At 40.4% G+C, this 59,012-nt stretch overlaps 1 protein-coding gene across 4 annotated transcripts; it reads right to left on the bottom strand.

The window, feature by feature from the left end:
• Window positions 1-4,585: 4,585 nt before the first annotated feature.
• LOC140125433 (septin-2A) lies at window positions 4,586-58,486 on the bottom strand. 4 transcript variants are annotated; one of them, XM_072144501.1, is made up of 13 exons: window positions 58,464-58,486; window positions 48,619-48,670; window positions 48,342-48,441; window positions 41,240-41,326; window positions 40,192-40,315; window positions 35,699-35,833; window positions 33,927-34,044; window positions 27,194-27,295; window positions 25,811-25,956; window positions 17,138-17,221; window positions 16,991-17,048; window positions 12,508-12,590; window positions 4,586-5,831 (listed from the first exon to the last, which is right to left on the bottom strand). In XM_072144501.1, the coding sequence occupies exons 2-12, from the start codon at window positions 48,643-48,645 to the stop codon at window positions 12,522-12,524; spliced, it is 1,050 nt and encodes a 349-aa protein (XP_072000602.1). In that variant the 5' UTR covers window positions 48,646-48,670; window positions 58,464-58,486; the 3' UTR covers window positions 4,586-5,831; window positions 12,508-12,521. The 4 variants fall into 4 exon arrangements, with proteins under 4 accessions (XP_072000602.1, XP_072000603.1, XP_072000601.1 ...); XM_072144502.1 differs by lacking the exon at window positions 58,464-58,486 and adding an exon at window positions 58,232-58,418 and having other exon boundaries at window positions 4,586-5,826; XM_072144500.1 differs by lacking the exon at window positions 58,464-58,486 and adding an exon at window positions 58,247-58,417.
• Window positions 58,487-59,012: the final 526 nt, after the last annotated feature.

The following is a 59,012-nucleotide window of genomic DNA, read 5'->3' on the forward strand; positions in this document are numbered from 1 at the left end:
AACTTCAGGGGCTGAGATTTTTACAGGTTTGTATGGATTTATTTTCAGCTAACAATGACATATGAAAGCTGAGCAAAGATGATTAACAATATCCCTAGATGTCACACAGCTAAATAAATACTCAGAAAGTCAAATACCCCTGCACTGCTGGACAACATGTTCACATTAAATGCACTATACCCCAGTTATATGACCTGCCTATAGGATCCAATGCCCTTTTATATATAGTATAAACTCTACTGGCAAAACAGAGAAAAGGTTATTCAGAAACCTATTCCTTAGTGTCAGCAGATGCTTTCATTTAATGTTGGTTCATGGTTAACGTCTTTATAGACAGCCTAGAGCAGCCAATTGTATATAGCCAGTCCCTTTACTTTCCATATTCTGTATTTGTATAACATTTTAAGGAGGTTCATCTCACCCTATATAAACAGCCATAGCCTGGAACTGTCTACTTGTTGACTTCATCTCATGAGCTGCTAAACCACAAGCATCTTAATATCATCACTTGAAATGAGTAATCTATTCCATACCCTAAGAATGTGCTGCTCTACTTCCACAATAGGAAAGGCCGGTGCTGCTAAGCTTGCCCTGTCTTCCATACTGTACGCTGCTGTGTAATACCACTATGCGCTCATGGATGACAGCTTTTCCAGACTCTTGTGGTTAGTGGTCTAATGGTATCTATCATTTAAATGGGCTCCTCCAGTACTTACTGCATTACTACAGAACAATAAGTAGGAGTAGAATGTCACTAAAGTTAGTCCTACATGAACTAGTGACGTTATATTACACCCACATTGAGTCCTACTCAATGCAAATTCATGAAACATACACATTCTAGATTCTACATTCTTGCATTTTCAATGCAGATTTATGAAACATTTCATTCGTAGATTTTACATTATTATTTTTTTCACTCTTCCCGACATCACTATCACTAGGTGGAAAATAATAAGTTGCAATTTTGCTCCTCAAATGCCACTTTTTGCATTCAGTAATATCCATACTTCTAATGTAGACATTTAGATCTCCACAGCCGTCACAGCAATGGAGAATCATTTCTGCATAAAAGGGACTGCAGTACAACTTGGGAGTTTCAGTTTCCACAGCACTAAGTATTTCAAGCATATAAATGTATCAGGCTATAAATCTCTTATTTTATTGTTGTTCTGTAGTTCTGATTTAATTACAGAGTTTCGTGTGGGTGGTGTCTGGGAAGTGAGATTGTATGGAACGTCACATGACTGGTTTGTGACGAAATATTCCCAATAGAGGAAAAAACCTATAATTATAAACCCATTATGTTTAGCAAATGATAAAGCTTCTATAAATGAAATGAGCTGTCATTTTTATAGGTGCATAAGTAACATACAAACAGTGCACATATAGCATTCTATGCTTCCTTGATGTCTCTATCATCTGTCTGAACATAACCTGCAGAGCTGCCATCCAGGCACACTACCAGGAACCACAGGTGCCTCAGGCCTCTGCCTAGCACCCGGGACAAGTCAGGAGACTTAAGCCCCCAGAGCAGAGGTCCACCATCTGGATTCAGCTCCATCTTTACCCGTCCAGCCTGTAGGCTGTGGGCAACCTTCCTGTGGACCAGCTATCAGTATGACCTTACAACCACTGTGTGTATGCAAATATGTATATATATGTATTATAATGTGTGTGTGTTACAGTGTGCAGGTATTAGAGCACTGCCACCCTACCATATAGCTCATATTGGTGAAGCTAGTTAATAAACACTCACCGGCCACTTTATTAGGTACACATGTCCAACTGCTCGTTAACACTTAATTTCTAATCAGCCAATCACATGGCGGCAACTCCGTGCATTTAGGAATGTAGACATGGTCAAGACAATCTCCTGCAGTTCAAACCGAGCATCAGTATGGGGAAGAAAGGTGATTTGAGTGCCTTTGAACGTGGCATGGTTGTTGGTGCCAGAAGGGCTGGTCTGAGTATTTCAGAAACTGCTGATCTACTGGGATTTTCACGCACAACCATCTCTAGGGTATACAGAGAATGGTCCGAAAAAGAAAAAACATCCAGTGAGCGGAAGTTCTGTGGGCGGAAATGCCTTGTTGATGCCAGAGGTCAGAGGAGAATGGGCAGACTGGTTCGAGCTGATAGAAAGGCAACAGTGACTCAAATCGCCACCCGTTACAACCAAGGTAGGCAGAAGAGCATCTCTGAACGCACAGTACGTCGAACTTTGAGGCAGATGGGCTACAGCAGCAGAAGACCACACCGGGGGCCACTCCTTTCAGCTAAGAACAGGAAACTGAGACTACAATTTGCACAAGTTCATCGAAATTGGACAGTAGAAGATTGGAAAAATGTTGCCTGGTCTGATGAGTCTCGATTTCTGCTGCGACATTCGGATGGTAGGGTCAGAATTTGGCGTCAACAACATGAAAGCATGGATCCATCCTGCCTTGTATCAATGGTTCAGGCTGGTGGTGGTGGAGTCATGGTGTGGGGAATATTTTCTTGGCACTCTTTGGGCCCCTTGGTACCAATTGAGCATCGCTGCAACGCCACAGCCTACCTGAGTATTGTTTCTGACCATGTCCATCCCTTTATGACCATAATATACCCAACATCTGATGGCTACTTTCAGCAGGATAATGCGCCATGTCATAAAGCTGGAATCATCTCAGACTGGTTTCTTGAACATGACAATGAATTCACTGTACTCAAATGGCCTCCACAATCACCAGATCTCAATCCAATAGAGCATCTTTGGGATGTGGTGGAACGGGAGATTCGCATCATGGATGTGCAGCCGACAAATCTGCGGCAACTGTGTGATGCCATCATGTCAATATGGACCAAAATCTCTGAGGAATGCTTCCAGCACCTTGTTGAATCTATGCCACGAAGAATTGAGGCAGTTCTGAAGGCAAAAGGGGGTCCAACCCGTTACTAGCATGGTGTACCTAATAAAGTGGCCGGTGAGTGTATTCCTGCACTGTTCCCCATGTAACCTGAGCTGCTATTGCTAATAAGATGCATTAAAAAAGCAAAACACTGTCGATATGGTTGTCAAGGTAATATTCGCTCATACATGTTTGTTCATACATTGATTTTGTCGATGTGCAGACATCATTGTAGGCAATTTAGAGACCAAAGTGACAGAGTGTACATTGTATAGTGTCGGGAGCCACACCAGTGAAGTCACTAGGTAGTTTGCTGAAACATTATAGAAAATTCTACAATTTAAAACTTTTCATTTTTAATGATAACTCCTGGAGGAAGCTTCTATAACTTTGTACAGCAAATGTTGAATACATCTAAAGATTATGATACAGGCTGAAGGGCACAAAGGTAGTTCTACAGTTCCAGTCCATCAAATTCAAAGGGCAATGCACAAATGAATCTTTATTCATGTATGGTTTATAATTAACACATACGAACCCTACAATTACATGTGCAATCTACCATTACCTCTGCAAATGACTCACAAACCACAAAACTAACCAATGCAAAACTGAAATTCTGAAAGTTACATTACTTTCATGTTCTGTTGCTACCTATCACATACCCACATAGAATATTTCACTATGATCCATTTAAAGGAAATCTACCATCAAAATCCATCATGATAAACCAGGGACACTTACTCATTATCCATGGCCTCCTTCATTCCCAAATCAAATTTTAAAATTATGCTATTTAGGCTGAAGGGCTCCTGGAGGTGTTCTTCATGAGCTCCCACCCCGCCCCTCTGCTCACACACACACACACATCTACGTTACCAGGGCACACATGTATCACCTACCAGAAAAGCTTACTAGGGGTCCTCAGAGATCCCCTTTTTTTGTTAATTCTTACAGATTTACCTAGAAAAAACCCTCTCCAAAGTCATCTGCAAATGATCTTAGAAGGATCACTTTTTGCATTAGTCCTGCTGAGAGGTTGTCAATTCAGTTGCACATATCTTGTGTAGGACCATGCATTTGGTGCCATGATAAAGATAACAACCCCACCTTTTTATTGTTATGTGGATCTGGAAGCTCTAAAACTGGAGATACAGGCAGTTTAATATAGTACTCGCATTCCTATGTTTGTAGCAGCCAATATATGTGGTTCTGTAGCACACAGAATCACAAGCCTGATGAGATTGTTACATGGTTCTATGTATTATAGGGCCCATGTCTAAAGTGATGCTTATCTTACCGTCTCTAAAAGTGACTCATCTCAGACAAACTGTTACTCTAATTTGCATATGGCTTTGAAGGTGATTTTTTTTAAATTGCAGGTAAAAGAGCAAGATTACATATAAAAGAGGAAATTCTAGAAAGATAAAATTTCAGTCTTGTTTTTATATCATACACTCATAATCTACTGGATATAAACTGAGGGAACCTGAGTCATCTATGGATGGTTATTGTGGATATATGTACACATAGACAGTGAAAAATACATTTTTATCATCTCTCCTAAAAAGGAGAGCTTAGGGGGAACCATACACACATTTCCCAAGGCTAGTCAGTATGGGTCACATACTGAAACCGTCTGGTATCCACATTCCTTTACACTTCAAGAGTCTAAAAAATGAACCACAACGAGATGGACTCATCTGTACAGTTTATTAGATATTACTTCAGTCAGGTTTAAAATAAGAAGGAAAATAGGTCATGCGTTACGGTTTTGCACCTGCTAAAAAATACCCAAAGTAGGAGGAATGTGTTACTACATAACTTAATACATAACAAGTCAAATCTTGCCAGGTTTAACCCCTCAGCGCACTGAGAAGCTGCGGGATGAGAGTGCGACCTTTAAAGAGTTATTAAATAATGTGTAAAAATCAGGCCTATAAAGTAACCAAATGTGAGGTGCCTTGCTCTGTGAGGCCCAGATCATCAGGATGTTACCCTTTTCTAAACACAAAAGCTATTCTATTACAACAAAGCATAGACGTGTCTGCTAAGCCACAGAGCCTGAGCACTATTCCCTGTTCTTCCCAGGTCCAGTTTGGAGAAATACATTATACAGAAGATGGTTCAGCATATAAGTGTGGGAGAAGCTCTGTAGGTGCTCCGACTGCGGCTTGTATGATCTTTATCATAACTGTAATTTATGTGCCCTCTAAAGGGGGGGGGCTGCTTGGGATAGGTATGTGGGGAGACTTCTCACAACACAGAGTAAGTGCCTATGGCAAAAAGCTTCCCTCTGACATATTAATATTAACCACCATTGTACAGGCTGTAAACAGTGACGATCAGATATCACTAAGGCACTGTTGGTTTAATAGCAATCACTTGTCAATGGCATATATCCTGGTGGGGAGTCCCAGACAGAGGCGTCTATTGTGAAGGCACTTGGAAGAGAGCAGGTACCATTAATCCTACAGCCTCTGTTTCCATGTGCCAGGAAATAAAACCTGTATCGTACCCAACATACAAGATCGCTGGTAGAATTTTATTTCCATGATTTGTAAAATTTCCCTCCATGTTAAATAGCTGAGATTTAGGTGCACATTGCAGTATACATGGAGACAAGTAGACACTGAAGGCGTTAGCAACGATGATACAGACAAGTGCAAGTACCAACAGCAAAGACAGAAATGTGCAGCTTCCTGCCTCAGAGGGTTAACAATTAAGCCAGGAGCACAGGCCACTTGTTATATGCTGAATGCTAATATCAAATACGTGAGTATAAAAAACACTTAAACAAGTTAAATGCCTAGACGTAAGCAAAGATAGAAAAGGAGACAGAAGCCAACAAGGGCCAGGCTTGTTCCACTGCGATTCAAGCCCGACTGTAAAAACTTCATCTGGGATGGGATCCGCTTGATGCTGCTCCAGAACCCTGTACTAATACAGAAAAACAAGGAATTACAGCAAGAATCGGTACAAGCAGATAATTCACTGTGATGCATCATTGAAAAATAACAGATTACGTTTTGCCAAATCAACCAGCAGCAAGTCAATTTATTTTGCTGGTTTTCCAGCAGCAGAGTCATTTGGATGTTTAGGGGGACATGTATCATCCTATTGCTTTCTTTTTCTTTACTTTTGTGCAACTTTTTGTGAGACTTATCACAGTTTGAGACCTGTTAGGGGCAGATTCAAACTGCGTACCAATTATGTCCCTCAAGCATGTAATGCAGTAGCCGTATTTATATTGCATTTACACTATACTCAATTGCATTTACACTATGTAAACGGAATGTTAATGCAATGTGAGCAGAGTAAGGCCCCACACAAATGTAAATCGGTCCCCATAGATGCCTATGGCAGATATTGTCTCACTGCACAGCGACCGTGTATGGAAAAATATAGGACATGTTCTATAATTCGCCATACTACAGCATTGGACGCTCGCTTCTCTATGGAGAGGGGAGGGGTGAGCCCCATATGCTCGCCCGGGCTCTGAGCATTCCCGCAAGATGACCGTGCAAAACTTTAATCATGGTTTCAACACAAGCAGTTGCTCCCCAGGACTATGATGCTTGTAGTTCTGTCCCCACAGCAGTATTTGGTTCAAGAAATTCATCCACCATATGATATGCGTTTTCCAACTTGTTTTCCACTGGATAGGGCCTAACTTGCTGATCAGTGGGGTCTCAGTGCTGAGACCTCCACAGATAACGAAAACGAGGAGTCTGATGGGGTCCCACGTACCTCTGTAGGACCCCTCATCGCTCCGTCAGACTAATGGAGCAGACGGTTGCACATGACCGTTCTGCTTCATTAATCTCTGTGGAGCTGACTGAAATTGCCGAGCACTGCGCTCAGTGATCTACATCAGCTGCATAGAGATTAATGGAGCAGAACGTGATAACCCCACTAATCAGCAAGTTAGCCCGCATCCACGGAATAGGGCCTAACTTTTGTTCATGTGAAAACTCCTTTAAGAAGAACATTTAAGATTAAATAAAACAGGCACATCGAAAAAAGTCTTAAAAAATGTCAGTTTTTCATTTGGTACCTAGATGAAAGCATTGTGAGGTCACATTCAGAAAAAGATTGCATGAATGTTTTGAGACTGCTGAACAAAACCTGTGTGTAGTCCCATCCGAAATATGTTTAGAAGAAAGAGTCTGACAGTCTGGGATCAGATTCTCCGCTCATCCAGGACAGCTGTGTACGCTTACCAAACTAATCTACCTTCCGCTGCTAAAATCGCTGCCTGTAGGGAAATGCAGGGTTAAAATCTGCAGCCAAGGTAAGGGGGCAGATAAACATAGCTGTTATGTCTTTATTGAGGATATAGACCTCGGAGAGCAGTACAGTATACAGCTGAGTACACTGTCAGCACTGTGGCTTCAGGCCTGTGTGTAATCACACAACTCGCAGTCATTACACCGTGGCTCTAGGAATGCACATACCTCAGATACTCAGTGTAATCCACGCAAGGGCTTTGTGAGTAAATGAGAAGACTGATCCGTGTCTGTAGAACGCTAAAATCAATATTTGTGTTACATTTGTAACAAGCCAAGAAACCAAGTGTGCACATGGTCAGAAGAGTCTGTCCATTAGGTAGACAAAAGAACCCGTGTCCGCTGACAAATAGCCCTCAAAGAGAATATGGGACTAAACATATCTTCCCTCCCCAGAACAGTTTAACATCTTAATGACCTGGCCTACACGCCGTCTTCAAATTAGCTCAAAATGAACATTAGTGAATTTTGTAAAAAATTTTATATATAACATGTATAGTCTTGGTAAAATGGAGCGACTATGGCACTGTTTCTTGTAGTGTAGCAGGGGATGTTTTTTTTATTATATTGGGAAATTAATGTATTTTTAATGTATTTTTCTGAATACTTATTATTTGTGTGTGTGTTTTTTACATGTCCCTCATGGGGTCATAAAAAGACCCACGGGGAATCATTTTTACAGTTTTTTTTTTTTAATTCTTAGAATTTTCTTTCTTTCTTTCACAGGTTTTACCCTCTAACTGGGGCATCTATAAAGGGCCCCCCGTTACAGGGGGAAACTCATGCTGATCAGAGCTGTACTGGGATCAGACCCAGATTAACAGAACATTTATTTTTAAGTGAAAGTGCATCAGCTGTTACACTTGGGGGTCATGTGACTTTGTATGATGTATGAACAGGCAGCCCCCTACTTAAGAACACCTGACTTACAGATGACCCCTAGTTACAAAATGGATCCCTGGATGTTGGTAATTTACTGTACTTCAGTCTCAGGCTATAATAAACAACTATAACAGTTATCAAAGGAGTCTGTAATTAAAGGAAACCTACCACCACGGATCTATTGCACCTCTAATCCTCATGACCCCTGTATCTTCTTATAACTATTATTGCCCGGATATGCTAATTTTCAAAAGAGGCCACTGGGGCGTGGAGTAACCAGAGCTGAGGCTACACGGCGCGGCTACTCCACACCCCAGTAGCCTCTTTGATCCTCCGACCAGATATCTACGTCTGCATGCACAATAGCTCCGGAGCAGTGACCGTGCAGCCGCAATAGTATAATAAATCCGGCGTAGACCTCTGTAAAGAGGCACAATGTCGTGACAAATAGGGCACAAAAACACACAGCGAATTGAGGCGTAAAATTCCCCAAAAAGCGCGAAATAGGCGCAAAAACATCAAAAGGAAGGAAAAGATAAATGACCCCTTATATATTTTTATAAAATTTTATACTGCCAGTTTCTTAATTGAGTTGATTATGAACCACTACCTCTTTGGGTTTATATATTGATTTGTTATGAAGCACGCATTGCTTGAGAAAGGTGGTAATATACCGAAATGTCGCTTTTCTGGGAATAAACTTTACACAATTTTCCCTACCTGCTCCAGAGTCCTACCTGGACTCTGGAGCTTTTTTGCACCCCCTTCCCCTTGCTAGCTGTTCTAAGTGCATTGTGCTGCTGTGGATTTTCTGGTTGTTCATTTTAAAGTGGATATTTACAGACCCACAATCTATTCTGCTTGCATTATGGATAAACTACTATTCTTTTTTATTAGGCATCTTGTAATGTGGCCAAAGGTTTGTCTACTCCTGGGATGTGGTACATTGTGATGACATCATAATACTGCATTACATCATGGCTTGGTACTCCTGGGATGTGTTACATTGTGATGACATCATAATACTGCATTAGTCACACTTTTTGTCACACTGTTTGTAAAAAGTGTCTAATAACCTTAATATGGTGATTTGGTGTTCATTAGCACCAGATAAATGCAACATCCATGTATCCAAAATTTTAAAAGTCTAAGTTTAACTTTCCCAGTACAGAGTAAAAAATTATGAGAAACAATGATGGATTGTAAAGTAAAGATGTTTGAACAGTTGAAATTTGGCAGCAGATGTCTACAGGAAGATATCTCTTAATGGTAGATTAGAAAAAGGAGGAAAAATGAAAGCTGTTGGAGGACAATCGAGGACTTGTACGTCAATTTATTGAAGCCAAGCTTCTACTTTCCTATAAATCCTATTTATAACTTTGTTTTCATTTACTAAATGTAAGGTCCCGGGAACTGCCAAGAGATGGTTTGCAGACAGGATCTACAAATGTAAAAGGCTACAGGATTTTCCAAGAAGAGAAAAAAAAAATTCCAGGACATTAAAAAATAGAGAGAGAATAGCTAATTCATAGGACTAATTGATAATATTACATGTACAGCACAGAGGTGAAGGGGGTGTTTGAAGAGGGCTCACAGGCTGAGCCCTCTTCATACAGAGATGGGGTTAGCTGCATATTGCAGCAAACACCCACTGCTAATACCGCAAAGCAAAGCTGACGCAGCATCTAAAGGAAGGCGGCACTGCCATCTTGGTACTGATCGTCGCTCTCCCAAACGGGTGAGAGAGAGATTGGATGCCGTGACAGCCATAGGTCTTCGGCAGACCCGAGGTTGCATGGTTTCTGAAGATTCATGTGCAAAAACGCCATATAATGCAATGCAGTAGTATTGCAGAACATGGTAGGAATGATCAGACCATCTAGGGTTAAATGTGCCTTAGGGCGTCTAAAAAAACTGTAAAAAAAATTTAAAAAGTTTAAAAAATCCTGAACACAATAGGTATTGCCGCGTGCCAAAATGCCCAATCTATTAAAATTTAAAAACGGTTATTGCCAATGGTGAACCACATAATGGAAAATAGTGCTCAAAATGTCCAAAACCGTGACAAAACATTTTACATAATTAATAAAAAATTATAAATAAAAAATTTCAATTAATAAACACTGAAAAAAAAATGAATAATGTACAGATGTGTAAATTTGCACATCTGTACATTATTCATTTTTTTCAGTGTTTATTAATTATTAATGCACTTTATTGAAAGGCACATACCACTTTCATCCCAACATATAGGGTATACATACCTTTTTTCATGTAGTTTTCGTTTTGCAGTATTGGTGGCAGGGACACTCGCTGCGTTCTTCTGGCATCATACAGGGCGCGTGTCTATTTATTTATATCTACTTACTTACCTATATTATCCTTTTGATGCTTGTTTCCTTGCATATGTGGCAGTTTTTTTGTGGCTATTTAATTGGGCTATGTCTTTGTGCTGCCGTTTTGGCCCCGCTCCCCGGTTCGGGTTACGCGCTGCGGTCATGTGATTCTATCTCGCGATGCGCGAGAGTTTGATCGCAGAGACGCGACACCGAGCTTAGCGTCACCTGTTGTCACAGCAGCGCCTTCAACTCACCTGCGCTCCACTATTCAGGCGTCCCGATTGGTCTATTGGTATTTAAGCCATTCTGTGGCGAAACACGTGCCGGGGCTGGGTTTCTTCTCTTTGGTCTGTGGTTTGTATGCTTACACTTACTTTTCCTGTCACCTTTGCTTATAAGTATTTCTTGCTGGGCATAGTTGCAATAGGCTAGTGTATCTTATACTTGGATGTGATGCCTCAATTTGTTCAACTTGCCCTATGACTGATTTTGGTCCTATCTACTAAGCACTTTAAGTTATATGCAGGAATGTTTACATACATCTTGATTGTGGTTACACCCGGGCCTTTGTAATTATTAACAACTTTTTGTCGGTTTGTTACCCTCCTATTTGTTTGCCTATTTTAAACAATTGACATTATAACTTGTATTTAATAAAGCTCTAATTATTTTACAATGCTATTCATATGTCACTTCTATTCTTTCTTGATGGGTTTAGGTATATATAGATTTGGTATCACTGTAATTGTACCGAACCAAAGAATAAAGCAGAGGTGTTATTTTGAGCGTGCAGGGAAAGTCGTAAAAAGTGAGCCCACAAGAAAGCAAAATGCACTAAGTTTTTCTAATTTCACCACATTTGCCATTTTTTCCAGCTTCCCAGTACAGGGCATGGAATAATAAATAACCTTATGGAGAAGTAAAATCTGTTACGCAGAAAATAAGCCCTCACACAGCTCTGTATACGGAAAAATGAAAAAAAGTTATGGATTTTTGAAGGTGGATTGCAGGAAATGAGAAGTAATGAGAATATTGGAAGTTTTTGTAAATCGGCTCAAATTTTTCTGAAAAGTAAAAAAGTTATAGCAAAAATATGTTATATTCTCTTTGGCAGGATATAGAATTCTTTTAGATTTGTATGCCCTTGTTTACTATTAACATCTGCACTAATCAGTTATGTTAACAGTTTAGTTACACTTCCCCAGCGTATACAACAAACATAGGACTCAACATAACAGAGGTAACAAAGATTTTATTAAAATTCCACCAAGAGAGAATCACTGGTGTTTTGCATTTTGTATCTATCTTGCACATGAAATAAAAAGCCTGCTCTTCTGTAGCTACTGAAGTCATCTGGACAGACAGCTGCCTACCATATGTGCAATCTTCAGATGAACTAAACCTCAAATGACCCAGGTCAGAGAAGATGTAGGCAGATGCCTGCCTGCTCTTAAGTGGGGTTTTCCCCGATCTCAAACATAAATACATAATTGGAGAGGGGGGGGGGGACACAATGTATGAAGCGCATGGAGGTTGATCTCTCCATATAGATTCTGTACCATACTAGTTACCCAGAAGGTGACTTAATGCAATACACTGCATAGAACTGACAATGTAAGAAAGACCAGCCAAAGTCATGCGTCTTAAATGATATTAATTATTTGCTGGAATGTGCTTAAAGTGGACAACCCCTTTAAGTTATTTAAGTTATTCAATTTTCCAATATTTGTATAAAATATTCACAATTTTCTAGTTCTCTACAAAACTACATATTAAGAGCTAGGGTATAGCCAATTATTTCAGTGGAGGAATGTGGGCTTCAAAAACAAGGTCACTGAGGAGAATATAATCAAAACAATGAAAAAGTAGAATCCAACAAATGAAAATGAGACTACCATCCCATATGGACTGAGGAGGCTCAGTGTACTTTTTGATATGAGCAAAGAAAACCAGACACACTGTATCAGCTAGATGGGGAAGTCTGTCTGGAATGGAGTGGCTGGGAAAGTTAAAGGGAAACTGCCCCAGATCCAATGATGTGATAGAGTACACTACTGCTGCATGCATTAATGGGGGTCACTTTTTCCACTCTGCAGGGTGTCTTACCTTAAAGGAGCGTCTCACTCGTCTCCGGGCTTCATCCTCATCTGCGCCTGCATTTGAGCAATCATCTCCTGCATTCTTCGTAGCTGGAAAATTATCAAAACAAAGAGGAGGATTTAGGGACCAATATTAGAGGACCCCCACAGAGGACTTCAATCACTCCTGTGTATTCATTATCCCAATACTGGAAAGGAATACATTCACTGTAATGGAATATCATGACACATGATAATATGCATTTAATATGCATTAAAAAGGAACATTCTTTAAACTAAAATCATCTTAAAGGGGTTGGCTACTTTCAGTAAATAATTGATATTATTTGTGTAATAGAAAGTTATACAATTTTCCAATATACTTTCTGTATCATTTCCGCTGGTTTTCTAGATCTCTGCTTGCTGTACTTCTATTGATGGCTTCTCTAGAATTATCACTCTGAGTAATAGGAGTTGTGTGATAATAGCGGCTCATGCACTTGCATGTCCATCACATCACCATGGACAGATTATATCCACTGGAAGTAAACTAAGATCAAGATCTAAGTAAGCATAGATCTACAAAACGGTGAGGAATTAATACAGAAAGTATATTGGAAAATTGTATAACTTTTACTGACACAGACAATATCAGTTATTTGCTGAAAATGGACAACCCCTTTAACTACTAACTTTCCACATCTTCAAAGTCAAATGTAAACACTTTCCTAATTATTACATTTTTCCGCTCTTGGATTTTCTTTTTTTAAGTATTTATTTTTATCACAGTCTGGCCGTCAATTCCCTTGTCCTAGTTAAAAAGAGAATTTCCATCAGCTGGGTACAGTCAGGAAATGTGCCCACCCCCGTTCCGTTGGGGTTCTGCTTGCAATGGACCGATGCCAGCAAAACTGGGACTAGTGTGCTAAGATGTGAGGAGAGGTAATGTACAAATTACTGAGAAAATTAGGAGAAAAGTCAAACATTTACTCTGAAAGAAGAAGGGCCCAACATCCAAGCTACATAAACATAAACCTAAATAGCGCAATAAATTGTTATTGGGTCATCTACAAATCTACCCATCTGACTAAAGTCAAACTAAATTACAGAAATATTGAGTTACAATCAAAAACCGTTAACAAATACTGTGTCAATGTTAACGGAGCTACAGCACAGAACCTGGCAGTGAGAGGGTGCGCTACTAAACCAACATTTATAGATGGAAATTAATGCTGCACGGAGTTTCCTTTACCAGCAGAAGCTCAAACAACATTCTGTGGAATCACAAGCAAAGCCTTCCATTTCTGCTGTGGCTTTGCAGGACAAGACTATGGGGCCAGATGTAACAACACTCACTATACATGGTCAGCAATATTAGTTTTTATACAGGTCATATGCTGACTAATATAGGAAACCTACTGTAATGGGCCACAAACTGCTACATACTACTGGTACCCAGGTTCTCATATACACGCTTTGTATATCTGAACTCTGTTCAAGGTCCATTCCTTGAAGGTTTTTCATGATGATGCATTATAACAAGGCTATACAATCCTATCCACAGCAGATCTTTTATCCTTTACTTATGAATCTGATGAAACTATGCTGAACGCTAGACACAGCCCGCTGCAGTCACTCCCATGCGTCTGTCTGCACAAAGATAGAAAGGGAAAGGAGTAGAAAGGATGAATTGGAGAAATAAGGAGGAGCCGGAGCCGGGCAGGATGTTCCCACGATGTTTGCTGCTGCGCTGGTTTATAAATACCTAGTGCCTGGACAATGACATGGGGAGAAGGATGGGGCAAAACCCCTGGCCAAGAATAACATGTAGTGGATTCCAGTCTTACAGCAGAGCACAACCCAGTGGATAGACCCTGACGTGACTATTTATGAGCTCAAGCACAACAACCCAGCCTGCCGATGCACAGCAACTTCAGCCATTACACCCCAACTCAATACATGAGGCTCAGAGAAAGACTTAAAGTCCCCTCTCTCAATGGAAGGAAAAACATATGAACAGCAACTTGTTTTACAGTGGCCTAAACACCTGCCACATCGCCTAAAGGTGTTTCCTGGGACAGCAAAGTCAAAAGGGTCACAGATATCCACATAGCCGAACCACAATCTCTTCTAAAATTCTTAGCACCTGCCCTGATTTAGCTCATCTAATGACTATATATTTAAGTATATGAAGCCCTTCTACCAGAAGGGATTCATGTAAATGGAAATGCTTCATGGCAGTGTTAAAGGGAACTTGTCATCAGGAATGTCAATGGCCTCTAACATGTCAATTTCAAAAATGGCTTTGAGGTGCATCTGAACAATGACCATTATTTTTTTTTTTTATCATTTCTCTAACATTACCTGGCTCCCTGCCAGCAGTGTGTGAAGAGTCCCAGGTTTGTGGGGGGCAGGGAGCCAGGTAATGTTAAAGAAACAATTAAAAGGGAATTATTCAGATCCAGGACAAATACATTTTTTAAATCAACGTGCCAGAAGTTATTGAAACCTTTCCTCATGTAAAGTATTACCTTCCAGGTGACAGGTTCCCTTTAAAGAAATGTACGAGTAGAGAATTTAGAATGTTACATTATTATAGGATCGTAATACTATATCGATGACGATAGTGGGAATACAAATAAGTGCATTTACTACCTGTATTACAGCATGAAGATTCATCAGTATCCATATTGATTCAGATAAAAGATCAGGAACGGAACATTGAACATTATAAATTACTATTATATTTCGACCATTGTCCTCTATACTTTTATGTATACATTTTTTTAAATGTTATGGATTAATATGAGGTGGTTGTTTTTTGACAAGTCTATTTGTACTATATACATGGGCCCTGCACAAATAGTTTTCTGTGTATATAATAATTATCTGTATTTATATAGTGCCATCATATTCCGCAGCGCTTTACAAATCAATATATTATTAAATCTTATATAAAAATTTATAGAACATTTAACCTCAGGCCATAATAGTGCCAGTCTATACATTACAGGCAGTCCCCGGGTTACATACAAGATAGGGTCTGTAGGTTTGTTCTTAAGTTGAATTTGAATGTAAGTCGGAACTGTATATTTTATCATTGTAATCCCAGCCAGAACTATTTTGGTCTCTGTGACAATTGGATTTTAAAAATGTTGGGTTGTCATAAGAATCAATATTAACACTAAAGCTTCACTACAGACACCTGTGATAACTGTTAGAGCTGGTTATTGTAGCCTAGGACTAAAGTACAATAAATTACCAATATTCAGAGGTCCGTTTGTAACTAGGGGTTGTATGTAAGTCGAGTGTTCTTAAGTAGGGGACCGCCTGTATTATTCCTCCAATTATTCCTTTTTTGTTGGTGATACCCCAGCAACCAGACTTGATCACACTGGTTTGTTTTCATGGTTTGCAAATTGTTTCATGGTTTGTAAATTAGGAAATTGTACATATTTATGGGATAAAAATGCAGTTCCACCGAAACTTCTACAGAAGATGAAAAATATTCACTTGTGATAAGTAAAATAGTGGAGCATACGTGGGATCTTGTGCCTCGTATTTTACGTTGCATCCAAAAGTGCAAAACATATGGACTGGTTTTATGTCCTACATAACAATTCCAAAAGGTATCACAGCTCCCCCTTGTGGGCAAGAGCCATAGTACAAGTATTTGACAGCCTACGTTTCACCCTCCTCCAATTTCCACAGACACAGCTGTGTCTACATCTAGAGCTACTGCTATAAATACGGTCAGAATAATATGAATGACTTGACTATGCTTCTACACTTTAGATTTCCTTACCAAAGTCTGGAAGTTTAGAAAATATCTTACATACGATTAAATACAAAGATAAGTTGAGGACCCACTGAGTCATGGTTCGGACACAAATCAAGGTTGATTTTAGCACCATGATCCACAAGTCAATTGTTTGCTACAGATCAGAAAGCCTTTCTGCTGACGATTTACTATTTATTCTGCATTGTGTGCATGAAATGGGCAATACATCCCATGTACTACAATGCTACTGCATCATACTGTGGATTTACCGAGCAGAAATGCCCGGTGGCAATGAAGACTAAAGATTTACTTTCCATATCTACAGAATATTTCACACGATTCAGCTTTGTTAGGATATTACAGTACCCAGTGACAGTCTATAAAACTGACAGACACTTTATCAGGTTCCCTTTTTTTTTTTTCAGATGTCCATGGAAGAGGGACAGAAAGCGGATTTACACAGCAGCCTCTACTATTCATATTGGGGGTTTTAACAAGTCTTTACAAGGGAAATTAAGTCTCTGGGAGGTTGGCAGATTTCCTTTACAGTAAAGACAAATTATATAAAACTACTAAAGCTTCTTAACCCCAAGTTAGAAAACGGAGGTCATCAGGTAAATAAAAAAAAAAAGTATTGTGGGGGATGCCTTGGCGTTTCACCTCCTTATTTTGGGGTCCTCAGAAGTTGACTGCAGCATTACAACGTAGCAGTGTGCTGTGGTTCACTCACCTCGGCCTCCTTCTGCTGCAGGATCATGTCCTTATCCAGCACTTCCTCTTCTACTGGCCTACGACAAGAAAATATTGTTGATTCTGATACTCGCGTTACCAATAGCTTTGTAACTTGACTTGTTGAACAAGATAAATGTTCACTCACTTTCCCGTGCGTTTTAATCTCTCTGAGCGGAAGTTTTCATAGTGCAGATCCTGAGTGACCTCTTGTAGGTCCTGCATGTGCGTCCTGTGGAGATAAAAACACCACAGCCTTCAAACCATGAAGCCAGGCCACAAAAACAGAAAGATGATCTATGAATAACGTGCCTGAGCACACTTAATGTAAAATGAAAGAAAAGCTTCCTACTGAGGGGAACAATTAGACACTGGGAGTCAGGACTGAGATCGCAGACTTGAAGATTTCCTTTGTCAGAACAATACACTTCATGTTGTAAACAAGTTATGAATGTGCAAAGGATGTATTGATCCCTGCATGGAAACCAGTGCCAAAAATTGTGTGTACAGACAGTCCCTGGGTTACATACAAGATAGGTTCTGTAGGTTTGTTCTTAAGTTGAATTTGTATGTAAGTCGGAACTGTATATTTTATCATTGCAATCCCAGCCAGAACTTTTTTGGTCTCTGTGTCAATTGGATTTTAAAAATGTTGGGTTGCCATAAGAATCAAGATTAAAGGGAACCTGTCACCAGGAGACCCATTTTAGCACTCCCCCAGTCCCCACAGAGCATAGTACATACACTGCCAAAGTGTTTTTGTATTAAAAATTGGTTTTACAGAAAAAAAAGATCTCTTATATTATACCTTTCATCAGCATGTGCGGTGTGACTAGGCAGTTGCCAAAAGGGAGGGGCTGGAAAGGAGCAGTTCCCCCCCACCCTTGGGGAACAGCTACTCCATGTGACCTTTTCAAATATATGAAAACACCCATCACTTGGTTTAGCGACGCCCCCTGCTCCTCTACAGCCAATCCCGAATGAGGGGAGTTATTCATATATTTGAAAAGGTCACATGTTTCCCAAGGGTGGGGGGGGACTGCTCCTTTCCAGCCCCTCCTAATTGGCAACTACCTAGTCACACAGCAGATGCTAATGAAAAGGTACAATATAACATCTTTTTTTTCTGTAAAACCAATTTTTTTTATACAAAAACACTTTGGCAGTGTATGTAATATGCTCTGTGAGGACTGGGGGAGTGCTAAAAATGGGTCTCCTGGTGACAGGTTCCCTTTAACAATAAAGCTTAATTACAAACACCTGTGATAACTGTTATAGGTGTTTATTGTAGCCTCGGACTAAAGTACAATAAATTACCAATATCCAGTGGGTCGAATGTAAGTCGAGTGTTCTTAAGTAGGGGACCGCCTGTACATGTACAAGTTATAGAGAAAACTATATATTATTTTCATTTTTAAAGGGAACCGGACATCAGCAATTGTCCTAATAAACCACTACCAATATACTGTCATGCAGCATGACACCTTCTAGTTTTTGTTTCTTTCATGGCCCTATGTGGTGGCATCATCCAGAAAATCAACTTTGAAGTGAGATGTATATTGGTTTTATAAAGTCAAGGAGGAGGAGAGTTTAGCACTGAAGTCAAGGTCTGAACACCTCCTCCGCCGTGATAGACATGATACTTCTGACCTCAGCAGATGTGGTTAGTGATGTCTCTGTATGCAGGACCATTCGTTACAATGAGGGGGCTTTCTGCAGAAGAGAGAACTTGAATTCAGTGTTAAAATCTCTGCCTCTTTGACTTTATACAACCAATTTACATCTCACTTCAAAGCTGATTTTATGGATGATGCCACCAAACTGGGTGATAAAGGAAACATGAATTGGAATCTGTTCAGTTGTTTGCCAACATACTGCTAGAGGTTTATTCAATCGATTTCTGATGACAGGTTTCCTTTAACCCCTAGGCGCACCAGGACGTTATAGTACGTCCCGGTGGCTAGATACTTAGCGCACCAGGACGCACTATAACGTCCTGCTTCTGGCACCGGCTCACGAACGGAGCCGGTACCAGAAGCAGCGGCTGACAGCTGTCTAGTACAGCTGACAGCCTGCGCTAACACCCGCGATCGGAGCCGACTCCGATCGCGGGTGTTAACCCCTTACACGCCGCGGTCAAGCATGACCGCGGCGTGTAAGGGTCTTCCCCCTATGGATCGGATCCCCCGTGCCGCTTACCGGGGGATCCGATCCTCTCCTGGGCAGCTCCGAGGACTGGCATGTGCCCCGGAGCTGCCCGGTTTCCATGGCAGCCAGACCCCTTCCGGGTCTGACTGTAAACTGTCTGAGCATGCGCAAGCATGCTTAGACAGTTTACACTGCTCTACAATAAAATAGTATTGTAGAGCAGTGTATTGAACTTAAACCAGTGATCAGAGTATCACTGGTTTAAGTTCAAGTATGTAGAAGTAAAATTATGCAAAAACACTTAACACTACACATTATAATAAATAAAAAATAAATACATAAAAATATAAGCCCCTAAAATGTCACTTTCCCATAAAAACACTTAATAAAGTATAAAAAACATAAAAACACAAAAAAACCCCGCATGTTTGGTATTGCCGCGTCCGTAACAATCTGCATAATAAAACAGAATCATTACTGGACCCGCACGGTAAACGCCGGAGGAAAAAAACGCAAAAAAGTTCCGAAAAAAAGATAATTTTTAATTAATACCCTATAAAAAATGCTCTAAAAAGTGATTTAAAAAATTTTATGCACTCTAAAATAAGCCCACTAAAAAGAACAACTGTTCTCGCAAAAAATAAGCCCCTAACCAGATTTGTCAGCCAAAATATAAAAAAGTTATGCATATGAATAGATGGTGATGCTAAAATGAATAAGATTTTCTCCAAATTAGTTTTTATTCAGTACAATTGAATAAAATACACAAAACCCCCACATATTTGGTATCCCTGCGTCCGTAACAATCTGCATAATAAAACAGAATCGTTATTAGATCCGCAAAGTGAACCCCGTAAAAAACAACCTCAAAAAACTCTCTCTGAAAAAAAGATGATTTTTTATTAATGCCCTTTAAAAATGCTCTAAAAAGTGATTTAAAAAAGTTACGCAATCTAAAATAAGACCACTAAAAAGAACAATCCTTCTCGCAAAAAATAAGCCCTTAAACAGATTTGTGAGGTGAAAAATAAAAAAGTTATGCATATGAATGACGGTGATGCTAAAATTAACAACAATTTTGCCAAATTACTTTTTATTCAGTAAAAATGGGAAAAAATAAAAAATATATATAAATGAAGTATTTTTGTAATCGTGGCGACCCATAGAATAAAAATAATATACTATTTTTATGGTATGGTTAACGGCCAAAAAAAAACACATAAAAATGTTCCTAAAAATTGACGATTTTCATTTCCTCCACCAACAAAGCTTTAATTAAATCTCACCAATTAGCTATAGATGCCCCAAAATTATGTACCAGAAAAGTGCATCTCATGTGGCAAAAGAAATAAGCCCCTATAGGTCCTCAATAAAAAAAGAAAAAAATTATAGCCTGTACAATGTGACATAGCAAATCGGATCTGGATGGCGCCTCCTTCCCTCCTATGCCCAGGCGTGCGCCCATACAGCAGGTTACCACCACATATAGGGTATCGGTGTACTCGGGAGAAATTGGGTAACAAACTTTGTGGAGCCTTTTTTCATTTAATCCATTGTAAATGTTTAATTTTCCACCCAAAATGAGTGTATTGTGAAAAAATATTACAATTTTCAGACTGCACCTCCGTTTTGTTTTAACCCCTATAAAACACCTAAAGGGTTAACAAACTTCTTAAAAGTGGTTTTTCATACGTTGAGGGGTGTAGTTTCCACAATGGGGTAATTTATGAGTCTAGCTATTATTTAGGCCTCTCAGTGTCAATTAGAAGTTGAGCAGGTCCATCTAAATACGGGTTTTGGTGATTTTACAAAAAATGTGAAAAATGATACCTAAATTCTGAGCCTCATAACATTCTAGTAAAATATGTGGAATCTTAAAAAAACCATGCCAACATAAAGCAGACATTTGGGAAATGTAAGTTATGAATTTATTTGGGTGCTATGACTATCTGCATCAAAAGTAGAGAATTTAGAACGTTGAAAATATAGAATTTTTCCAATTTTTTGCCAAATTTTGTTTTTTTTCATAACTAAACGCAAAAGATTTCATCCAAATTTTTAAACTAATTTGAAGTACAATGTGTCACGAGAAAACAATCTCAAAATCCCCTGGATTTCTCATAGCGTTCCAAAGCTATAACCACTTATAGTGACACAGGTCAGATTTGAAAAATGGGTCCGCGTCCTTTAGGCCAAAAGATGCTGTGTCCCGTAGGGGTTAATCTAAGCGAATATAAAAAAATCTGTAAATGTTTTTCTTATTTTTTTTTTTTTATAGTCTTCAATTACATGTACAACATTCTGCAAAGAATTTAAAGAAGACCTGTCACCAGATTTTGACCACCCTGACTAACAATGCCTGCTGATAAAGTGTAATGAGTCCTCCCCATATCACCTGAAATTAGCTGCCAATGGGGCACTGTACCTTAATTACAGTCGGTTTTCTGATATTCAAATTAGCTTTTCTTACTCATGTCTGGTCTTTGTGACTCTTCTCTCTCTCAGGCTGGCAGTGAGCCTCGCCCCCTTTTTCTGCCTGACTGCTCTGTGTCTCTTCAAATCACTGCTCTGTCTCCTTGTACTTACCAACCATCTGCTGTTAAACTACAGACATATAAAGCTCTATGTACAGATGGGAAATATTGTGTACATTTTTTTTACATGGTGCCTTGTGTTTCATGACATGTGACCAGTGACAACATCGCAGGTCCTTTAGCAGGTCCTTCTAAGAATAGCAAACTGTATGTGATTACATGAAATCACAGCAGCCTCCATGGAGGATGGAGAGGAGTAGAAGTCCATGGAGGCAGAAGTGACTTCATGTGGTTAGATACATGCATGGGGCACAGTTTGCCATTACTAACAGGCTAAAGGACCTGAGAGGTCACTATTGTCACATGACATGAATTGTGTCCAGTAAGGAGGCATAAGGCACGAGGAGAATTAGATGGGTGGGGCCGGCTGAGCAGGACACGCCCCCCCTCTGATGCCAGGTAATATAAGATAAAAGGAGATTTATGTGGATGTAAGCGAAACAATTTTTAGCTAAAAGGAGGGTGTCACAATAGTTAATAGAGCTCTATAGGAACCTGTCACTGGCTGTATATGTGCAAATGTGGTGACAGGTTCCCTTTAAATTACATAGCTTTTACCATTAAGTTTATTATACCTTGTATTGTATACTGCATGCTGTTATAGGGAAAGCGTAGGCTAGTTATTATGTAGAATGCTGATATATTCCAGCTAGAAAGAGGCCTACATCAGTAGACTGGTTTATGGTGTATGGATGCTTTACTTTAGTCCAAGGCTGCAATGATCAGCTGTAAGGTGTCTGTAATGTCTGTAAGGTGTCTTTATTGATAATATTCTTTCCCATGAGAGCCAAAAATATATTTTTTTGAAAATCCAATTGTCACTGGGACTAATTTTTATTGTTTTTGTCTGGAGCTAAAATTATTAAATATATATTATAAGACATTATGACTTGCATAAAAATTAAACAACAAACCTAAAAAGAACCTATCTTGTATGTAACCTGGGGGCTGCCTGTACTTAATTTATAACATTTATCTTAACATAACTCTACACATGTCCTGAAGGCAGAGAATTTTATTAATAGGCAATAAAACATGGAAAAAAACTGTTTTCCACATGAAAAAAAAAATATTAACACACTTTTTCAGGGGAAAATTTCAGGGCAAACTGCCTGCATATCAGAACTTGTGTCCAGTCTATACCCACAAATTCAGCCACTTCTCCCTGTAGAAGGTTTTTGTATCCTTCACCAAATAAGTGTAGTTAGGGGTTCTCATGACCGAATTCTGTGTTAAAAAGGGAAAATCTACTTATACTTTGTAACTTATACTTTGCCTTGAATTGTAATCTGCGCCTTTCTTGTGCATTGCGTAGGTGCAAGGGGAGACAGGCACAGAACTAGTGTGCATGTCCATGGACACAGGCCACAAGCGCACTAATTCTGAACAAGGGGAACTAGTGGCAGCTTACCGCACTGGTTTCTGAAGAGCTTCAACGCCCCGCACCATCCACTTCACACCCACTTAGAGAGGTGGCATAAAAGGGGGAAATAATTGCAATTGGACTCAATGCAAGACAGCGGGTTCTTGTTACCGATCGTTTGCGTTTACACAGAAACGCATACGCGACCGGGCCGAGGCCCGGCCCTGGACACAAGTCCTGTGTTTGTAAACGCATTGCTAGCGGTACGTGTCACCACACCCTTACGTCAATATGGGATCACATGGAAACCTTTGTATTGTGTCTCAAAACGCACTGGATGAACATGGCCTAAGGGTGCTGTTACAAGGTGCGCTCCTGGACAGTTCTCATGCATAAAAGGGGGAAATAATTGCAATTGGACTCAGTTCACACTACAGTCAGCATTTTCGTCTATCTCTTATGATGGATAGTTACTGTCCTTTTTTACCATTCATTATGAAAAATCTAGGAACTATATCTCCCAACCATCTGTCTCTTCTCCCTCTCTCTCTTACAAATCTAATAGAACATTGTAATACAGATTAATACATGTAAAGCTGCTGTGCAGACGGATCATTTGCATTTCTAAGCTCACATTACAATGCTCCTCCTCTTTCATTATTCACAATGCTAGTGATGAATGGACTACTTATGTACCAGGTAATCACCTACTGTTTTTGGACCAGATATATTGTGAAAAAACAAATAATTGTTAGCTAAAATATTACATTATTGTGTCTATATTAATACACAGTTTCCAAAAGAGATCAGACAACACTTTATATCAGACACACTGGACAGTATTTATTTAAAGTCACCAGCAGGTGTCGCTGTGGAGGAAGCATAGGATTCAAGGGGTTGTGTCTCCAGTCTCAGCACATAAAAGTTATTGTTTGTATAATAAATAGTTTTACAACAGAATTTCTTTATCAGTTCCTCACACCTTTTTTTATACATCTGCTTGCGTTCATTCAATAGGAAGCTTATTGTTTACTTCTAATGGATACAAATCTATCCAAGACACAGCTTGTTACAACTTCTGTAACCATGCTTGACTGTAACCAGCAGTGCAACTGTGTGTCCATCACATGACCAGGGAGAGCGTTCCCATCTGGAAATTCACAAACAACTGATACAGAAGGTATATTGTATAATGCATTATTATACAAACAGTAACTTTAAATCACAGAACCCCTTTAAGTTTTAGAAAGTCATTTAGAACCATCTTTGTAATTAAACAGCAGCTCAGCTAGTCCCCAAGCATGTGAGGGCTTTATGCTAAATCCTCTACAGCAAATTGTTGGGGTAAAACTGCTGTGATCTCAGCGATTCTTAAAATGAAATGAATAAAATAAATGCTTCCCTGTACATTTTACACTGTGCAGGTTCATCAAGTCACATTCATTTGCAAAAATTAGCCACCACACAGTCTAGGCTGGGTTCCCATCATGTTTTTTGTCATAAGTCGTAAAGGACAAGCGGGGGGATTCCTTATAACATATGGTACAGACGTATCCATCTGTATGCTTATACGGATTATGGAGATGGCTTTTAACATGAGCCAACTATTGCATTTCCTATTCTTTTGAGTGTCAACCACCTAATTTAATTATACTGCAAATATATTATAAATTGATAGATTGCATTACTTAAATGGAGTTGTCAAAAGCAACATGTTATTAAAGGAAACCATCAAAACCAAACATGGATTTACTAGGGACACTTACTCAGATGCAGGCACCATGACCGTTTTAATCTTCATATATATGTTATCCATGGCCTCCTTCCTTCTCAAATCAACTTTTTGTGCTGCAGATTCACAGGCTGTTACACTGTGAAGGACCATACCCCCCTCCCACTGTGTGCTGAAACGGCCTTTGCTGCTGAAGGATTGCATCCAGCAGAAGGGGTTAATTGCTGACAGAGCAGGGGAGAGAATGAAACAGTGTTATAGCCAGTAAAGCTGCAGTTTGGACTCTGGTAACACCCCCAGGGGTTTTTGAGGCTCATTAGCATAATTTTAAAAGTTGTTTTAGTAAGAAGACGGCCATGGATAACAAATAGAAGACGATTACCACAGTCACGGTGCCTGGATCTATGGATAAGTTCCCTGGTTTATTTTGCATGATTTGGATGGTAGATTTCCATTAATGATGTGCTGAGGCCATCCAGTAGAGGTCACTGCAGAGATTTGCTGTAGTGGTGATATACCATTAAACAGCATGGCGCATGCAGGTGTGGGGGGAATCTACCCAATGTTATAACTCTCTTTATGAAGTAAGAGACATAGAGGAGGATTTATCAAGCGCCGCTTGAGCCAGAGCTTGATGTTAACTCCGTTCCCTAGATTTTTCTGGATATCGAAAAGACTTTGAGGTCGGACACTTCTGCCTGGAACTGCGCTATAACTAGCGAAGGATATAGCTATTGCGCTGGCGTGGAGCATGCATGTAGTGTAAAGGTGAAAATACTTGCAATTCCTGGCCGTGCGTTAGTACAAGCCTTGATAAATTCCTCCCATAGTGTAAATGTTTCAAATGCAATCGCTAAACTGTTGGGACAAGTGAAACCTTTATCTGTCTATTATTTGGCAACAAAAAAAAAAAAGCCTGAACTAACAATGAACACAGTGAACATGACAGGATAGCCTTGTAAAGCATCCACTGATCATACTTACACCAACATTGTACGGAGCTTCAAGAAATCATTGTGTTCAGGGTTTTCCACCTCCACAACCCCCCATGGGTACAACCGTCCACGGATCTTCTTTCCTTTCACTTCAATTAGTTGATTAGAGCCAATGACTGCAAACGGGATGCTGGCCTGAAGGAAAGCATTAACATAGACCAGAAATAAGTATTCAGAAATGCTAAGATATTGGGAGTCTAATGCTTGAACCACCATCCCTTTGCTTCATAGGTAGACATTTATCAGGCATCCTGAAGAAGCCCTTAAATAATCATAAAGCCCTTGCGAACTGCCAGTAATTGTGATTGTTACCCCTTTTATGCCAACTTCATGATATGGGAACCTGGAGTAATGTGAACAGGCGGTGAGTCTGGTGGCTCGGTGGGCCGGCACAGGCTGTTCATGCCCCGCACCTGCGAGTATCTAGACCATTTGCATCGTTTTTGCGTAAAACTGACCGGACAGCCATTTTCAAGTCTTGCCAGAGATGATTGATTTGGTTCAGGTCAGAGCCCTGTCATTTGAAGCTTCTCTAAGCCACTCTTGTGGTGTTGCTTTGGGTCATGGTCCGAACAGTCACCTTCCAAGACAAAGGCTGTCCTTGCCGCAGTTTTGGTGGACTGTGCAGGTAGCTAGTTAGGCGTGTTACCGCAGTGCCATCTACTTCATGTACAAGCAAGTGCTGTAGAGCCACTACCAAAAATATCAACTTACTGGCATTAAACCCATTTACACCAAAAGCTATTGTACGGTAATTGTGATGTGTCCAATCAGCTGAATTTATGGCAGGTTAGAGAACCACTTTAATACAACAGTAGCATGTACTACATAGAAGGAGTTGTACAACGGGAAAACTTATGAAGCCATCATGACCTTGTACCACATACTATGACGTGGATATAATGTCCTTTATTGCGATAAACCATTCAAGTGTAAAGTACACGAATAAGGAGTAGGGACAAGCAACGCTGCACACGGTGCCAGGGCACAATAACACTTTATACGAGCGACTGCTCCCAAATCTCTGCTAAGAGATTTACTTTGTGTTTACGCCGGACGTACAGCTTAGCCTTGAGACGATCAAATGCCACACACCAGTGAAAGCAAAGGCTGCATAATCCTCCCCCACCCCCATCACTCAAGACGTGATCCCGCTGGTTAGGGCTTATTAAGTTATTAGGAATTTCATTCTGCTTTGTATAGTACAGACCTGCAGCTAGAGTATTACACATTATCCTATGGATATAAATTCTTCTGCTGCATAGAATGTACACGCAATTCATTTTTCCGAAAATGGAAACAAAGACCAGACTGTTGCAGCTGATATTAATTACTATAAAGCCGTCATTTCCATCACAATGGAGCATCTCACCTTTAACACTCGAGTCTGCTCTTTGAACTCCTCATCTTCGTCTGAGTCGGCATCAGGTAGCTGGTAGATGCGAATGCCATGTTCAGCAATCTCATCTAGGACCTGGAAGTAAAGAGAAACATGTTACGCCATCTTAGAAGACAGCATATAACCCTCTCAAGACTAGGTCATTACTAATAAAGGGCACTCTGCCTTGGACTGGTTTCCTGGTCTTGGCTGGCATAGCAGTGCTGGCACAAGTTCTTTCAAAAGTCACAGAAGGGAAAGTTCTCATAGGAGGGAGGCTTCAGAATGGGAACAGCCGTATAATGGGGCTCTCAGGAGTGTGAGCGGACGTTCCACCACTAGCTTTCCCCAGAGATATGGAAAGATAATAAGCCACCAAGGTTTTAATATTTTGCCAAAACATCAAAAGAACTTGGGCGTAAGCGTTTCTTGTAGAAATCAAGGGTTTTCCTCTCTGGGGATGATTGTCTTATGATTATTTTTCTAAGATTCTTTCTTTGAATATTCTTACAAAGAGGATAGCCAGACAAGTGACACAGATGTATAAATGTAGAAAGATGGAGGAAGGGATTCACTAAGCATTCCTTTTCCTGCAATTCAAAACCACTCACGATACCACCAAATGCAGATGTGTAGCGTGAGCAGTGTTTCCACAAAGGGAATGTAAGCACCCCATACCCCATGCACATTTATCCTCTTTTTTTGCTAATTTTTCCTTTCTGATAAGCAAGAAACAGTTGGTCAAAATCACAAATTCTGTACTTTCTTCACGTCTGCAGATTTCCATACAGAGGGTCAAAAGCCATTCATGGATCCAAAGAATCAATCTCTGGAAGTTATGAGCCGTTATTGCTATAGGACCACACAGACTCATTTTGCAGTTCAAATTTTAGAGAACTGGACTGAAATAGTAGGAGAAAAAGGCTTTAAAAAATATTTTAAGAAAAAGTCCAATTCGTATAATTTATAGGTGAACCTGTAACATGTGGTCTGGTCACATCCATATAGCAGCCGTCCTTGGGTGACTATACAAAGAGCAGTAAAAAAAAAAAACATATTGGACAGCCTATTAAACTCTGACGCACAGGACCAGCAGGGACCCTATACATTACATATCAGTTCTATTATAACCCAAGTTGTCATCTTATTATGGAAAAAATGGCAACTGCTCCAGACTATTGCAAGAACCAGCAAGATACCAACATGGTGTATGGCATTCTTGGCATGATGAGTGGTCGATCCCGAGGTCAGCATTTAGGGCCAGTTGCATGTCCTGCCAGCCTACTATTAACTATCCCCTGCTGAGTAGACCATATTAAGCACACACATTACTGTAGTTTCTGTTACTTTATCCAAATAATAAAAAAGGCCTGTGTTGGCCTAAATACAAGGACCAGAGACCAGTGGATTAGTGCCACATGAGGTCACTAAAAGAGCTACAGCCTGAAAGAAGATATCCCTAAAGGGATGGTCTCCAGGATGGAGAATAGAGGGCAGCCTAGTGATCCAGTGATTGTTTCAAACATTGATCTCAAACAATGTAGAAGGCGCTCACTGGGTTGTATTATGAATGGAAATGGATCTGTGTGTGTGTACGGTGCCCTTGCTGGTGTATTGCTGAAAATCACTCCTTCCAGCTCTAGACCTCAAAATCATATGAAGGCATCACTCCTGTGCTGGAAAAGGATATGAAAATGGTGTCTTAGCCAGCACAGGAGTGATTGTCTCTTTATAGGATTGGTCGAGGCTTATGTAATCCATTCTGGTGGTCTGGCTTTGCCTGGTCAAGCGAAGTTAGTCCATACATTTTCCATGTAGAAACGCAGCATCTGATTATGGTCATGGAGAGCTGGGTCCTCTATAATGTCCATCTATACTAGCATATGGACAAAGGTTATTCTCATAAGATTAAATCAGACATGAGTAATATGTAGCATTGAGCTACATTGTGATAATACAGAATCCAAATCTAGTCCAATTTTAATGAGAATTCAAAGAAGAAGAAAAAATGGAACAAACTAGTAATGTAGGTAACATTTGTCTGTCATGGTACATTATATATATTAAATGCAGGAACCCACAGCCCAAGATGAGGATATGCAGTGATAAAAGCAATTATAGCACATAAAAAGATGCTTTCCAAGGGATTACAGTAAGTCTTGCTTTTTGAGGAAGTACTGATGGCTCCCTTTAGAGGGCAAGCAATGTACAGATACACAAGATGATCTATAAACAATTTATACAATGTTATCAGCTCATCACTTTTGCGTCTCTATTACCAATTGTCAGGGTTTCATTACCCTGACCTTCACTGGCCAAAAAATCATAAATCATGTGAAGGAAAAAAAAGTAATAAAGTAACATTAACATTTTGTCCCTTTTCACGTTCAGTACATAACAGAGAACTTTTGCAGCTTTTCACAGTAGAACTGTATGTGCCAAAACCATCGGTGTAGAAATCCCTTTGATTTTATGCTAGATGTCTTCTTTTCTTAACTCCCCCATTTTTTTGTAAAAACATCAAACTTTCAGCCTTGACTTTTAGTGAAAACTTTCCTACAAAGGAGGGCCTGGTATTTTCATTGGCAGATGTACTGGTGGGTTCAGGGGGTTAAATGTGCAGTGCTGGATTAGAGGGGCCAAGATTAGCATGTTAAATCAGCTCAAAAGTGCAATATAAAAGACCCTATAATTAACTCCTTAGCTCCCAAAAAGTAATGTAATATGCATTGAAATTAATGCATCCTTATGCATCCATTACTGAATGCACCCACTACATACATATACATATAATATAAATATAGGTTGTATGTTCTGCTTTGTAGATCATCAAATAGTACTGCGTTACACCAAAATTAAGACATCAAGGACTTAAATTGATTTTTTTTCCGATAACTTGGCTAACAACAAAAACAACACTTAGTAATTAAAAAACAAACTACAGATACTCTGATAGCCGCTATTCTTCATCCTGATCCCAGAGCTGGTGTTCTTTAATGTTAACATGTCAGGATCACCTAGAAAATAGACTTATAATTTGAAGCCAGTAGCGTGGGGACAAGATGTCCACTGCTCCGGCTGCTTATTATGCACAACCTTGCACCTTCCCTACATAATTATGCATGCCCTCGCCGCCGATTCACGCCTTTCATGGGGCCTCACTGCTCTCTCCCATGCTAGTAGGTGGAAAGTGGCGCGGGCGTGCATAATTAGCAGCTCGGAGCTGCGGACACCCCCCTGGCTACTAATTATTAGTCTTTTTTCTAGGTGATCCGAGCGTGTCAACATTAAAGAGCACCACCGCCGGGATCGGGATGAAGAGTAGCAGGGTTGAGTATGTGTAGTTTGTTAATTTCCAAAATACAATCACAGTCCAGTCAGGTTCCCGACATCAGTAAACTTTATTTCGGTTACATCATAACCACTCCATGAAACATCATAACCACTCCATCAAAGCATGTATGTCATGAGTAAGGGCGGGCATTCCGCTTGAAACGCGTTGACGCTTTGATTTGTTTCATGGAGTGGTTATGATGTAACCGAAATAAAGTTTACTGATGTCGGGAACCTGGCTGGACCATGATTGTATTTTGGAGATTCTATATTCCTTGGCAGGAAGGTGGCCTGTGCCAGATCAGACACATGTGGCAAGTTACGGGAAGGTGAGCTGGCGTTTTCTTCTGTAAGTTTGTTATTTACCAAGTGGTTGTTTTCCTTTAAGGCTTATTTTCAGGGGATTCACATTTGTTCAAAAAATCTCTCTCCCGAATTCCATTTTGAATTACTTTTGACTCTTTTGCTTTAAAGGGAACCTACCACCCCGATTCTACCTATAAAGGTAGAAGTGGTGGTAGGTGGATGGATGGGACGTGAGGATAGCCCTTTTTTGGGCTAATCCTCACGTCCCGGGTGTCTTTTACAAAACTTTATTACATGTATATGCTAATTTTTTTATGTGGCTACTGGGGCGTGGAGTAGCCGGACATGAGGCTACTAGTCGCGGCTACTCCACGTCCCAGTAGCCGCATTACTCTGCCTACCAGGTAATCTTCGGCGCGCAGCTCCTGGTAGCTGTGCACCCTCGTCCGAGACCCCCGGCTACTGCGCATGCGCAGTAGTTCCGGCCCTGGAGCCGCGGCCGCGCAGCCGGACGAGGGCGCGCAGCTACCAGGAGCTGCGCGCCGAAGATTACCTGGTAGGCAGAGTAACAAGGCTACTCCACGCCCCAGTAGCCGCATAAAAAAATTAGCATATACATGTAATAAAGTTTTGTAAAAGACACCCGGGACGTGAGGATTAGGCCAAAAAAGGGCTATCCTCACGTCCCATCCATCCACCTACCACCCCTTCTACCTTTATAGGTAGAATCGGGGTGGTAGGTGCCCTTTAAGAATCATTTTTTTCATGTCTAGCAATGGAACTTTCCTTTTACGAGTCCCTCATGTCCATATAGCTGCCTGTAGCCCATTGCATCCTTTAGCTCCCTACTCCTCCTTCCCCCATGCTGCCTTCACCTGTCAGGCTGAAACATTTCATAAAGCTATGATTTCTAAACAGTGGCATCAAAAAGGAGACGCTCCCTTAAAAGACATCCAGCACCAGGATCAAGGATTGAAACCCAAGCATACTGACATCTTGCTGTGTGCCCTCTCTGGCATGATCTGCTCTTCTCGGAGATTCTTATGCCCTGTTTTTTGTTTTTAAAGGCTTTTAAAATTATGCAAATGAGCCCAAGAGGCTCTGAGCTTCATGGGCGCTAATGAAGCCCTGCAGGCTAATTTGCATAATTTGTAAAGTCTTTTATTCCTAAAAACAAAGGCATAAGAGGCTTAAAAGAAGAGCAGATATTGCCAGAGGTGACATACACCAGGATGGAAGTGTGCCTGGTTTAAAATTTTTGATCCTGGTGGTACATTTCACACCGGGACTGTCATTCTAGGTGCCACAGTCTCGAGATATACCCAGTAAAAGTTTCAGTCAGGAGTGGGAGCTATTCATGAAATACACACTCTCCAAGTTAACAGCAGCTATCTCCGGTTCTGTGACACCTAGAAACAAAATCCTTAAGCAAGATTTAATGGTAGATTCTCCCCTTAAAAATGACAGTGAACAGTGTTTCTAGGTGCCACGGTGCAGAAGATATAGCAGCTTGTAATGGAGATTTATATTTCAGCCCTATACCGAGGAGGCAGATAAGTCCTGCTAGGGCTTATTTTCGGGAAACGCTGTACTAGATCGAATGACATAAGACTGGCTTAGAAGTCAAAACAAAACGGAGAACAAGAGAAATCTGTCAGCTGAGAAATTTCCTAGATAACATCCTTACACTCAAACAATGGCGGGAAAAATGATTTTTTACAGAAAAGGCCTGAAGAGTTTACAATACAGCTGCACATTAAAAGCAGCTGCCAGGGAAAATAAAGCATGCCTTACTGTAACACCAAAAACAACAGGAACATCGGAAGAGAAGGGGGGACACATGACACTACTCTCATATAGGGAAAAGTCAAACGTAAATGGCCATGTTTATTGTAGGACAAGCTTTCGTTTTCATTCAGGAATATATTTACTCTAGCAGGAGAAATTCAGAGCGATCTCTGTAAATGGTCAGATCAGTGTCTTCAGTGTTATCATTTCTAGATATCATTTCTATAGTATTTTGTTACTTCAGCCTGTGGAGTTCCTTCATTATGATCAGAAATATAACATGCATATAGGTTTTATTATGTTCTAATACTTTTGTGTATTTTTCTACATAAGAAAGTGTTGGCGTAACTGCCTTCTGACATTTCTTTTGCTCACCCCTGTCTAAGTCCCCAATGGAGTTCCCTGGATTTCTGAAAACCCTTTTAGTGAGGCAAGTAATCTTAAATCAATCTGATAATCTTGACGGTGCTTGGTCATTTCTGCCGAATTAGAGGAATTTTAGTATACAAGTTAAAACAAATGACCAACCAAGTCTACGCCATATTCCCAAGGAGCTGGGAAAAAGAATTGCCTTTGTTTCGTTATGAGAGTGCGCCTGCCAAGCACAAATCACATGCAGCCCAGTGTCTGGCATACAAAGTATTGTGATAAAGATTTTATGGCTTCCTTTCAGATCTGGAAAGAAAATGGTAAAGGAAGCTTGGTTTAAGGGTGTTCCTGTAACAAAAAAAAAAATACATGAAAAACCAAAAACACCAGGTACACCCAGGTAGAGATTATCATCATGATGTTAGTGCAATGCATGTAAATTGTTAAAATCTATATTGACAGTGTCCATGAAATAGCTTCTAGCTCCCAATGAAGCAAGGTTTTGAAAGTGTAGCAACACTAACATCTATTCACAAACAGTCACAAAGTTTAACCCCAAGATCACAATTAAGGACCCCTTGCCGAAACACATGTCACTCTTGTCGTCACCATGTTCCTTGAAAGTCCACGTTTCTGGATTCATGTCTATGTTTCAAAGCCCCCCTTTGGATGCCCCTCACTTTCAAATAACATTTAGAACACAGAAATGTCCTACAGCTGCATCTAACAACTTGTAACCAGTCCACTTTCCTGCTTTGGCAAGTTTGCTGTATTTTTTTTTCCTAAAATACTACAACAGAACCAGGTCATGTGAGCAAATCGAGAGGAAACAAGTCATTGCTATAGACTACCAAATAGCAGTTCCAGTTGTAAAATCCTAAAACAGGAATGAAATAGCAGGGGTAGGGTGGAAGATGTGACTAGTACTCACTCTCCTCTTAAGCCTCTCCCTTTCCTTCAAGGTCAAGGTATCTGCTTTAGCAATCACTGGGACTATGTTGACTTTCCCATGAAGAGCTTTCATAAATTCCACATCCAATGGCTTCAGCCTGAGAAAGAGAGAAATGCTCACATAAATGTAGTGTCTCTGTACAAGGTTAAAGGGGTTGTCCTACATTTAAATGTTAGTAAAGGTGTAGGGGATAACAATCATTGTTTGGGGTCCAGTTTTCACTAATCAATGGAGCTGCACTTGGCAGTTTTCAGCACTTTCATAGACAGAGCATGGAGTGTCAGGATGCAGTGTTGATACACCACTCTAAATGTTACTGGATGTATGGAGGTCCCAGTAGTTGGACAGAGAATAACAATAAAATTTGGGGTAACCCCTTTAATGCATCATTTTCTAACAGTTTCCTGTAGTGCATAACATACTAATAGACTGACTTCACTTAATAAGGACCCTATTATAAATATATATTTATTATAATTAGATTGAAGTTATTTTCCAATTCATTTCAATTTTGTTCTGAGGTCATTGATATTTTGCAAAGTAATGAAAAAAAAAAACTCACTTATTTTTACAATTTCACTATCAAATACAAACCGTAAGTTCCATCCCCTTTCTATAATGAAGGGTTAACCTGGATGAGAGATCAGTCATTATTTATATACTCTTTCTAATACATGGTATAGAAAGATTACTCTGAACCTAAGCTGCTTGTTAGAAAGAGAATGCAGCACACAGCTCTCGCACAATAGCCTACTACATTAATACAACCTGCTTACCAGTGGACCTGAAGGGAAGATCCATGTTCAAAGCAGATTATGTGGCATGGATGAAGTGTCAGAGGGGACAGACTAGCCATGACTTCCTTTCTTTAGCGCAACTAAACCGCAACCAAACCTTTGAGGATATTTTTTTGCAGAAATGAACAGTTCATTATAGATCAGAGGAGAATAGTAAACTTTGTTAAAAGATCATATTCATGCAAGGGTAAAATAGCTTCTCTGTGCCATTTTCTGCTTCTCCAATACAAAAGAGAGAGATAAGGACAGGAGTATAATGATTGACTCTTTCCATCTTTTTTTTTTATTTTTTTTTTTTTTTATAATCTCCAAGGAAAAATACAGTGATAAAGGGACACATGAGTATTTTTCCTTAATAAAAGGTTTATTACAAAGTTTACTATTATTACCTGCACTATTCATTTATGCAATTTTATTAAAAGATTAACTGGATTTTTACTTTTTTTTTTTTTTTATTTAATTTTTTTTACCAAAAACCAACAACTGCAAGTCACATCAAGGAGACTACCAGTGTAAACAAGGATTGCAGGTTTTTGCATCCAAATGCATATAAACACTTGCTAATAAAACTTTTAAAAGCTTAGCAAATATCTTCAATGCATTGTAAAAAATAATCTACATTGACAGCTAAATTGGTAACGCAGCTGCCTACTTCTTGCTATGAAGTTTCTCCTGATTACCATGTTGTTCAGATCTTCAGCACAAACTTTTCATGTGAATTATGAATGAATGAATGCTCGTCTCCCATCATGGGACTGAAACACTGCAGCATTTTTACTGGAAATTTTTTTGCAGTATAAAGAAACCAAATTCAGATTCCAAATGCTGCACCACATGACAATTTCCATACAGATTGTATGCAGGATGGTGCATCGAAGAGCTAAAAGTGGTAACAGTCTGATGTAATAAGGACTCACAATACCATAAAGATAAGCATGGCGAGCTATACATTACCCATGTCCAAAGGGTGAAATAAAGTAGAAGCAGCAGTGCACACGGTTATCAATGATATGGCGCCTGTTCAGACCGCTCTCATCGTGCAGGTAGCGCTCAAACTGGTTGTCTATATAATGAATGATGGTCTTAAAACTGAAAGGAAGGAGGAAAAAAATTAGGTCTGTAAATAAGATTCCCACATTAACAATATGCTACATTATAATATCACATTTTTCTTTTTTCATGGAGTTTTACGTGTAGACTAGGCAATGAATGAAGGACTACCAGCTGTTTTTACAGATGTTCATCCACGTCCTGCAGAAATATCACAAACATGAAATCCTAGGAAATGAGACAGCCTGAAATGACGAGGGCTTCCTGAAGAAATCCCTTACATTGTACTAACACAGGGACCAGGTTATTAAGCACAGGTGACATGACTATGTGGCCCTAGGGAGAAAAAAAAAATATCTAGATACAGGTTTGGCATTAAAAAATGCTTAGAAATTATGTCATACATCTGGTTTTCCAAATCAGGAGAGGACTCAATATACTAATTGTAGTAAGATGACTATTATCTGAAGCCTGATCTCCCATTTACTTCTAGAAGACTTTGCTTTCTTCTTCCCTTTGGTGTGAGGGACTCAGCTGTTATCACAGGATGTGCCCGCAGAGACCAGGTGCTTCCCATTGCATTATACAATGGCCAATGTTAGCAAGACGTAAAACTACAAAAACATACAGCAGGAAGTGACCTCATGTGGCAGGAAATGACTTCACAACTTCTTGTTTTTTCACTATAATGCAAGGTGTGTAGAATCACTGCAGAACTTCAGAACAAATTAATAATTATTTCACAGTTTATTTTAGAATCAAATCAAATGGAACTAGAAAAAAAAACATCAATTATGGAATAAAATTAAGTCGCTACATAAGAAAGAAACTATCTACCACTGCACCACAAGTGGCTTAAAGAGAACCTGTCAGGCAAAATAACCCCCTATACTAAATATATTTTCATAAACTGCCATTAAAGAGCATTGCCTCTATCCCTTCATTGTAACTCTACATGCCTGTAAATTTAAGCAATGAGGTCCTAAAGCTGTATGCAAATGACCTGAGAAATGTCCAATGAGTCATTATCATGTTCAGCTTATTCATGAGTGGGAGGTACAGCCACACCCCCAATGCTTGACTGACAGCCTGTATAATGATGTGAGGTATAATGGTGTAATGGCTCCTCCATGTACTTCCTGGTGCTGGCGGCCCCTGCAGCTGTGTGTGTGTATAGGAGAGATACAAAAGCTCCAGGCAGCTATAATATAGCAGAATATGTCAGGTACTTGTGTAGCTGATGTCTGTGTCTCACACATGTGTATTAGGAGGACAGAGCATGTCAGCAGATAAAGCACAGACACTGGCAATGCTTTACTATACATTACACACAGACATGAGCAGGGGGAGAAAAGGGGAGGGGTAACAGGGGTGACATCATTGCCCCTGACCATGTGACCAGCCTCATTTACATAATAAAGAAAATATGATTTTACAATGATTAATGTATGATATGAATAGATAAAGCCTGTGATGGGATGCTTGTGAGCTGCTCCAAAAGGTAGTAGTGACAGGACAAGTGACACAGACCCGATGACAGGTGTCCTTTAAGGTTTCACCACACCATATTTTAAAGGAAGTCTACAATTTGCTTTTGTGCATTATGAAGCAAACATACCTTGAGACTGCTGTAGCTACATTGATGCCGAAACATATCTCGTTTAATCCCTGAACTGAGTGGTTTTGCTGAAAAGACAATTATAAAATTATGATAATGAGCCTCTGTCGCTCCCATGGCTGCCCCAACGCTCTCCTCTTACCCTTATTATGCACTACTCCAGCATAAGGCTCACTGTGTTGTCCCTGAAAGGCAGAAGTAATAAAGGCTGCACCATTCCCCTGCTGCAATGTAGGAGTCAACTAGCTCAGGTTGATTAGTCCCGTCTGGACAGTTCAGGCAGCTCCCATGTATGAGGAAGTAATGTGTTTATGGTACGGCAGCCAGCCTACCAAAGGTCCTAAATTTTATAATTGTTTTTTTGAGCACAACAAGATATGTTTCTGCATCAGTGTAGCTACAGCATTCTCAAGGCATGTTTGGTTCACAATGCATAAAAACAAATTGTAAATTTCCTTTAATCACTAGTATGAATTGGTCAAAATCAGTTATGGACCCCTAAGTGAACACAAAAGTAGAATAAAAAGATTTACGTGTGCTTTAAAGTATTAATAAAAAATGTAGGGCAAACAATAGTGGCCTGGCTCTGCTAAGAGATTTACTTGACATATACCAAATATTAACTAAGCAAAAGCATTTTTTCATTTCGCCTCAGTCAGAAGTGGATCACAGAGAGAGCAATAATATAAAAGGAAGAGTGGATACTTCCTGCCTTTCTATTTGGCTTAAATAAAACTGCATGAGTAATACTAACACAACACTTCTATCTATTTTAGTAGTAAGGAGTAGAAACAAGTATTGTGCTGTTTAATAAAAGGTAAATGGGAGTACTTCAGCGCTGTGCTCAGTTATTTCTGACACTCCCATAGAACCGAATTGAACAAATTGCAAAATTCTACATATGTTTTAGATCCACTTTGTTTTTTTCTTTTAAAAAAATTGGCTTTTGTCAATTTTATTTTACTGTACTCCCACAAGAGGTTAAACATTTTTAACAGCTAGATTATAGTCATTAGTTACAATATAGAAAAATTAGATCTACATGGAGTTCTTTTGGCTTCATAGGTGATAGAGTCCATATTTGTTGAAAACAGCTTGAGCCTACAAAAATGCCAGCTCAGTCAAAGGTCTTTATTTTTTTGTCATTATTTCAAATAGCAAACTCATAAAAAGTCAAAACCCCACATTTAAGTTTCCGTGTAAAATTAATAACTGCATTTATTTATTTCTTCACTACATGTGCCATCAATAATCCATCATATGTGGGCTGCAGGTTTATGAGGATTCCTACATCACAATATATGGCAGTGGACCCAAGGCGAAATCCCACGCCCTAAATCAGATTACGTCTAATGAATTCAACTTTGTTTAAAAGTAAGAAGTGTTCCAGAACAAAACCAGTGATAAGAGATGGATGTAGTGGCTCCAGATTTTATGTGACCTGCGCAATGTCACAGGAGTCCAAGTAGGGCAGCCAGAAACATTTCAATGGAATAAACAAGTAGAATTCGCACACAATCAACAGGAAGAACGGCTTAAAACACAATAATCTGGCTGCGAGCTCTTACAGGGGCAAGACGGCAACGGAAGGAAAGGGGGGACTCCTGCACATCGCTCTGTAGCTACCCACTGCTAACCACTTATCACATTTAACCCTTACGCTATTGGACACACGTGTAGCTTTCTTTTCTAGTGCCCTGATGTGGAAAAGTTGAAACAAGCAGCGATACCAATGGCATCATAGGCACAGTGTGGAGAACCACTAGTTATACACAGATCGTCTTCTAGGAGGCAATGGTAATTAGAAAGCATACAAATCATTTCTGTACCATATCTGCAGTCATTTATGTGTCGTCTGCACTTTGTTTTCAGTTTATTCTGTACCCAGTGTATTTCAAAGGATACTGTGTAATCTGCCAGCAAAAATTTTATAGTCTGCAATTTTTTTTTTCCTTTTGACAAATCTATTGAAAGTTAAAAAAAAGTAATAAATGAGCATAATTAAGATTAAAAACTCTCAAATCCTGTTTTACTGTTTTGTATGTGCAATAGTGTCCCTGTAAAAGTGTTAAAAAAAATAAATAAATAAAAATGTTTTGATTTAAAAAAAAAAATACCTTTCCAGGTGTAAATGTTGTTTCCTACCAATCATTCTACAGAAGGTCTGAGTAAGGGTACATTTAGATGGCCGTTTGTGGGGATGCATATGCGGACGCAAATAGATGATCTATCATTCCCCTTGTGTGTGCGTCCGTTCCCCGTTCGCGCCGTTTTCTATGGAGGGGTCACCTCCTCTCCAGCGCACAGCGGCATGCCTGCCCGGCTGCTGTGTGTAATGTACCCTGAGTTGTATCATTTCTGCGCTTTGTTTTTCTGTGTATGGAGTTTATCCACAGATGGCGACCATTTGTTTCCTAATGACTGTATATTGTTTTGCCTTTGCCATTAATGCTTATTATTCAGTTGACTGACATCCAATGGAGAAGCGACTCCTATGTTCCCCAACATAACATTTCGGTAGTGGTTGTCTTAATAAAGCAACTCCATTAAAAGGAGACTACCAGCTTCCATTTCTCTCCTTCCCCATCAACTCCTTGACAGTCTTCCCCCAGCCATTGACCAAAGAAGACATTTAGTTCTCTTGCGGGCTAAGCACTGCCCAGATTGTACAAGCAGATTGATTTACATAGAGATAAAAAACAAATTATTGGTTTGTAAGCAAAATAAACTGGCAACACTCTATTTAAACAATTAACTTTTCCCATCAATGGTCACCTACCAGTCTTGGCTGTTTATGGCATCCCCATAACCAGGAGTATCTACAACTGTTAACCGAAGCTTCACTCCGCGCTCTTCAATCTCTACAGTCGATGCTTCAATTTGAACCGTTCTTTCAATTTTCTCTAGCAAATAGATAAATATATGTTATTGTGATGCATTCTAAATTCAACTTACTATACTGCTTTACTATAAAGATGACCTGTCAGTACAATCAACATCCATTTCAACAAATCCTTTCACATTTCAACAATACATTCCATGGCCCAATTTTTTTCTTGATTCTATAAAATGACAAAATTGAGAGGTCCCAGTAGTCAGTCTCCCACCCAACAAGAACTTTCCTATTGATAGGTGAAGCACCGCTGTCAAGGGGAACTAGTGTGTTGAAATTGAGAGTAATAGGGTTTGACTTCTGAAAGCCATGCTACGTCTTTTAAATGCAGATTCCAAAAAGTGGATCCAGCAAGAATGATAAATATATAATAATATCAATTCATACAATAATAAAATTTTCACAGAACTGTATTTTTTTGTGTGTGCGTTTTTTTTTTTTTGTTAGCAAAAACTGGAAACAGGAACGTAAGCAACCTTGAATGAATGCATGAATATGTGGTTAGCTGTTTTTCCATACGCAAGCTGTAAGTTCTCCATACACTGAAGACATATATAACATATATATGAGCTTTGCTCAGAAATTTCCGAACACTCCCATAGTATCAAAACGTGTACCCGACCTGCTGCGTCATTCTATTAGTGAGAATGTTACGTGTTCCTATGAAAGGTTTCAGTCCAGGCAGTAGGACCCCACATATCGGATTCTTATTTCCTATCCCGTGGATAGAAGATAACAATAATACTAGGTACAAGCCTTTTATATTATATTACACTGCAGCAGTGATGTACATGCGAGTGTACACTCTTATTTCCCGGAGCTAACATGTAACCAATAGATTCCGCCACCACGTAGTGAGCCAACCACTGCTATTCTTCTTTATATGGTAAGATTTCAAAAGCCAAACCAGGGGCAAGTTCACATAGTGTCGTACCTGCAGCTCCAGGGATATACCGTTCAGGATACAAGTCCGTAAGGAATAAACTGTTGATCAAGGTGGATTTCCCCAAACCTGACTCTCCTACAAGGAAAAAAAAAGGAGTTTTCTTTTTAAACATACACTACAACAAAGCAATATGAATTACACCACTTATGGAGACTTGTTAATAGGCTTTTCTTGAGAAATTTGTAGCCCAAATGCAGGGAAATCTTCATCTGTATATACAAAGTAGCATTTCAGTGCATCCAAAAGGTCCAGTTCAACCTCTCTTACCCAGTTTCACATGAGGAACAGGGGTGCTGGGTGTTCAAACTGAACAAAAGAGGGTGTAGCACAGACTGCAGACTATGCTCCCAGTCATTTTCATAACTAAAAAAATATTACCTATATGGCAATTTGTTTAGTTAATAAAAAAAAACTGTATGCACTGAGAGCTGTGGTACACACCAATGTACCATAAATACTTGTGTATAAACCAAATTTTTCAGCACAAAAAAATGGGAATTATTCTCACCGTTAATTCGGTTTCCATTAGTCCACCATGACGGCCCCACTTGGAGGATGACCCCTTGACCTCTGTAGGGACAGGAAGCAGAGAAGTTAAATACCCCACCCCCGGCATCCATACTCCAGTGACTACCAAATAACTACACCGGCAGCGGATGCAACTCTTTTATTGTATGTTAAATCACACACAATTTTTCCATAAAGTACAGTATAATATACATGGGTGGGAATATATATGGGCCGTCATGGTGGACTAATGGAAACCGAATTAACGGTGAGAATAATTCCCATTTTCCATTGCGTCCCCCATGACGGCCCCACTTGGAGACATAACAGATTAATTTTTTTCAGGGAGGGACAACAGCTTGAAGTACTTTTCTGCCAAATGCTAGTTCTTTTGTACTCTGTAGGTCTAACCTATAGTGTTTTACAAACGTCATTTGACTAGACCATGTTGCTGCCCTACAAATTTCATTAATGGAAGCTCCCCTTTTTTCGGCCCATGAGGTTGCCATGGCCCGTGTGGAAAGAGCTCTAATTGTTTCAGGTATAGACATATTTTGAGCTACATAGGCATTTTTAATGACAGTTTTGATCCATCTCGCTATAGTGGATTTTGAAGCTCTCGTGCCTTTTTTTTCCCGCTAAACTGTAGAAGGATATTTGAGTCCCTTCGCCATTGCCTTGTTGTTTCTAGGTAGAAGAGAAGAATCCTTCTGACATCCAGAGAGTGCCATTCTTCTTCCTTCGGAGTTTTCGGATTTCGACAGAATGTAGGTAAGATAATCTCCTGGCTTAGATGGAAGCCAGAGGACACCTTGGGAATAAAATTTTTATCAAGCATTAATGTTATTCTATCTTCAGATACTTTCAGGTATGGTTCTTTGATAGATAATGCCTGGATTTCTCCTAGACGCCTGGCTGATGTTATGGCAATAAGAAAGGTTAATTTGAGCGTCAATTCTTTAATATTTTTTGAGTCTAATGGCTCAAATGGAGGACCGGTAAGATAATTTAGGACAACAGATAAATCCCAACTTGGGACAGCTATTCTTACGGTAGGTTTTAGTCGGGAAGTAGCTCTTATAAATCTCCTTACCCATTGGTGATCCGCTAGAGGACTATCGAAGAAGGCACTCAACGCAGATATCTGGACCTTCAAAGAGCTGGTCTTCAGGCCCTTGTCAAACCCTGCTTGGAGGAAATCCAATACCTGGGAAATATTGGGAGAGTTCTGGTTAGGAATCTCAGGTCCACAGAATGTTACAAACTTATTCCATATGCGGAAGTAAATAGCCTGAGTGACAGGTTTCCGACTCGCCTTTAAGGTGGAGATAACCTTGTGGGACAAGCCCTTGGTTTTTAGCAATTCCCTTTCAGGATCCATGCTGATAATTGGAGAGCCTGGGGATTTGGATGTAGAAGTGGTCCCTGGAATAGTAGGTCCGCACGAGGAGGGAGGTGAATAGGTTCTTCCAGAGATAGCCTCCTGAGTGATGGAAACCATACCTTCTTTGGCCAGTAGGGCACTACGAGGATTACTGTTGCCTTCTCTCTTTGGATCTTCTGAATCACTCTGGAGATTACTGGTATTGGTGGGAAGGCATACATCAGTGCCGCATTCCAGGGATGTCTGAACGCATCTAGTTGGCTCATAGGTGTTGAATTGTCTAGCGAGAAGAAAAACTTTGTCTTTGCATTTGTGCGGGTTGCGAATAGATCTATTTTTGGAACACCCCATTTTAGGGTTAGATGTTTGAAGATCTCGTTGTTCAGGCACCATTCGTTCTGGTCGATGGTCTTCCTGCTTAGGTAGTCTGCTACCGTGTTTTCTTCTCCTTTCAGATGGACTGCAGATAGGGATAATATGTTCTGTTCTGACCAACTGAAGATCTTTTCTGATAGAAGAAGAAGATCCAAATTTTTTGTGCCCCCCTGGTGGCGTAGATATGCCACTGTGGTGACATTGTCTGAGTATATTCTTAAATGATGGGATTTCATTAAATCTCCGCTGACTTTCATGGCTTCCCACACTGCTCTCAACTCCCGGTAATTGGAAGAACGTTTTTGTATGGATAGAGGCCATTTCCCTTGAAGAAGGGATCCTTCGAAATTTGCCCCCCATCCAGACCGGCTTGCATCTGTCTGGAGTGACCGCAAGGGCCATGGGTGCCAGGCTATCCCTTTTTGTAGGTTCTCTTGATGTGTCCACCAGGCTAAAGCTTCTTTGACCTTTGCAGGGATCTCTATCTTCCAATCTAGATGAGTCGGATCTTTGTCCCATACTAATAGGAGCCAACTTTGTAATCTGCGGGTATGAAACTGACTCCACTGTACTGCTTGGATACATGCCGTCAGTTGGCCTAATAACTTCATCACATATCTTATGGAACAGTTGACTCTGTTCTGAAATAATTCTACTTCTTGACAAAGTTTTGATACTTTTCCCTGAGGAAGGAAGGACATCTGGAGTGATGAATTTAGAGAAATCCCCAGGAACGTAATAACCCTGCTGGGATTCAGATTTGATTTTTCCCAATTTATGATCCAACCCAACTGTTTGAGGGTGGTAATTGTGAAATCTCTGTGATGTATTAGCTCTTGTTCGGATCTTGCCACATTTAGTAGATCGTCCAGATATGGGATTATGATTATCCTTTTTGTTCTTAAGAAGGCAACTATTTCGATGATAATCTTCGAGAATGTCCTGGGAGCTGAGGATATTCCGAAGGGAAGTGCCTTGTACTGGAAATGACTTATGATGCCTTCTGGGTTGAGGACCGCAACCTTGAGAAATTTTTGAGATGCTAGATGTATTGGCACGTGATAATAGGCATCCTGCAAGTCGATTGTGCACATGAAGGCCTCTGGGGGAATCTGGGTGATCGCCGAGTTCACAGTCTCCATTTTGAATTTCCTGTATAGGATGTATTGATTCAGGTCTTTCAGGTTGCATATCATCCTGAATGTCCCGTTGGTTTTTTTTATTAGGAATAATGGGGAATAGTGACCTTCCCATATTTCTGATTCTGGAACCGGAACGATGACATCCAGATTCAATAACTTCTGAATTTCCGACCATAACTGAAGAGCAAGCTCTGGAGACGGTTGTCTGGTGAGAAAGAATCTTTGGGGAGGAAGAGATGTAATTTCCAGCCTGTATCCATCTTCCAACATCGATAAAATCCATGGATTCTGTGTAATTTTTATCCAATGTTGGGGAAATTTCAGGAGTCTTCCCCCCACTCTGGCGTCATTTCCTAAATGATGGGGTGGTGTTGCTGGAACTAAGGAGGAACCCCCTTCCTCTACCCCCCTTTGGGTAGCTCCATTTCCCTTGCTTTCCTTTCCCCCTATAGGGAAATCTCTTTTCTTTTTGGTCCCGAAAGGGCTGCTTCTTCTGAGTTGTTTTTGCCTCCGGAAAGCCCTTCTTCCTATCGGCTGCCTTTTCAAGAATGGTATCCAATTCTTGTCCAAATAGGTATTCCCCTTGGAATGGAAGGCCACACAGTTTAGATTTTGACCTGAAGTCTCCTGTCCACTGTCTTAGCCACAGTGTTCTCCTTGCCGAATTGGAAAGTGCTCCTTCTTTGGCGCTAAACCTTACACCTTCCGCTGAGGCGTCCGCAACAAAGGCTGCTGCTGATTTAAGTACAGGAATTGTTTCTAAGAGAATTTCTCTCGGTGTTCCATCCTTGATGTGGTTTTCTAGCTCAGATAGCCAGTAAAAAAGGGTACGAGAGACTGACGTAGTGGCGATGTTCGATTTAAGATTCCACATAGACGATTCCCATGTCTTTTTCAGCAGGCTGTCTGCTTTGCGGTCCATGGGATCTTTGAGCTGAATAGAGTCTTCAAAGGGGAGATCGGTCTTTTTCGCAATTTTTGTGACCTGGACATCTACCTTAGGAAAGGAATTCCAGATCTTTGATTCTTCTTCCCCAAAGGATAGATGACTCTTAAACTCTCTTGATATAGAAATTCTATTTTCTGGTTCTCTCCATTCCTCAAGGATTAGATCCTTCAGGGTCTTATTGATCGGAAAGACGCGTCTCTTTTTAGCCTTAAGGATCCCAAAAAGCTCATCCTGAATAGATGTTGGTTCTTCAACCTCTTCAATCTTTAGGGTGTCTCTCATGGCTTTTAATAGAGGATCTAAATCCTCGGACATAAACAGGTATTTGGATTCCATTTTTACTGCTGATGTAGATGGAATTGAATCTAAATCTAAGGAGTCCTTGACCGAACCCTCTAGTGATTCTATATCGGACTCTGACTGATATTCAACTCTCTGCCTTTTTTGTACAGGTTCCTGAGGTATTAGGTTAGCTAGAGATGAAGCTAACGAACACTGAACCTCCCCTTTTATAAAAGTCCTCATTTCGTCCATAAAGGATGACTTTTCCTCTTTCAAGAGGCTATCAATACAGTCCTTGCAAACTGCCTTTTTATAATCGTTAGACAATTTGTAAAAGCACATGTTGCATCGACGGGAGGTAATTTTTCTTTTCCCCGCATCTTTGGGAGGTGGATCTTTAGATTCTCTATGCTTCTCCTTCTCTTTCGGTTCCTACCAATAGAGAAGGAGAACAGTGTTACTATCTAAGAATAGTAATACTAAATCTTTAGGCATAAATAAATTTGTGTATGTTAGGATATGACCCACAGTAACACTTAGATACCCCGAAACCACTCACAGGAGCTATAGGCGGGGGATCTATAGACACAGCATCCATAGTACAAGATTCCACGTTGCCAATGGTAAAAAACGGCACCTATGTGTACACATATATATATTAGCATATTTCAAATAAACGTTATATATATATATATTGGACTGCTGTTCATACTTGCCTTGGACACACAAGATCGTGAGGTAAGGCAAAATTTTGGCCCAATATGGTAGTGCCTGAAAAATATACAGCCCATATATAATACTGAGTCATTGTATATTAAATGTCTCAGGCCGAGTTTACAATGAAAATACCTTAATAGACCGCAGTGGAGGATATGGTGCGCCGGAATACAGGAGCATTAGACCTCAGATCATTGTGCGTCCCCGCCAGCTTTAAATCTTACCGCTCCACGCGCCTGTTTCCGGACCGTGCGACAGATTACCTCACTTCCGGTGCGCCACCGGAAGTTGTCACTGGCGGCCGCGTCAGGCACGCCACCGCCATTTTGTTGAAGTCCGGGTGTCGTTAACCTCACGGGGTCGCGGACAGAGCCGGAACTACCGGCCCCAACATGCCGACAAGGGAAGGGTCGTATGCACCGATCGCTGTCCTGGACCGGAGGGGTAAGAGGATGATCCCCGCGCCACACATGCTCCCCTCTCACTGTCCCTCTTGGATGGAAGGATCAGAGGAGAGATCTTCTCTACAACCTGCCCTGTGTAGGGACAGGAAGACACTGGAGTATGGATGCCGGGGGTGGGGTATTTAACTTCTCTGCTTCCTGTCCCTACAGAGGTCAAGGGGTCATCCTCCAAGTGGGGCCGTCATGGGGGACGCAATGGAAAATGGGCTTATACACGAGTCAAAAAAAAAAAAAAAAAAAACCTTAATACTCCCCCTCCAGCGAGCGTCCATGGACGCGACTCTGCGGGCTAGAGAAGAAAGAAGAGAGCCGCCGAGGATCGGGAGCCACGCCGAGCATTGGGGGAGAGTATTAAGTTTTTTTTTTTATGTGCTTGGCATACCGGGGGTTGGCTGGCTGTATACTACACCCTCGGCTTATACTCTTGTCAATATGTTTTCCCAGTTTTTGGTGTTAAAATTAGGGGTCTCGGCTTATACTCGGAGTGCCTTATACAAACAGTACTCCAAAAACAAAACAAAAAAACACAAAAAAACTAAAATGTGAAATATATGCAATCGCTTGTTTACTAGCACTGGGTAGCACTGGGCATCAGTTTATATTGGCGATGCCCCTCCTTCATTGGGATTGTGGCAATATGTTAGACACCACAACTCTCAAACTCCTACTATCTAGTGGTCAGATATAGTTAGTGCAACTCTGGTCTTAAACAAGATGAATAAGCCATTCCCCTCTGGGTAAAGCTTAAAGAGATTAGTTTTCCTCTTGTCGCTTCTCCCCCGCAATTAGTGATAGAACAATCTATCTTTAGAGATTAGGTAAAGTGTTTGTATTAATCTTATGAAGTTGTACCTCTACCCCCTGTCTAATCTCTGATGTAATACTTGTCTGCACATCCCCCATGCTTTACATAGCAGCTTTGTTCAGTTTAGTGGCTGTGTACAATCATAATCTCACAGTTTTTTCACTGTACCCAGAAGCACAAAGTGATAACAGAAGAGTTTTTCAGCACGGGGGGGAATTATTATGAACAGCGAGCACCAATGTGTACAATATTATCGGGATATTACCATAACCCTCTAATATGAGGATCCTAGGGAGAAGGCTCCATGCAGTACAAAGGAATAAAGTAGTACTGTAGCTATATTTATATATGAATGCTGCTAAAAAGGGCAGGGTGGGTACAAAACAGATTGAAAGGTCAGCGATTTGGTCAGTAAAAAATACCTACAAACAACAACCTATTAAAAGAAAAAGTCATACTACTTACCAACCACCATGAGAGTGAATTCAAAACCTTTCTTCACAGACTTCCTATGGACCTGGTTAGGCAAGTTAGCAAATCCTACATAGCCAGCAGAATCAGAAAACTAGAAAAAAAAAAAGTAAAATAATAAAAGCATTATTATGAAGCGAAGTTTGTATAAATATGCATACAAGTAAAAATCCATTTTACTAGATAACAATGTCAAGACAAAAGTGAATGGGAGGGCCACAGGGTTTTGGAATATGTTGGGACCTATTAGATATTACATTAAAGCACATACCTTAGCCTTTTCTCCAGTTTGAGACATACTGTATTAGCTTCAAGTAAGGAACCTAGAAAGAAACACATCATTTTAGTTTTGAGAATATGATCAAGACACTTCAATTTATAGAAGTCTAAAAAAAAACTCTCAAGAGGAATAAACATCACCAATGTTCCAAAAGAATACAATTCTTAATCTACAATATAATCATTGACAAGGTAACATGCAAGTAACTTCAAAGAACCTCTGGTAGCATAGAGGCTTATAGGCTTCTTAAGAATTCTGGTTAATCCGGTTCATTGCCTGGATGTCGTCAAGCTGCCCTCCTGCTCCGTGTCTTTTTAGTCTTACATTATCTAGGAACCTGTTTATTTTACACCGTCTCATCTTCCGCCCTATGATACTACAATAGGTTGACCAGTTCTAAATTTACAGTATGTGTGTTCTGACCTTTGCCCCTTCTCCTGAAGTCTAAGCTACTGTCTGCCTACTGCCCCCCGTCTGACCTTATACTGCTGAATCCTAGTTATCCTGTTCCCATATGAATAGTATTATGCTAAAATAGGCTAAACCAGTAAAATGCAGTGATGAACGTTTGGATGCTTGTTTTCTGAAACAGTATTAAGCAAAATATTGTAACATTTTTAAGTTTCAAACAAGGAAAATGAAAATAGAAAAAAAAAATTATATACACACACGCAAATGTACTTGGCACAATTCTTAGAAAAATACAGCCAAAAGGCTCCATCATTTCTAAATGTACAGAAAACATATTATTTTTCTCTCTTTAAGTCTGGATGTCTGACCCCTTAATGGGTTTCAGAGCCTCAATACATTCCAGATCCCCTCTAAGAAATCTGAAGATATAAACAACTGGTTCAGCAATGGCTACAATAATATCTGGATCCTGTGGGGTTTCCCCCTACATTGTTGTGTCAGCAGAATGTCATAGAGATAAATGATAAAAGGAACTCCCACAGACCCAAGTATCAAAATACTATATGAAATTACACATTTCTATGTCCAACAGAGGAGACGGCCACACTGATGAATTACATGACCTTATAAATATTTTTTTCTATATAGATAGCGCTCTAAAAAGTGGCTGCCAAATTACAACACAGTCTAGAATAAGGAGTCAACAGAATTCTAACATTGAAATTCTTACACAAGTCGTACAAGAACCATGGATATGGCTGTCAAATAAGCGCACGCCAATTTTTTTCTGTCCATAAAATCGAAAAAACATTTATTTATAAGGACGGCTAAGATGCATGTGCATTTCTTACATCTCTATATGCATATCCCATCAAAACCACCAAACATGGAGGATCTTTGACTATTATTTATCAATTTTGTTTTTATTGATTTTGCAACAAAGGCCGAACAAGAAACGGGCTATTGGGATAGGTATCTCTCTTCTTCTGTCTATGAAAGCCAAATTGAGGCTTAACCTGAGATGCTTCAAATGATCACAATGCAATGAAGGGGTAGTAACAGTGCATTCTTCCCAAAACTCAGATAGAAGTTTAATTACCACTCTGGGTGCAAATTCTAGGGTTGTGTGCACCACATGTAAGCTAGTCTACTTAGGGGGATCCAGTGGCTGCTGTATGATGCATTTGGTCCATGGTGACCAGATTTTGGTACACTGTATATGCATGTGTACATGAGGACCAGCTTGATAGCACTTCCATGGGGAAGATCTGAGAAACTTTCTACTTACAAGCAGACAGAGTAGAAGAAAATGACTGCCTCCAGTTAAGTGGTATCAGTGCTTTTTCTGCTGCTATCAGGTATTTTGAAGGAGATGCACCCCGCGCTGCTCCTGTAGGGCCGGATGCGCACGCCGATGCCAGACTAACGGGCAAACTGCGCATGTTTGGAGTTTGAAACGGAGTGTAAAGATGTAGAGCTGGGGGCAGTGTTTTCATTTGTGGGTTCAAGCGAGAGCAGCCGTGAGGAGGCGGACAGAGCGTTAGTGGATCGGAAAGCTGTCCCACCTCCTTGACTGCAGGAATGAGCAAGAAGAATAAAAGTTGTTTTCATCACACAACACAACAGGATTAGGATCATTGCGATGACTCTACAGTGTGCTCTAAGGTACTGTCCGTGGTTTATTTAACGGAGGTTACAGGTTCCTTTTAACTTTTCATGTTTTGGATGGAAGATCTCTTTGAAAAAGCATTACTAACTAACAGCTACTGTTACATAACTGGGCTAATGCTTTGCACAAACAATATCAACATTTTTTCTACAGCAGGAGACCCCTCCTGTCATAGATCACCAGAGAACAGAATTCTATGTGAGGTCAAAGGAAACAGCACAATAGTGAAAATATCACACACCATAATATTTCTCCTTGCTTACTAGTTTCCAGCTCAACTGCAAGAAAACACAGGAATGTGCTCCAGACACATAAAAAGGTCCATACAGACACAAGGAGCTATACAGATACACACATATCGGATAAGGATACGCCCAATGGTTTTGACTGTTCCAGCTGCCTGCAGTATAAAAATATTAAAGGGAACCTACCACCACAAATCTACCTATAAAGGTAGATTGGGTGGTAGGTGGATCAATGGGACGTGAGGATAGCACTTTTAAGGGCTAATCCTCACGTCCCCGCACTTTTTTGTTAACTTTTATTAAACTTGTATGCAAATTTACTTATACGGCTATTGGGGCGTGGAGTAGCCGCATCTGAGGTTACACAAGGCGGCTACTCCACGCCCCGGTAGCCTCTTTTCACCCCCTACTCACCATCTTCAGCGCGCAGCTCCGCGTAGCTGCGCGCCCTCGTCAGGCGATCCTGCCGTCTGCGCATGCGCAGAAGAGCAGTCCCGTGCCTGCGCAGTCACTGCTCCGAAACATTGATCCACCTACCACCTGATCTACCTTTATAGGTAGATTTGTGGTGGTAGGTTCCCTTTAAGTACGGTAATTTCCACCGTATTTCTTTTTTTCACCTATGATAAGGCACATTTTTTGAGATTGTAATATGTACTGCAAATTTACAATTTGAGTTTGAATACGTTTGATCCCCCAGCAGACATCCATGATGGATTCCCACCACCTCCAGTTTTACTATAGGGCTGTGTTTGCAATAAGTTCAGTGTACATGACAAAATTAGTGTTCATCTGAATTAAAATCTATATTAAAAATAAAAAATTTGGACCACCACATTAAAAATAACATATTAAAGCAACTCATGGGTGTTGCCACCCTAAAATGTGTCCTCTAACAATGAGACATTAACGCTTCCTACGCATCTTACATGGACACCAGTCCTATACATACTGTACTTGTACACAACCTGTTCTTGTCTCTACGGCAGTGATAGGATCAGCCACAAACAATGATCTCATTTTACGTACAGTACCGCGCAAGCCGCCTCTACGCACATGCAGGAAAGCACGAGGACAGAGGGAAAAAATGAAAAGGAATTAGTCTCATTTCCTGCACTCGTTCCAGGAAACTAGAAATAAACTTTCTCATCACAGCCCGAGTACGATTTTCCTGGTCTGGGAAGTCTTTAGAAACATGGAAAATTTCAAGAGTCCTCAATGTTACATTAAAGCATTGCTGTTCTTACAACTTACACATAGCATAAAGCCTTACTAGACCATGATGACAAAGATTCATTGCACCGATGGCTGCTTAATAACAACCAGTAAAACTTCCTGAATTATTAGGAAATGTTCACACACAGCAGATAAGTTTCGAGCTGTTAAATTTACACTTCGGGGGAAATGGAGTGAAGCTCAACTGCTAAGATGGAAGGTGTTGACAGTTTTGGCCAAGTAAAACCAGATAACATATCACTTTTTTCTTATTTGTTATTATTGTCCATAATGATGGGGACGGTCATGTCGCCGGAGCTTTACAGAAGCCTCATGTCCATAAGCAGTAATAGACCGATACCAACTTACTGGGATGTATGCAGTTTTCTAGACATGCTCTGTGCAGATGTGATGTGTTCATATGCTGTGATATCATCCATTGCCATAGAAGTGTGTTATCTACTATATAATCCTGACTGCTATATAGAAAATCCTTTAGGGTGCAACCATACTTTCAGTTTTTCAGATGCAGTTTTTGATGTCCAAACCAGGAATGGAGTAAAAGGAAGAGTAGAAAATTTCAATTATGTCTTAACCCATAATCATCCACACTTGCTTTTGGCTCCAAAAACTGCCCGTGTGGACACACCCTCAAGAATTAGCAAGTGTCAGTCCAATCTAAGTGTCAAACTTCATTACTACTCCTTATCCACTGGGTTGGACTGCTGGGACCCCTTATCAAGAATGCTTGTCCAATGCCTTACCAGAATAAGGCAGCAGCTGCCCGGCTTTCCATGGAGAGGGGCTACGGAGAGACGGCTGTCTGCATGAGGCCATGACACGCATGGCGTTTTTAGGCCGTTTTTGGGCCGTTTTTAGTTTTCAGATCATAAAAACCGCATGTGTTTTTGAAAACGCATGCGTTTTTGACAGGTTTGACCAATTATCTTAATTCAAACTGGTCAAAAACACATGCGGTTTTTAACGCACGCGTTTTTTCCCAATCTGAAAACACACTACGAAATACGGCCCAAAAACGGCCTAAAAACTCCACGTGTGTCACCACCCTAAGGTCCCTTTTAAGCAAAGGTTTCTTTTCCCTAGGTCCGCAAACTTGGGCTTGTACGTCTGTTTTTATGTTGTGTTTTGAATCCGTTTTTGTCAGTTTTTTCATTCCGGTGAAAATAGAAACCATAGTCATCTGCAAAAACATTTTGTGCTTAAAAGATATAATTGTTCCCTCTCCTTATATATTAATAAGATTGATAACATAAGATTGATAACTGCCCTAATAATATGTAAGGGACGTAGGTAGTGAATAATGCAGGATGCTGGTTATCTATTAATTTAAAATAAATCTAACAAGGGGGGTGCTGTGGAGATAAAAGGAACATTTTTGACAATGTTCTATTGTTGAAAACTAAGGCCACGGTCACACATACCGCTAGGCATCCGTCATAACGCGACGCTAGCGCACAGGGGGAGGTCCTCGGCCCGAACGCACATGCTTTTCCAGAGAAACGCATGCGATTGTTTCCCTAGAAGGACCTCCCCCTGTGCGCTAGCGTCGCGTTCTGACGGACGCCTAGCGGTACGTCTGACCGCGGCCTAAGATGGGAATGCCCCTTAAGGGCGCGCCCACATGTTCAGTTTTTCAGATGCAGTTTTTGATGCCCAAACCAAGAATGAAGTGAAAATAGAGAAGTAACATTTCTGAATTATACATCCTTTTGCCTTCAAAAACTGCATCTGAAAAGCTGAACATGTGGCTGCACAGTTAGGGTGGTGGCACACATGGTGTTTTGAACCCATTTTAAAGCAGTCCGTTAAAAAAGCATGCACCCAATTTTTGACCGTTTTTGTTCGCTTTCTCTTAGTTAAGATAATTGGGGAAATCGGCCAAAAACGGATGCGTTTTCAAAAAACGCATGCGTTTTTTAACGGGCTGCTTAAAAATGGCCTAAAAACACATGTGCGCATGTGCGTTCAGGCCGAAGACCTCCCCCTGTGCGCTAGCGTCGCGTTATGAACGGACGCCTAGCGGTACGTGTGACCGCGGCCTCAGCGGTACTGGGTTTGGGCTGGTAAGTTTGGCCGACACATGGACCAAGTGTGTTGTTCCATACATGTGCAATGACCTTAAAGAATGAGATTGTGCTATACTAGGAGCATTGTATTAAGACCATTGTTCCAATCAGCTAATATACAAAACTTTAAAAAACTGAATTAATTACCAAGCACCAATACACAAGACTCATAGCTCCGAGTCCACTGTATTTAGGAGGCTGGTGCTCCTCAAGTGTTTATATGAAAATCCAACTGAAGACTCCAAAATATCACTTCATTTATCCCGGAGAAAAGGAAAACAAGTGTTTAAGGGGAATATAAAGGGAAGTGCTAACCAGCTGGCACCCCACGCCCCACTCATAACACAACAAAGCAGTGAACACAAAGTTCTGCCAAGAAAGGAGAAGGTGAGGGGCAATGTAATCTCTTTAAATGCCCAATCTGTTTAACTCCTCATGTGCCAATATAAGATATATATATATTCCAATTAAAATGGAAATTACCTAACATTTTTCTATATTCTTAGGAATACTAAATGTACGTTTACAGGAGGATTTTTTAGGAACTGTATTTCTACACACATAACATTTGATATCTACACATTAAGTTATCTATGAAAGAGTAGGAACATTTCCACCTAATAAAGAATAGAATTACATTTCCTCTCCCCTGGTTGAGCTTAAAGTAAAGCTACCATCAAAATGAAGCCTTATAGACCAGAGAAACTAACTCAAGGATCCAGGCACTGTGATTGTGGTAATAGCGTGTGAAGCTGTAGCATGAAGGGGCTCTGGTAACACCTCCCCCCCCCCCCAGAGCCCTTCTGGCTCATTAGTATAATTTTAAAAGTTGGTTTTAGAAGGAATGAGGTCATGGATAAAATACATGGATTAGCACAGTCACAGGGCCCGGATATACAAGTGTCTCTGGTACATCATGCTTCATCTTGATGGTAGATTTTTTTTAATTGTGAAATGTCTCTCTTTAAAATCATATTGGACTTAGATCCTACAAGGTGGACAGAAACCAAAGTCCACAGAGTCCTGGTGTCAGTCATCCACAAGTTTTATCCTAAATATGTATCTTGAGAATAATTCAACAGCATGAAAAGGGCGCGGAGGGGACACAGTCAGTGCATTTACAACATCAGCTTAGAATAGATCTGTCCAGTGACATCATATTTAGTAGAGATAAAGCTAAATATTAGGATAATACAGCACATAAATGCATATTGTTTTCTAAAATTTTAATCTGTTAGATTTGTTCTTTTGTTAAAATTTTGCTTATTTATTTGAATTGTAGGCGATTCCAACATTGTCACTTGGCCTTCTTCTCAAGCCCAGAAGCCTTTATAGCGCTCCAGGCATCCGTGGAATGCTTCTTCCTGCCTTATAGTTCCTGGGAACACATTTTACTTCCCTCCATAAACCAGATGTAGACAATGGGTAAAATGAGCATTTCTTTACCTACATTCAGTGTAACAGTCAGGAATTCTGATATGATATGGGACATGTCCACCCTCCCCTATACACAGGGCAGTCTCAGCATGTGCTGCAAGAACAGAATGTGTACAATTATGGGAACTGGGCATCTCTGGAATGTCTAAGATTTGGTGCTGATTAAAGCAGGGTAAGAGGAAATAGACTAGTGAGCCTTGTGGGGCCCTGCTGATGAAATGTCCAGGTCTCAGGACAAACAGGGAACCGCAGAACCTCTGATTATATTTCCGGCATGCCTGATGAACTGGAGATGAACGAAAGCTAAATGAATGAAATGTTAAAGAAAATAGGTTTGGCAAGTAATTTGTAAGTTGTGAATTGACCCCATCAAATGCATCCGCTAACTGAACATGGTGCTGCTCATACTAGTAACCTGGCTTTCATGAAGAACCCATCTCATCCACTGTGCATGTCTTTAGGGCATTATGAGTGTCCCCTAAATAAATAACAGGAGCACATTCATGCATTAAAATGTAAAAAACCTTTAAGAGCTTTTCCAGCTTAGTGTTAGAACAATTCCACTGAGGCTACATGCAAACGAATGTAGAATTTATCCAAGTGTTATCCATTGATTCAGCATATGGCATACGGACAAATGTTTTTATATGGGCTCAATACACATGGCAATGGTTCCCATGGGTCTGTTCATAAGCCTCAGCCGCAAATATTAGAGCGGCTCCTTAATGCACTATTGTGGATAGGGCAGTATTTCTACCATCATCAGGCGATGAGCGGAACTCATGTGGCGATGACACGCAGGCTTTCAGCCCCAAAACATACACATTATGTGCAAGTACGATAAGCAGGAGACTTCTTTAACAGAAACTCAGACTAAATCGCCTAAGAGTGCTATGAACAGAGCCCAATAGGCAAGATGGCAGTATAGAAACATGGACAAGCAATTATAAATAAGAGTCTACGAACAAGGGGGTTGAAAGTGTCATTGTACAATCATTTAAGTTAGGCAAAATACTGATGAAAAGACAATGATTTTTCTTATCAACCAGAGCTTTGAGAGGGAGAAAAGCAGATCAACAAGTCCAGCCTGTCATACCTGGAAGTTGGGCTGCTGTTAAAGATTTGTATTACCAAATCTTGTAGGGGTTTGCCTACTGTTACCCTGACCAATCATGCAAACAGTCTTATGTCCCCCCATAATAAAGAAGCAGTGCATTTTCCACAGATATATATTTTTTGTATAATGAAGTTATACAATATATTTTCTGTATCAATTCATAGACTACAAGCTCTCGTGAGCAGGGTCCTACTGTTTCATATGAATGTTATTACTCTGTAATGTCTTATTTTATTTGTATACGTTCCCCATAATCTGTAAAGCGCTACAGAATTTGATGGTGCTATATAAAGATTATTATAACTATTATTATTAATTCTTCAATGTTTTCGAGATCTCTGCTTTCTGTCATTCTATAGAATGCTTCTAGAGCTACTTCCTGTGGATTAAAAAGGGGCCCATGGTCATGTGATGTCACACAGGTGCACAGCTCATTAGTATCACAGCACAGTAATCAGAGATACGACTTTCAGCTCTGATGGCTGATTACATGAGTGTAACCAACTGTCCCCAGCCTTCAAGGGGTTCTCCAGAGCCGGAAATACTTTGGCTCCTCACCAGTTTCTAGCCATTTCTGACAGCTTGGTCACATGCCCAAAACGCCTTTCACCAGACTGGCCACTGCTATTAAATAATTAAAACAGCCCCTTCATTTGCATATGCATTGGCAGACAAGGGGGCTGGCTTAGCCTTCATAAAAAGAAAGTCCATCAGACTCCTGCAACGATGTCAAGCAGGATCTGATGTGTCACTCCCGGTTGACAGCGGACAAGAAGTAGTGGATCCGGTAGGGAACCAAGATACTTCCCATCCATCGATAACCCATTTAAGAAAACAAACAATCTTCCTTCTTTGTCTTGATCTCAGCAAAACAAATAAGAGGCCAAAAAGAGGATGCGCATAGAAGAGGCACATCATGTCCCTAACCATTTACATAACATTGTGTCTGGAATCAGTGACAGATAGCACCTCCTACTTCACAGCTATGGCCTTACTAGGAGGATAGGAAGTAATTACAAGATACATAAAAGGGGAGACAGATAAAATTATGGCCATTCACATCTCTATCAGACGCTCCAGATAAGGATCTGATCTGACGTGTGCAGATGTATTCTCAGTTTCTTGTAAAATAATGAACCCTGTGACAAGACGTGAAAGACCCAATAAAAGTCAATAAGGTTCCTCCATGCCAAAGGTGTCCACTGAAAAGTATATGAGTGATTTGCTATAAATGCAGGTGTGAACAGGGCCTGAGCTGAGATCTACAACCTGTGGCTCTAATTCAACTCCCAGTCTGTAGGATATGCAATGCACAGCTGTAGGAGACAGTGCAGCACATAGTGTGTGTCATGTGATCGCTATATGTGCATCACACAGGATGGACACAGCACTAGCCAGTATCCGCAATGTCCATGCCCCTCACCTGACTGAAACGCACTTGCGGCTTCCGCCTGTACACACCGACCGCAGCTATCACGGTGCCGCTCTTCTTCGGAATCCGGACCCCTCCCAACCGCAGACCTCCACAATCCCACAGTGCAACGCGACGGCCGCCAACTCGATGGTATGTCACAATGCGGAGCAATAGTAGAGATGGGAAAGCGCGTTCCAGAGCGTCCTCTCAGTTGGGAGGACAGAATTCTCTGGGAACTAACCTTTCTGTGGGAACGTGTCCTGTCTGCGGTGTCATGTGGTCTCACTAGGGAATTAGAGGGGCATCAGCAGCAGTTTTATGTGTTTCTGTGTCTCCAGTGACTGAATTTATTATATGTTCAGCAGATTAGGTCTCAGTTATAACTGTGGCTGCATCCTCACTTTTTATTTCTGTGTTTTTTGGGCTATGGTGGTGGGGTCTGCACCAAAAAGGTGTGTGTTTTTTGATAAAAATAACCATTTTTAATATTCTGTAACCTACCTATGAATTTTCTCAGGCCGCAAACAATGGATCCGCAATGGCTTGTGTGTAATCGCTATGCGAAGACCTCAATACAGGCCGCAGACAGGACCCCGGTGCCCTGCTGATGTATCCGGTGGGGTGGGGGTTCAAAATACTCCGGCGCATAAAGGCCATGTTCAATAGTTTAAGAAAAATTTGTCAATCTTCTTTTTTAATGCAAAATATAGCCAGGAATTTTTATTTAGTGTTAATGCGGTATTCCAATGAAGGAAAAATGACACTCATAGTAAAAAAAAATAACTTATTT

The sequence above is a fragment of the Engystomops pustulosus genome, chromosome 1, assembly GCF_040894005.1.
Source record: "Engystomops pustulosus chromosome 1, aEngPut4.maternal, whole genome shotgun sequence".
Taxonomy (NCBI): Eukaryota; Metazoa; Chordata; class Amphibia; order Anura; family Leptodactylidae; genus Engystomops; species Engystomops pustulosus.

Coding starts and splice junctions, on each gene's coding strand:
- LOC140125433 (XM_072144501.1), bottom strand. CDS start 48,645: ATGTCTCAAACTGGAGAAAAGGCTAAG. Junction 41,327..48,341: donor ATTCACTCTCATGGTGGTTG/GTAAGTAGTATG, acceptor TTTTCCTTGTAG/GAGAGTCAGGTTTGGGGAAA. Junction 17,222..25,810: donor AAGCTCCGTACAATGTTGGT/GTAAGTATGATC, acceptor TTATCTCCACAG/GACGCACATGCAGGACCTAC.